Source organism: Schistocerca nitens, chromosome 2 (genome assembly GCF_023898315.1).
Source record: "Schistocerca nitens isolate TAMUIC-IGC-003100 chromosome 2, iqSchNite1.1, whole genome shotgun sequence".
Lineage (NCBI taxonomy): Eukaryota > Metazoa > Arthropoda > Insecta > Orthoptera > Acrididae > Schistocerca > Schistocerca nitens.
Genome location: NC_064615.1, coordinates 1,165,721,450 through 1,165,793,538, shown reverse-complemented (window position 1 = coordinate 1,165,793,538; position 72,089 = coordinate 1,165,721,450). Strand labels below are relative to the sequence as shown.

At 42.1% G+C, this 72,089-nt stretch overlaps 1 protein-coding gene across 1 annotated transcript; it reads right to left on the bottom strand.

Moving 5' to 3' along the window:
- Positions 1–17,331: 17,331 nt before the first annotated feature.
- Positions 17,332–71,569, bottom strand: LOC126234813 (dehydrogenase/reductase SDR family member 11-like). Its single transcript, XM_049943560.1, has 6 exons — positions 71,328–71,569; positions 65,305–65,467; positions 49,380–49,509; positions 44,901–45,030; positions 34,903–35,052; positions 17,332–17,503 (listed from the first exon to the last, which is right to left on the bottom strand). Exons 1-6 carry the CDS (start codon positions 71,463–71,465, stop codon positions 17,465–17,467), a joined length of 750 nt encoding a protein of 249 aa, XP_049799517.1. The 5' UTR covers positions 71,466–71,569; the 3' UTR covers positions 17,332–17,464.
- Positions 71,570–72,089: the final 520 nt, after the last annotated feature.

The following is a 72,089-nucleotide window of genomic DNA, read 5'->3' as shown; positions in this document are numbered from 1 at the left end:
CCGTCACAGTCCTACAAACGAAGGTCTTTCATCTGTTCAGATCACACGGCTGTAGCGTCCGTCCCCAATATCTCATGAAAGATTTTATATTCTGTGGGGCGTCGGAAATAACACAGTAGCGGGTTCTCACTACTACCGCTAAAAGTTCCAATGGAGAAAGTGTATTCTTGCTATGGACTACATGAGTTACGACGTTATTCTCTAAGGCTGTACGAACATACAGGGCTACACCATATGCCTTTTCGGATGCGACGCAGAATACTTGCCCCTGAGAGTCTCGCCCGTGAGCTGTGGCCAGCCACCTTGGCTGGATTTCGAAACATTATTAAGAAGAAGATTTAGGAGTAACAAAAGAAAAGCAGACATACTTCCTGAAATCAGAATGGAATAGAACAACATTAAGACAAGGGCACCCTTCACTGACCAGAGAGACTGCGGAACCATGAGAAGCAGATGGAGGTGACAAAAATGGTGGAGATCTCGGTGAATCTCATCCCTTGGCTGGCGTATATGGTCTGCAGTCGTAGCGTGAGGTATTAGCGCTCACCAAGCGAATGAACCAAATGACATTGCTGTGCTCAGTTCATTGTAATGAATAGCTAAACGGCTGTTGCTGCGAGGCGTCGAGTGCCTGCAGGTAGATGAGGCAGCGATTAGTGACACTAGCTGGAAATTCAACCCCTAAGGGGGTGAAACAGGGTATGAATATTTTTATGAAATTTTTAAAGCTAAATCGATGAAAATTTGAATTTGGCTTCTCGGTTGGAAATAAAAAATGACGCCGGCCGGTGTGGCCGAGCGGTTCTAGGCGCTTCAGTCTGGAACCGCGCGACCGCTACGGTCGCAGGTTCGAATTCTGCCTCGGGCATGGATGTGTGTGCTGTCCTTAGGTTAGTTCGGTTTAAGTAGTTCTAAGTTCTAGGGGACTGATGACATCAGATGTTAAGTCCCATTGTGCTCAAAGCGATTTGAACCATTTTTTAAAAAAATGACGCCATTCAGTGTTTTCGGAAATTCGACCCCTAAGGTGCGAAATAGGACCTTACTGATTCACTGACTCATCATCGTTCAGGGCGAATCGCTTAAGATGTAAATTTGAAGTTTGAAGAGAGTGTGGATCGTATACTGTAGATATTGTTTAGTAAGCGATTGTTCGCAAAGACATCCATAAGGAATTTAGGCAGGGCATGAAACGTTTTTTGCAAATATCTTGCTATTAAGTCAGTTTTTAAGCCAGAACTACGAAAATTGGTATTTGGTATCTCAGTCAGAAATAAAAGGATTCATATTTCAGTGTTTTTGAAAATATTTCGTTATTTGAAAACTTCTCTCAAGCTAAGGCTATGGAAATTAGTATTTTACTTTGAAAGGAATACGTGTTAGGAAATGAATGTTTCAGTGGAAATATCACCACAATTCAAAAGGCAGGATGAACAATGAACTCCGAATTCGGCTACCAGAATGGTTTTTTGGTCAGACGTATGTTCGGAAAAGACCATGCTTCTAAGGCTTTAAGTACCATCAAAAGTTCAGAAGATGTTGCAATTTGCGAACAACAGAAAAATTCGTTTAAAGAAAAAAAATCTGTCCAGACCATACAGTGTACACGAGCAAAGCGCGGGCGCTAAGCTAGTTAGCAGGGAAATTTATGGGTCAATTATGGATCACCACTGGGTTATGGTTGCCGAAGGGCCCTGGCTGTCACCTAATTTCTTGGTTGTAAAGTTCTACTGGACACTTCCTTTGTCTTCTGTCTCGTGTAGCTGCCCACGCACGTCCCATGTCACGTGGTAGTCTTGCAGTTCCGTAACAGATAATATTAAGCTACCCCCCCCCCCTCCTCCCTCCCAGCTCTTGAGTCATCCCTTGACCATAAAAAATGTAGTATAGCCTTTTTAAAATCTAGGAAACAAAATCAACAGGAGGACTGAACATTACAACTAAACCTACACAATACAATAATTCAGACAAGCATACGGAAATGTAATTAGGATCCCCTTCATTTTCATTTGTTGGAAAGAGCACGAACAAAAAAAAAAATAAAAAAAATAAAAAAAATGATAATAATAATAATAATAATAATAATAATAATAATTGTTCAAGGGTGCCTTGGGCAATAACAATAATCGTTTCCTTCTACAATATACAATATTTACAATCGAAAATGATACAAGGCATATTCAAGCAAAGCAGTCACGCCTAGATTTAAACTGAGAAGTGAGGGTGCTGAATAGTGAAAAAAAATGGTTCAAATGGCTCTGAGCACTATGGGACTCAACTGCTGTGGTTATCAGTCCCCTAGAACTTAGAACTACTTAAACCTAACTAACCTAAGGACACCACACACATCCATGCCCGAGGCAGGATTCGAACCTGCGACCGTAGCAGTCGCACGGTTCCGGACTGCGCGCCTAGAACCGCGAGACCACCGCGGCCGGCGCTGAATAGTGAACATGAGCTTCCTGTCTAAGACGTAGAGCTCTTCAAAAAGAAACACCACACCTGTTAAGTAATGTAAAGAGAAATGGGACTTGACAAACACATCACTTGTGGTTTAGCGTATGTGAGAGGAGAAATGCATTGCATTCCGTGCTCACTAAGTGGGCCCATTGGGGCCTTCCGCTTCACTTAGCTGTGCATCATACAACAGAAATGGTGGAAGTTGCTCATTGTCAGGATTGACGCGCTAATCGAATCAGTGTATGATCAGCTGGACTTTCAGGCAGCGAGACTGCTCCCCATTTGTTCAGAAATGTAACTGAAGGTTAGCGCAACGGATTAAAAGAAAAAGGGCCCTCGTAAATGAACAATAGATGCCAAGATTGCATAATCACTTAATAATAATTATTATTATTATGGCAGGGATTCCTTACCTTTCGAATGAATGGAAAAGTCCAGTCACTGCCATATATCTACATAGTTTTTTATTGATTCTAATTAGCACATACGTATCAAACTTCTTATGAACAAAATTTACATTAGAATGCCAGCGATGTACATAAGTAAATCTTACATTATACAGTATGTGATCAAAACTATCCGAACACCTGGCTGAAAATAACTTACAAATTCGTGGCGCCCTCCATCGGTAATGCTGGAATTCAGTATGATGTTGGCCCACCCTTAGCCTTGATGACCGCTTCCACTCTCGCAGGCGTACGTTCAAACAGGTGCTGAAAGGTTTCTTGGGGAATGACAGCCCATTCTTCACGGAGTGCCGCACTGGGGAGAGGTATCGATGTCGGTCGGTGAGGTCTGGCACGAAGCTGGCGTTTCAAAACGTCCCAAAGGTGTTCTATAGGATTCAGGTCAGGACTCTGTGCAGGCCAGTCCATTACAGGGATATTATTGTCGTGTAACTACTCCACCACAGGCCGTGCATTATGAACAGGTGCTCGATTGTGTTGAAAGGTGCAATCGCCCTTCCCGAATTGCTCTTCGACAGTGCGAAGCAACAAGGTGCTTAAAACATCGATGTAGGCATGTGCTGTGATAGTGCCACGCAAATCAACAAGGGGTGAAAGCCCCCACCATGGAAAACACGATCACACCATGACACCACCACCTCCGAATTTCACCCACACCATACCATCGGATAGCTACATTGTGTGATTCGTCACTTCACACAAAGTTTTTCCACTGTTCAATCGTCCAATATTTACGCTTCTTACACCAAGCGAGACGTCGTTTGGCATTTACTGGCGTGATGTGTGGCTTATGAGCAGCCGCTCGAGCATGAAATGCAAGTTTTCTCACCATCAGCCTAACTGTCATAGTACTTGCAGTGGATCCTGATGTAGTTTGGAATTCCTGTGTGATGGTCTGGAGAGATGTCTGCCTATTACACATTATAACCCTCTTCAACTGACAGAGGTCAGTCAACAGACGATGTCGGCCTGTACGCTTTTGTGCTGTACGTGTCCCTTCACGTCCTATCACATCGGAAACAGTGGACCTAGAGATGTTTAGGAGTGTGGAAATCTCACGTACAGACGTATGACACAAGTGACACCCAATCACCTGACCACGTTCGAAGTCTTTGAGTTCTGCGGTGCGTCCCATTCTGCTCTCTCACTATGTCTAATGACTACTGAGGTCGCTGATATGGAGTAGCTGGCAGTAGGTGGCAGCATAATGCATCTAATAAGAAAAACGCATTTTTTGGGGGGTGTTAGGGTACTTTTGATCACATAGTGTATGAACTATACTTTAAAACACCTACGAGTGGATCCCAAGGTAATGGGGAAACGAAATGAAAAAACTTGTCTCTAGCGATCGCCCTCGCATCCGACGATATTACAAATATAACTGCACTGACCATGCTGTGAAAGGGAGTGCTAGACAGGCATGGAAACGAGTATCTGGCACTGTAATGGGCAATGGGTATGCGTATGCACTTCGGGAATCACTAAACCTAGGGAAGACAAATAATTTGGTAATGAATATGTCGAGTATCACTGAGAGGACCCTAAAATCAGTCAGCTCCTGATCAAAACTAAGCTCTACCCACTCTTGGTTCAGATCGCCCACTGGAGTGATGCGGTACTTGCAGAGCAAGTGCCTCACGTCCCACAGATGAACCTCGCAGAAGAGTCCCACCCCAGCGTTCGCAGAAGAGTGGCTAGAAAATTTCCTTCTTTCGACCCCTCGCAGCATTGCCGTGACAAAAGGGAGTGAACGAAAACCACCATTGCTCAATCAAAGTCCATAGCTAATAATAATCCAGTCAAACGAGAGGAAATTGCCGTTTCAAATCGCCCCATCTTCTGGTATGTATGGGAAAATAGCGCACCAAAAGTACCATCGGACAACTAAGGCTGGCGATCAATTGTTGTGCTACGAAAAGAGAGGAAACTGCCTTTTAGAATTCCACCTCTGTATTAAAATTTTGAAATAGCCGGCAAGGCGAACGGAATCAAAAACAAATGCACTTGAAATGCTTTCAATGTGCTACAGGCTTGTGTAGTACCAAGGTATCACTGTCCCATCGTGTGGGCAGTGCTCTCCCTTATCAAGCCTTTCTCTCCAGAGCATACCAAAGCAAATATCCATGCAGCCCTCAGTCGGAGCATAAATGCTCATCCGAAATGCGCCGAGGTGTCGGCTGCATTGTCATGTAGGAGGAGCTTGCCATTGTTTGTCACGAAAAACAACCCCACCCCGAAGAGACTCAGGCCAGAGGGTTCAAAAATGGTTCCAAGCACTATGGGACTTAAGATCAGAGGTCATCTGTCCCCTAGTATTAGAACTACTTAAACCTAACTAACCTAAGGACATCACACACATCCATGGCCGAGGCAGGATTCGAAGCTGTGATCGTAGCAGCAGCGTGGTTCCGGACTGAAGCGCCTAGAACCGCTCGGCTGCAGCGGCCGGCTCAGGTCAGAGGGATTCAACTCCTAACTGGCAAGGTGGGAAACAGCATAAGGCGGATATATTATCTCTTAAATTAAATAGAAATTGCTCATACATTGCCATAGGAAGAGATGCATCTAACCCTGCATAATGGAACAGGACAAATGTGCTAGGTACTTGTCATGTCACAGTTATTTCTGACATATCTGATCAGTTCCTGCTCCCATACCGACTCATCTACCAGAATTAGTCTTGAATGGTGGCAGAAATAAACCTGTATGAAGCGAGTCAGCCGGACAGTTGGCGAACACGTTTCAGTGGGCCTGATGGTGGTGAATCCTGGAGCAGACTGCCAGCTGTTAGCTGGAGCTGTTCACGTCACAGCGTCCCCTTCTGTCTTTCGGTGGCTCGTCTGTGACGTAGGAGAGTGACTGAGGGGTCAAGTAGGCTCCCATGCGGAGATCCAGACAGGCCGACCATAAACGCCCGGGCTCGCCCTCTTCTGTCCAGCGAAATTGCCTGGTTGCATAACTGAAAACACTGCATATCCTTGGCTAAAATTGTGCTCGAATCCTGGTACAGGAGAGTGTCATCATTCCTGAAGTCATAAATGAACAATTTCTTTATGTAATATCTCGCATTGTAGGTCACATCACCGCAGCTAATATATGGTTGGCCAACTGATTCGTTAACTCCATTCTAAGGACAGGACATATTAGAAGTTCATAATTTATGTACAGATAACTTCTTTCCGTTTCACATATTAAGAGGCACTGATATTACTAAACACTACTACCTAGTTTCCAAGGAACTATAACCTCTTACAGTTTCAGCGACTCAGAAATGCTTTATTCTGGAAAGTTCGGAAAACACAATCAAAGAAAGTGAATTTAAAAGTAGAATTTAGCTCCAATCATCTAGGAATGGATATCTACTGATTCTCACCTTTTTCCGTAATGTTTGAAGTATACCTAATGTCATAGGTCTCTACATTTTTAATGTAACCCCCGCTTTATGGATGGGACACTTCAGAGGATTTCACCATTCTACTTAAAACTATCTGCTAACCACAGCTATGCACACATATCAGCCAGCTACTTTCCTGGCATACAGTCGGGTAACGAGCAGCAAGTTAAAACACATACTTCAGACATAGAGTGAGACCAGTGTTCCAGGCTGCCCCTTAAGATACAAAACATTCTGCTCCCCATTACAGACTCTTCATGTACCCAGCGTGTACTATCCCTTCCAAATGTGGCAGCATCTACACTCCTGGAAATGGAAAAAAGAACACATTGACACCGGTGTGTCAGATCCACCATACTTGCTCCGGACACTGCGAGAGGGCTGTACAAGCAATGATCACACGCACGGCACAGCGGACACACCAGGAACCGCGGTGTTGGCCGTCGAATGGCGCTAGCTGCGCAGCATTTGTGCACCGCCGCCGTCAGTGTCAGCCAGTTTGCCGTGGCATACGGCGCTCCTTCGCAGTCTTTAACACTGGTAGCATGCCGCGACAGCGTGGACGTGAACCGTATGTGCAGTTGACGGACTTTGAGCGAGGGCGTATAGTAGGCATGCGGGAGGCCGGGTGGACGTACCGCCGAATTGCTCAACACGTGGGGCGTGAGCAGTACATCGATGTTGTCGCCAGTGGTCGGCGGAAGGTGCACGTGCCCGTCGACCTGGGACCGGACCGCAGCGACGCACGGATGCACGCCAAGACCGTAGGATCCTACGCAGTGCCGTAGGGGACCGCACCGCCACTTCCCAGCAAATTAGGGACACTGTTGCTCCTGGGGTATCGGCGAGGACCATTCGCAACCGTCTCCATGAAGCTGGGCTACGGTCCCGCACACCGTTAGGCCGTCTTCCGCTCACGCCCCAACATCGTGCAGCCCGCCTCCAGTGGTGTCGCGACAGGCGTGAATGGAGGGACGAATGGAGACGTGTCGTCTTCAGCGATGAGAGTCGCTTCTGCCTTGGTGCCAATGATGGTCGTATGCGTGTTTGGCGCCGTGCAGGTGAGCGCCACAATCAGGACTGCATACGACCGAGGCACACAGGGCCAACACCCGGCATCATGGTGTGGGGAGCGATCTCCTACACTGGCCGTACACCACTGGTGATCGTCGAGGGGACACTGAATAGTGCACGGTACATCCAAACCGTCATCGAACCCATCGTTCAACCATTCCTAGACCGGCAAGGGCACTTGCTGTTCCAACAGGACAATGCACGTCCGCATGTATCCCGTGCCACCCAACGTGCTCTAGAAGGTGTAAGTCAACTACCCTGGCCAGCAAGATCTCCGGATCTGTCCCCCATTGAGCATGTTTGGGACTGGATGAAGCGTCGTCTCACGCGGTCTGCACGTCCAGCAAAAACGCTGGTCCAACTGAGGCGCCAGGTGGAAATGGCATGGCAAGCCGTTCCACAGGACTACATCCAGCATCTCTACGATCGTCTCCATGGGAGAATAGCAGCCTGCATTGCTGCGAAAGGTGGATATACACTGTACTAGTGCCGACATTGTGCATGCTCTGTTGCCTGTGTCTATGTGCCTGTGGTTCTGTCAGTGTGATTATGTGATGTATCTGACCCCAGGAATGTGTCAATAAAGTTTCCCCTTCCTGGGACAATGAATTCACGGTGTTCTTATTTCAATTTCCAGGAGTGTATATAGGTCAGAGCATTGTACTGATCACAAGCGGCATATTACACAACGGGAGGTTGACAAGTTGGCCATAGCTGGTTATTGCCTGGAAAACAGAAATAAAATTCAGTTTGAAAACACAAGAGAGTTTTGGCTCAATCATCAGCTTAAATAAAATATGGCGTTTCAGTCTTCGATCGCTATTCTATACTTTGAATTACCGGTTTCGGGCTAGCTGCCCAGCTTCAGATCATATATTGTAGTTACAGAGTAACTTGTCTGTACAGAACACTCGGTTCGCTGTGATAAGCGAACCGAGTGTTCTGTACGGACAAGCTACTCTGTAACTACAATATATGATCTGAAGCTGGGCAGCTAGCCCGAAACCGGTAATTCAAAATATAGAATAGCGATCGAAGACTGAAACGCCATATTTTATTTAATGAACGATCGCGGAATTCCCATTGAGACAATCATGTCTAGTTTTGATAAAATCATCAGCTTATTGGGATTCCGAAATGAAGGAGGCTGCTGAGATTAGCACGAACAGCAACAATTTTAACCGAGTCCAGGGGTACACACTTAGCAGGATGCGCGGGCGGGCTCTGGATGTCGGAAGGAAGTAACTACAGACGCCTGACGCTGGTAGGGAGGTGGGAGCAGTAGTTTCTAACGTGGCGCCAGCCCCTCACACCACCTGATGGCACTCGGTCCTATGGTGAGCTGGAGCTGCTGTGAGCTGCCCAACTCACCTTCAACACATGCATCATTTTGGCCCTCTCTGACTGGCACCAGAGACTGCAGTCACGCCTGTATAAGTGGAGAACTGTGCTAGCCCCGGCGATTCACCATCCATGGGTTGTAAATGCTCTTCCTCTCAGGGTATAACAACTGCCTGAGCTACTCTCAGGCATCTTCACTACTGCCAGCAGGTCTTGCTGTCCGTCATCGTCATCAGCTCCACCGCCAGGTGTTGGCATTACTGCCAGTCCTCGCTGCGAGTCATCACATTCACCATTGTTACCAGTCCTCACTGTCAGTCATCACATTCACCACCAGTTCTCATCTTCACAGCTGAACACCGCCAGTGCTCACCAGCCCAAGTCTTCGCTGCCAGTCTTCGGCTCCACCCTCTAGTCAGCACCATTTCTACCCTCTTCCAACGATGTATCAACCTACAACTAGTACCTCCACAGTCATTTACTCGCACCTGTGCTCCATTCCCACCTCCACCTCTCTTTAATTTTCCTGTAGGCAGTATCCATCTTACCCCTAGTGAGATAAGCCTCAACATCCTGACATTTGTCCTCTAGCCATCCCTGCTTAGCCATTTTGCATTCCTGTCGATCTCATTTTTGAGACGTTTGTATTCCTTTTGCCTGCTTCATTTACTGCACCTCCACCTCCACCCTCTACTCGCTGCCCTTTCCTGCTCTTTCCTGTTTTCCCTCTTTCCCCACTACTTGAATGACCCTGTGCACCTTCCCACTCTCAAACACTGCATTTCCAGACCTAATTCACTGCTCACTTGCAGATGTCATCACTCCACCATATACTGCAGCTCCTTTGTCACCGCTGCTGCTGCTGCCACTACCGTCGCCCTCATCGCTAATGTCGGCGCTGTACCTGCCTCACCAGCCCCACGCATTGGAACCTATCAAGTCCACTCTCATCTCACCCCACACATCTCCTCAACTTATTCCTTCATCCTACTACTTCCTGCCCTCAGATTCCTCAGTCTTACAACACGTTCCCTCAATTTAATATAATCCATTATGGAGTCGAGGTAGCAGTTGTCGTTATACTGGTTATCACTGTTAGCATTCAACCGCGATTCTTATACATATATTTTAACAACGCGTTTCAAGAGACAATGCTCTCATCATCAGGTTGTAAAGTCTATGTCATGACATTAAACGGACTAAAAAGACATGGTTTATATTAAATCGTTAGTGTCAGGTGAGACATTGAGGTTAGTGTATAAATACAAAAATTTAAGACGTAAGTTATTAAAAACTGCTGCAAACATAAACTTTAACAAAGAATGTGTGAAGAATCATGTTATCCCGAATTACGTGAAGTTGAAACTTTGTGATTGCAAGTCATGGGCGGGACGACTAGCTGTTGAAAAAGCAAAAAAGTTTTGGATACGCGCAGAAATTAAATATCTGTATAAAAAGAAAGACTTAATCAAAAAACAAATAGTTCAAGCAGAGACTAAGGTCAAGGAAATATTACCGGTGAACGTATGGGAAGAGGTTACATGTAGACTTCACAAAATACTACAGAAGGAGTTTATAAAGAAAAAAGAAAAATAAGATAAAAAAACTTCGTAAATTAAGTAATAACACGCGCGAAGATGGAAAAGATCAAAAACAAAGCCTTTCGTCTTTAGACTTTTATCCACGGGTGGTTAACAAAACGGATATTGTATTTGATAATACAGAAGTAGAAATGTTAAATAAGGCATTAAAGTTTAATATTGTGCCGTCATTTAACAAGAAGATCGCGAAAGAAGTAATTGCCCTCACTAAAATGACAACAGAAATTGCCAAATTAAATAGTAATGAAACCGGGCATGTCAGTCATAAGCTACATAAAATAGTAAAAAATGAACTAAATAAGCGAAATAGTGTTATCATAAGACTAGAGCAGACCGACTAACTGTCGATTCTATAAATAAAAAACTTAATGAAGTGAAAGCTACTGCCACGAAAGCGGATAAGGGGAATACGGTCGTAATATTAAAAGAGGAGGAGTACGTTTCGAAGACCTTAGCGTTTTTTGTCGAAAATAGCATTACGGAAATTCCGAAAGACATAACAGCCAATTTCCAAATTAAACTAAAAAATGTTCTTAAACGCACACACTTCCTGCTGACAGAAGTCGAAAAAAGAAGATGTGTTACCATGAATCCAACGGCCCCCAAATTAAGATCACAGATGAAGATACATAAAGATCTGCATCCGGTTCGTCCGATTGTTAACGGTCGAAATAGTCCAGCATATAAAATAACGAAATTGTTGAACCAAATTCTGAAAATGACTTACGTGTATAAAAATAACTATTCGGTGCGTGGTAGTATGACCATGATAGGTGAAATTAAAGATACGCCAGTCACTGACACTTCCCGTTTGGTTTCGTTGGATGTTAAGAACTTATACTCCAGTGTTCCGGTTAACGAAACTATAGAAATCATTAAGAGAAATTTCCTTAAATACGGTAAAATTTCAACGCAAGAGACAATTGAATTTATTGAACTCCTACAGCTCATTACAAGTTTTAATTATTTTACGTTTAATGACAAATTTTATATTCAGGACGATGGGTTAGCCATGGGGTCCAGTATTTCAGGAACTATGGCGGACATTTTTATCGACCTTCAAGATAAAGTTCTAAGTTCTGACAATAACATTACGGATAAAATTGTTTATTACAACGTTTTGTTGACGACACTCTGTTACTTGTCGATGGTTCCCGTGAGGACATTGAGGAAATAGTAAAAAAGTTCAACGACGCACATAATAAAATAGAATTTACCGTGGAGTATGAAACTGACAACTGTTTACAGTTCCTGGACCTGAATATAAAAAAGCAGGGCAACAAACATGCGTTCTCCGTTTATAGAAAACAAACTACGACTGATGCCGTGATCCCGAATGATTCATGCCATCCGCAGGCTTATAAAGAAGCTGCTTTCCGTAGTCTCGTGCATAGGGCAGTCAATATACCTATGAACAAAAAAGATAGGAAGACTGAAATTAATACCGTTAAGAGAATAGCGATGAATAACGGTTACAGAATAGATATGGTTAAAAAACTGTTACGGAAAAGTAATAAGCGCAAAAAGAAAAAACCTGATGGAGAGAAAGTGAAAATTATCACGATGCCACACTACGGAATAGTCTCACAAAAGATAGCAAATATTTTTAAGCCATACCATGTTAAAATAGCTTTTCAGACTAATAACCTAGTGAGGTATAGCCTTCAGCACGATATTGGAGAGAAGAGAAATAAGTTTGAAACATCGGGAGTTTATAAGATTCAGTGCAGAACTTGTGATGCAAAATATATAGGTCAGACAGGAAGATCATTCGCGATCCGGTATAAAGAACATAAAGATGCGTTCAGGTTAGGAAATTATGACAAATCAGCTGTTGCGAACCATATATATGAAACAGGCCATTCCCTTAATAGCATAGAATATAACGTAGAAATATTGCATGTAGAAAAGAAAGGGAGGAAACTTGATTTACTAGAGGAATTCGAGATAGCTATCCATGAAAAGAAACAAAGCAATATTCTAAATGCACAAGATAATTTTAAAGAAATGAGATTTTTTTAGCGGGTTTTTAGAATTATTTTAGGGTAGGTATGCGACTTTAAACTTGTAGCATGTTACTGACGGAGTTGCGAGAGGCTAACGATGGCAGACCAACGCAATAAGGAAATAAGGCGCCCAATAGCATAGCGTTACCGTCAAGCACACGGCTGTAACCACGCCACAACACCTAGGCACGTCAGTCCACAACAGCTCCCGAGCCGGCACAGTGCGACAGCATACTTAGTAGCTATGGGACGGCCATCGACTTGTGTCAACAATTTCAATGTAAGACGAGGACCCACAGTCCAATATACTTTTAATTCTGTTTTACTCTATGGACTTCCCGACTATTTGTGATGGTATTTTGTCTTTTTAGTCCGTTTAATTTCATGACATAGACTTTACAACCTGATGATGAGAGCATTGTCTCTTGAAACGCGTTGTTAAAATATATGCATAAGAATCGCGGTTGAATGCTAACAGTGACAACCACTTTCCCTCGAAATAAAAAAGTATCTTCCAAATCTCAAGATATCACAACTCATGTCTCTTAAAGACTCCATAATCATCAAATTCTTCGATCCTGATTTTCTAAACCATCTACTGCAATGAATCCCTTCCATTGCCTTTGGTCCTCAAGCCTCCGTGCTCCCACTGAGCCCACCATGACCCAGATAACCTAAACCCCACACTGTCCAGTGACTCTTACTGCTGTGATCAAGGAGGTGGACACTGAGATCATAGTGGGGGAGGTTGAATGGGAGCTAAATTACAACCCTGATTGCCAAATCCGGGAATCCCTTCGAATTCATCATCATTCTGATCCTACAACCCTCATTTGCATAGTTTCTGAATGCCCCTCGACCATAGATCACCTTCTTCAGAATGCTCCCATCATCTGTCACCATAAACGCAAAGCTAAGCCCACCATTGTCATAAATGCCTCATCTACAATGATCATTTAACTTCTGCAAAAGTCCTTCTACTTGCCCTATGCAAAGCCAACCACCTGTACCAACATTGTCCATAAACTGACTGTCCCAATCCACTTTATTGACACATCACTTCAAACAACTCCCTGCATCCTACTCCTACTGCAAAAGACATCATCTGCTTCATCACATCAACCCATTCAAGTGTTCACATACCCTGAGTCAGGTCACCCTGGCAGCCCGTTCCATATTTCATCTAAACGCCACTGCCAAATATTCCCAAAATCACGCCCACTTCCTCTTTTCCCGAGTGGACACCATTGTCTAACTCATTGCATCCCATCCTTGAGCATCTCCTCCGGTCCCACAGCATCCTTGATTCATGCCATCATCAACCTTTTGACAAACAAAACAGTAACAACCTTCTCCACAACTTCATGCCAGCTATCTACTCTCATCTTTTTTTTCACTCTCACTGTGGTCACACAATCTCTTCCGTCAACCTGGAGCTGGTTATCAAGCAGATGCCACATCAGCAACATATCCTGTAACTCATCGCCTCTGAGCAGCTCTTTGTGAACCACCACCTCCGCCTCACCAGTCATCCAGAAATGTTCAGTACTCATATTTCGTTCACCTTTCTATGTTTTAAAACATTACATTCAAAACTGTAAGATGAAGAGCGGCTACATCGCTGCTGCAAGCCCATTCCCCTCTTGGAGGAATAAAATGGCAGTACAGAAAAAAGACTAGCCACAGCCACTTCATCATTTCATTCCGTTCAGTAAGACATACACATACATACAACACTCACAGTCCTCACACCAGCACAACGTTATCATTTTTGGCTGGGACAACATCCACAATATGGTTCCACCACCTCAGTTTTGACCAAGGTTTCTCGGAGGTTTACCTTGGTTGTGAGGTGTATGCCAGAACTGGTAAGCCCCTCGCATTTGTTCTCAATTGGGCTCTCCCATTTGCCCCACTGTCTGCTTGTCTGATAATTGGCTGCATAGAAATGCAACTCTTAATGGACTGGATCTCGAACAGACCAGTCCACTCCTAGGAATGGAGAAAAAAAATCAACAAATAAAATAAAGTTAGCCCTGGCAGTCAGTGGTGATTAAGTTGGTGGACAGCCATCAAAAGCTTCAGATTTTATTCGAACTGATGTGGCTTAAAAACCAAGAATATTTTATTCATCAGTCGTTTTGTGGTGAGTAAGTGCGATAGTAATTTATAAATGTCTTGGTATGCAGTGGTGTACATATGTTGTGTGTGTATAATTGTATGGAATGTTGGTATACACATACATAATGAAAGTGTCTCTATCATTTTACCATATGTCGAATCAGCTAAAAAAATGTAAAAAACAACAAAAATATCTCTTTCTTATCACTTATTTACTGCAAAATCTTAATACAGCTCTATAAACGCTTTTGGTCAGCTTTCTCCCTTTTGTGAGTTGAATGAAAGTGAGAAAACCATGGTTTTTCAAAATACACTTTGGCAACTTTTAGTGTTTGCCCTTGGACCTTATCATTTTGATAGCAGGTTTTACTGGGGATTGCAATCCTTTCAATCGAAAAGGCAAAACCATCAGTTTAATTTGTAAGTATATTGTCAAAACGGAATTAAATACTAAATTGTAAATTACAAAAATCTTTTATCCACTACACAATGGATTCCTGTTTCAAGGAATGAATTTGGGCACTAAAATAAATTTTGGACTTTCTAAAATTATTAAATAATGTTAAAATGGCGGAGAAAGGAAGTAAATAATTTGTAATTTGGTGCAGCGCAAATTTTATAACGTTTGTAAGTGGTATAAAGAGGGCTGCTCTCACGTGTCTATCCGTTTGGGTGATGGCCGCCTCCATCCGCACCCAACTGACCTAAAAGACACGACAACACCGCGTGTGCAATGTTGCTGTCGAGCAGTGCATGTGGATGGGCGTGACCGTGAGCGCCGATCTATGCCTCGTGCTACTGAAGTATCTGTGTACTATACAACATGTACATCGTACAACAAATTTAATAGTTTTTTCACATGGTTTATGACCACTGACGTAAAGGAAGATGTTCCATTCCAACTTTTTTTCTTTTTCTTTTAAGTAGCCTTTGTTCTTTAGAACTGAGGAAATTTCCATAGCACATTTCAGTTAAAATCGTTTCAGAGGTTTAGTCATGAAAACTTTGCATACAGAATTATCTTCACATTTACATTATTAGTGTGGCCCTTTCGAGACTGTGCCCGAGTGTACGAGAGTGTTAACCAAAATCAGTCATAGGCACTTTCACTCTCATAAATCAGATACTGAAGCGGTTTTTACCAAATTGCGTTGCACATTCACAGGCAAGATAATGTGTGAACTATTGTTTAACTAACAAGTATCGCATGGAATACAGATTATAAATATAAGCATACTCTCTCGGCACGCCGACTTGCGGGTGTCCGAGACCAGGGAAAGTGGGATGGGAGTTCGTTCAGCTTGTAGAAGTTACCGGGAGACGGGAGCAAGTTGGTTCTTGTGAAAGTGCAGGTTTTCTCTATTCCCTACTGCTCATTACAAGCTGTCAGCTCGGCAAGGACCCCATTCCGACACGAATAAAAGGTTTGTATATTCGTATTAGAAGTTCTTCCGTAAGCAAATCACTTTCATGACGTGTCAGTTATTTTGCAGGCAAAAGCATACATTTTTTCCAGATTCCTGGGGTGGATTGATTTACTACAGCGGGGTCGCGGACGCCAGGTAGATCAGATGCAAGCGATGGGGAAATGTAATTGTGAAACCAGGTTTACTAACATGAAACGTGGGTGCATCACTAGGAACTGTTAGACAATGTATGGCTGGTTACTCGAATGAAATGGTTGATTTGGGAGGTTTACATGTAGTGATTAAGTCATTGCAGGAAGAGGATGACACCAAAACTGTTAACAAAACCAATAAAATCAGGTTACCTAGGAATGGTATTACACAACAGGAATAAAAGGACATGCCTAAGCTAGTCATGGTGAGAAAGGTTTTAAAGAGGAAGGAAAGGCAGAAGAACATAATAGAAGGGACTCTGGGTTAGAATTAAATTAAAGGTATCTGATTTAGATAAAGATTCTTCTTTTGAACTCAGTCATGGGCCTCATGAGACAACAGACACTCCATATCACTGCCAATAATCTGATTTATTGTCAGTCCTATACGTTTCAGGTAAAAAAAAAAATTCATTGCCTGAAGATACGAGTATAACGAATAAGGATGGAATGTGTATGAGTAATGATTAACAGCAGTTTAACATTTATATGTCTTATCTTATTTGACTCCTTTCACTATTGGTTGGCAAATAGTACAAAATGAAAATGTATTGTTTAACTTGCATTTCACCTTTCTTCTCGTAGGTGGCAGATGATTATTACAATTTTACATATCTTTCCTCTGAACACTTTTCTTTATGTGTAAAATCAGTATTAATTATCGTGACAACAGCTGTCACATTTTTATTTTTCCCTTCATTATGAGTTAAACTTCAGTTAACTTTTCACGACTATTATCCATCAACTTGAAACTATTTAGTAGATATTATTTTATAAAACTGTGGTAGAACATCATAAATTATCTTCTTGAAATAAGATATTAACATATTTATATATCTCTTTGTTGATACTATAATATCTGCCACAAAACTGTCCCCATTGTTGACAAACTAAAGGCAATATTTTATGATATTATCAGTTATGATACAGAGCTATAGAAATTACCCTTTTGTCAAGGTTTAACTGCGTCTTAAAAAATATTGCTTAAAACTGCCTGTTGATTCTTGCTGATACTTCAAAAAATAGATCGGTGTCCCTTTGATCATTTTTCACCATAATATTTTGGCTGTTTCAAGAATGGTTGAAAAAGTCCAGTGTTTGTATCATACAGCACATTTAGGTAAACTTATATCATCTACCCTCCTCCAGATTTATGAGAGTCTAAATTAATGGTAGTTCCTTCATTTGAGAATCTACATGAATGGATTCGACTAAGTATTGTATTACATGTCCATGTCAAAACGAAAAATCGGTGGGTGAATAGTATTTTAATTGAAAGAGAAATTACAATTCAAACTGAAATGTTCTACTAAAAATCAATTATTTTTTAATACAAGTCAACAACTCAATTCTGGAAACAGTTTATAAAAACAGTGTAGACATTATTCACTGCATGTAGGATATATGATGATGTCTTGAACCTGAAACAGACAATAATTTTACTCAGTTATTTACCATAATCCAAGGTTGATTTAGAAAAATATAGTAACCTATTCTAATAAATAAGTGATAGACAGCTGTACATGCTTAGAGAATCTGAAAAACATAGTCCGGTGAATGATTTAGATGTTTCTCTTATGAGTGTCTTCCAGTGCAATCCTGATAAATTTTAATAATAATTCCCTTTTAATGTCGTTTTTTCAGTGATATCGATGAAACTATGATCCACTGAATATTGTAAAAAATTGACAGAAATTGTTACAATATGTAAATATCTCTATGCATGACAATGAAGTCTGTCGTCAGCTTGCAAAAAAATTGTCGGAAGCAATAAATTTGCTTATTATTAATTAAAGAATGTAGCTTGTTTATATGTTTCTTACATGTGTATGTACAAATGAATGGAAAGTCAAAAGTTTGAAAGTCACAAAAGTTGCAGAAAATAGGAAGAAACTTTGTCAACGATTGAAGAACGGGAAAAATGTTTATAATATAACAATAATTATAATTGTTAGTTACCAAGTATAGACAAGATACCTCAGCTATGAGCAGTGAACACTATAATTAGATGATAGGTTTTTCGGAGATGTTTTACCAGGGAAGGTAACTTCGTAGATCGAATAAAGATCCTATTTTAGTACAATTTTAGAAGTTATTAATAAAAATTTACAGTAAAGCTACATGCCCTCGGGAAAAATTACGGCTGTAGTTTCCCCTTGCTTTCAACCGTTCGCAGTACCAGCACAGCAAGGCCGATTTGGTTAGTGTTAAAAGGCCAGATCAGTCAATCATCCAGACTGTTGCCCCTGCAACTACTGAAAAGGCTGCTGCCCCTCTTCAGGAACCACGAGTTTGTCAAGATCCCGAAACATGGGCGCTGTTTCAGAGCTAATAATAGCATGACATATTGAATTAGTTTACTTAAGTAACGTAATTATATTCCGCCAAAAGCTGTCTGTCAACTTGCCTACTTTGTTTGTCGAAGTCGATTTGATTTGAGCGTTAATGATAATGACAACTTATGTAGAAAATATTTCCGGTTATGTTAACTTACATATTTTCCGTGTATAAATATATATACTGTGCAAACGTAGGCCAACTGGAGATGATCATGCGATAGAAACTGGTTTAGATAAATAAAGTAGGCAATATGTCAGTTTTCGGAAGAACACTATTCTGTTTTTTAAATACATTGCACCTGTGGAATACTTCTCACGTTTGATGAAATCATACTGGAATTCCCGTATCTGTAAACCCCGACTACCAGCATTGGTAGTTTGACAGCAGGCTGCCAAAGTTCAGGCCCTGCTGGTCACTCTACTTCATAGCAGGTAAACAATACGGCCGACCACAACGAGTTCGTTTTCGAGTAGATCTCCAGCAGACGTCACTGGAACGGGAGGCGCCCGCTTCGCCACAGGCGGCACTGGTGTCGCCGCTGGAGGCGCTGCAAGCACGGTACTAAAATGGTTCAAATGGCTCTGAGCACTATGGGACTTAACATCTATGGTCATCAGTCCCCTAGAACTTAGAACTACTTAAACCTAACTAACCTAAGGACAGCACACAACACCCAGCCATCACGAGGCAGAGAAAATCCCTGACCCCGCCGGGAATCGAACCCGGGAACCCGGGCGTGGGAAGCGAGAACGCTACCGCACGACCACGAGATGCGGGCAAGCACGGTACTACTTCCAGAATGAGATTTTCACTCCGCAGCGGAATGTGCGCTGATGTGAAACTTCCTGGAAGATTAAAACTGTGTGCCGGACCGAGACTGCAAGGTTCGCAAGAGAACTTCTGTAAAGTTTGGAAGGTAGAAGACGAGGTACTGGCAGAAGTAAGGCTGTGAGGACGGGGCGTGAGTCGTGCTTGGGTAGCTCAGTTGGCAGAGCACTTGCCCGCGAAAGGCAAAGGTCCCGAGTTAGAGTCTCGGTCCGGCACACAGTTTTAATCTGCCAGGAAGTTTCACGGTACTACTTGCTTCTGCCAGCCGTGAGCCAGCAAGCAGACCGAATACGTCCCTGTCCGCTGTAAGTGTACTTCAGCGGCCGCTCGGCTACGGAACGGATGTTCACCGCACTGACCTATAACGACAGCCAGCCATTGCAGCAGCCGACCTCGCTTCCTATGACCTCGACCCCACTTGGACTCTGTGCTCTCGCGTTGGTGTACGCCGGTTCACTTGAATATTGTTATCTTACCAAATAACTTCTGTCAGCGATAGGTGTCCAACTGGACTCTGAATCACACCAATTAACCATCTGTAGTGACTGAACATAGGTACAAGGAAGTTAACTGCGAAGACACCATGGTTCACGGAAGAAATACTTCAGTTGGTTGGTTGGTTTTTGGGGGAAGAGACCAAACAGCGAGGTCATCGGTCTCATCGGATTAGGGAAGGAAGTCGGCCGTGCCCTTTCAGAGGAACCATCCCGGCATTTGCCTGGAGCGATTTAGGGAAATCACGGAAAACCTAAATCAGGATGGCCGGACGCGGGATTGAACCGTCGTCCTCCCGAATGCGAGTCCAGTGTGCTAACCACTGCGCCACCTCGCTCATACTTCAGTTGATCGACGGAAGACGGAAGTACAAAAACGTTCCAGGAAATTCAGGAATACAGAAATAAAAGTCACTTAGGGGGAAGTAGGAAGTGCGAGGAAGCTAAGGCGAACAGGCTCCATGAAAAATGTGAGGAAATCGAAAAAAAATGGTTCAGATGGCTCTAAGGGCTATGGGACTTAACATCTGAGGTCATCAGTCCCCTAGAACTTAGAACCACTTAAACCTAACTAACCTAAGGACATCATACACATCCATGCCCGAGGCAGGATTCGAACCTGCGACCGTAGCAGCAGTGCGGTTCCGGACTAAAGAGTCTAGAACCGCTCGGCCACCACGGCCGGCTAAATCGAAAAAGAAATGATTGTCGAAAGGATAGACTCACCATATAGAAAAGTCAAAAAACCTTTGTTGAAATTAAAAACAATGGCGGCAACATTAAGAGTGCAATGATAATTCCACTCTCAAATGCAGACGAGAGTGCGGACAGGCGGAAAGAGTACACTAAGGGCCTCTATGAGTGGGTGGACTTGCGTGAAGACGTGATAGAAGAAGAAACAGACTCGATAGGGAAGAGAGAGAGGAGCCAGTATTAGAGCCAGAATTTAAACGAGCTCTAGGATCAAATAAGGCAGAAGAGATAGATAACATTCCACCGGAATTTCTAAAATCATTGGGGGAAGTGACAACAAAACGACTGTTCACGTTGGTGTGTAGAGTGTACGAAACTGGCCGATATACCATCGGAAAAGCATCATCCATACTATTCCGAAGACAGCAAGAGCCGACAAGCGCGAGAATTATCGCGCAATCAACTTAACAGCTGCTGACAAGAATAATATACAGGAGAATGGAAAAGAAAGTTGAGGAATTGTTAGATGACGATCAGTTTCACTTTAGGAGAGATAAAGGCAACAGAGAAGCAGTTCTTACTTTGCGGATGGTAATGGAAACAAGATTTTAGAAAAATCAAGACATGTTTATAGGATTTGTCGACCTGGAAAAAGCGTTCGGCATTGGTAAATGGAGCAAGATGGTCGAAATCCTGGGAAAAACAGCGGTAAGCTATAGTGAAAGACGGGTAATATACAACATATGTACGAATGAAGAAGCAACAGTAATAGTGTAAGACCAGTAACGAAGTGCTTTGATTAAAAAGGGTGTAAGATAGGGAAGTAGTCTCTCGCCAATGTCGGAAATAAAAGGAAGGTTCAAGAGTGGGATAAAAATTCATAGTGAAAGGATATCAATGATAAGATTCGCTGATGACATTCCTATCACCAGTTAAAGTGAAAAACAATTACGGGACCTATTCAGTGGAATGAATAGTCTAATGAGAACAGAATATGGACTGAGAATAAATCGAAGCAGAAATGAAAACAGCGAGAAACTTAAGATCACAATTGGTGCTCACGAAGTAGATCAAGTTAAGGAATCCCGCTACATAGGCAGCAAAATAACCCATGACGGACGGAGCAAGGAGGGCGTAAAAAGCAGACTAGCACTGGTATAAAGGGCATTCATGGCCAACAAAAGTCTATATAGCCCTCAATGTCAGGAAAAGTTTTCTGAGAATGTACTTTTGGAGCACGGCATTTTATGTTAGTAAAACATGTACTGTGCGAAAGGCGGAACGGGAGAGAATAGAAGTGTAGGAGATGTGGAGCTACAGAAGAATATTGAAAATTAGGTGAACTGATAAGCTAAGGAATGAGGAGATAGTCCGCAGAGTCGGAGAGGAAAGAATACGTGGAAAACATTGACAAGAAGAAGAGAGAGAATGAGAGGCCATCCGTTCATACATCAGGGGAAAATTTCCATGGTGCTAGAGGGAGCTGTATAGGGTAAAAACTGTAGAGGAAGACAGAGATTAGAATACATCCAACATATAACAGAGGATGTTGGCTCCAAGTGCTAATCTGAAATTAAAAAAAAAAAAAGGCAGTATTAGTCATCAAACGTCAGATCAAGAAGATTCTTATTTTCTGTGTTATCAGATTCAATCTCTTTGCTTCCTAGGGGCCTTGGTTGTGAATCTTTTCATTTTTGTGTTGTTGAAGTAAAGGTTTTATTTTATCACTACCTGGGAATAGTGTTTTCATGGATGTGTACTCACTCTGATCACTACAGGAATAGTGAAAGTGCTCGAAAAGTAATGCTTATCTTATTTCGAACGTAATTTTCATCATGTCTTACATGCGATGCCTAGTGTCAAGGGAAAACGTCAGTTTGGTCTCGTTACAAATCGAAATGTGTTTTCAAAATGAATTATATTCATCTGTTCGACAAAGCACCTTCACATGAGCCTTGTGCGACTTTCGGTTTAAAGATATTTATTGACAGAGGCAGCAAACGACGGACAATTCTCATAAATTTAGCACATATGGAGTATCGTTGCTGCATCGTGGTAGCAGACAGATAGTGGGGCCCACGCCAGCGCACAAGACACAGTCGAGCAAGGGAGGTGGGGCGAACACGTGTTTGCTGACGTGATAAACGCTAGAGCAAATGTCATTAAATGGAATAGAGCACTAGGCTAATGTGGCACTGCTCCATTGAATAAGGACATAAAATCAACCGAAAGAAACAATTTTGTTTGCAACTAGAGAGAAAATGAGCATCAATATCAGTATTTATCGCGTTGACTCCATACAAACACCGCGAAACTAAACTACAAATAAACATATCAAAAAAAAGTTTTGCATCACCTCGGTTCCGAGAGTTCCGGAACCTGTACAGAAAATTGGAATAGAGAACAACATAAACATCATTTCCTCCCTTTTCATAGCTCATGAAAACCGTACATTGCACCATACAGCGAGACCTGCACAGGTGGTGGTCCAGATTGCTGTACACACCAGTACCTCTAATAGATAGTAGCATGTCCTCTTGCATTGATGCATGTCTGTATTCGTCGTGGCATACTGTCCACAAGTTCATCAAGGCACTGTTGGTCCAGATTGTCCTCAACGGCGATTCGGCGTAGATCCCTCAGAGTGGTTGGTGGGTCACGTCGTCCATAAACGGCCCTTTTCAATCTACCCCAGGCATCCACGATAGGGTTCATGTCTGGGGAACATGCTGGCCACTCTAGTCGACCGATGTCGTTATCCTGAAGGAAGTCATTCACAAGAAGTGCACGATGGAAGCGCGAACTGTCGTCCATGAAGACTAAAGCCTCGCTAATATGCTGCCGATATGGTTGCACTATCTGCCGTAGGATGGTATTCACGTATCTTACAGCCCACCAGCGGTGCACGTCGACCCTACATAATGCCACCCCAAAACAGCAGGGAACCTCCACCTTGCTGCACTACTCGCTGGACAGTGTCTAAGGCGTTCAGCATGATCGGGTTGCCTCCAAACACGTCTCCGACGATTGTGTGGTTGAAGGCACATGCGACACTCATCGGTGAAGAGAACGTGATGCCAATCCTGAGCAGTCCTTTCGGTATGTTGTTGGGCCCATGTGTACAGCGCCGAATGGCGTCGTGGCTGGAAAGATGGACCTCGCCATGGAAGTTGGAAGTGAAGTTGCGCATCATGCACCCTATTGCTCACAGTTTGAGTCGTAACACGACGTCCTGTGGCTGCACGAAAAGCGTTGCTGTCAGGGTTCCTCCGAGCCATAATCCGCAGGCAGCCGCCATCCACTGCAGTAGTAGCCCTTGGGCGGCCTGAGCGAGGCATGTCATCGACAGTTCCTGTCTCTCTGTATCTCGTTCATGTCCGAACAACATCGCTTTGGTTCACTCAGAGACGCCTGGACACATATCTTGTTGAGAGCCCTTCCTGGCACAAAGTAATAATGCGGACGCGATCAAACCGTGGTATTGGCCGTCTAGGCATGGTTAAACTACAGACAACACGAGCGATGTACCTCCTTCCTGGTGGAATCACTGGAACTTATCGGCTGTCGGACCCTCTCGTCTAATAGGCGCTGCTCATGCATGGTTGTTTACATCTCTGAACAGTTCAAAAACGGTTCAAATGGCTCTGAGCACTATGCGTCTTAACTTCTGAGGTCATCAGTCACCTAGAACTTAGAACTAATTAAACCTACCTAACCTAAGGACATCACACACATCCATGCCCGAGGCAGGATTCAAACCTGCGACCGTAGCGGTCGCTCGGTTCCAGACTGTAGCGCCTAGAACCGCACGGCCAGTCCGGCCGGCTCTCTGAACAGTCAAAGGGACTGTGTCTGTGATACAATACCCACAGTCAACGTCTATCTTCAGGAGTTCTGGGAACCGGGGTGACGCAAAACTTTTTTTGATGTGTGTATCTGCCGCAACACTAGAGTAAATGTGCAGGACGATTGACAGGAGGAACGCACGGCGTAAATACAATTTGGAGAGAAAGGTGACCTCATCTACGAAAATAGAAGAAAAATGTACCTCTTCTTTCGTGAATGTGTCGGTGACAGAAAGCTTTACAACTGTAGACCGCAAAAATTTTTACTACTGACTCTCATCAAATATTTGGCAGGAACCAAACCAAATTTTACCATAAAGTTAAATCTCATCTTGATACATTTTAGAATTTTTCTGTTCACTAGAATAACTTGTTCGTCTTTGTTATTACATTGAAGTATGGTTCACCAACAGCATAGGTAGTGTCAAAGGCTAACGCTTTCCTAATTTTTGCCCCTCCGGTGATTAGTAATTTAAGACAAGCGCATGAAAGCTATTACAGAAGGCCAGAGCATTGAAGCTCCAGTCCTCTTGCGTCGCCTGTTCACAGCAGACAAAGAGTGTGGTTGTGGCGAATGCCGCTGTCAGAATGCCTATGGTGGTCAAGGGGCTCCAGCTACATTTTAGGGGGTGGACTACTACGGTTGGTAGTTTATAGGTTACAGTCTGGTGTCACCCTGATAGATGTATGAAGTGGACTAAATATCTGTCATCTTATTGAGCTAGTTTTCCTACAGTGAGCATCTTGTCCAGAAGTTTCACTTAAATGCTGCATATGACGAGAGAAATTTGTTGGTTAGTGCTCAAAGGAATAGGGCAGCTTTTTCACATCAACTCTGGTCATTCCCCGCTGCCACCACAGGCGATATATTTGAGGTATGGTTCTTCAAGAATGTGATACGTGTCAGATATGGCCGAGAAAGTATGTGGCGGTGGAAAGAGAGGACATCTACATTTTCATGCCGGTGTGCACATTACACTGAGGAACAGCCAAATATTGTTCGGGGCTTGGATGAGGTCCAAAGTAGCTGACAAGGCGACGAGAGACGTCCACAATCTGATCAAAATTGTCCGGACACCTGCTAGTGGACATTAATATGAGGCGTGTACACACTTCGCCTTTACGACGTTCTGAACTCAGCTGGGGACATTTTCAATGAGGGTCCCAAATGTCTGTGTGGAAATGACAGTCATTCTTCGTCAAGAGCCGAAACCAGAGTAGAACCGTAGACACAGAGGTGTGGAGCGAAGTCGGAGTTTAACGCGTCACACAGGTGTTCCGTCGGGTTCACGTTGGGACTATGACAGGATACTCCCTGTCAGGGATGTTAGTATCCACAAACCGTTGTCTGGTACCGCGCGCCGCGGTATTTGAATCCGCGCCAGACGTCATGGACGTCGAAGACCTCTAGAGGTCTCTGCACCATCGCGCCGTAAGCTGTGGCGGCGCGCGCCTCCTGGCCCGCATTTAGTGTGAGGGCGCCACAGTGGAACACGTGGTTCCAGCGGCCAATAGCGGCGCCCCCGATAGACTACTTAAGCGCCTGCCTCTCGCTCAGCCAGTGCTTTCAACGGTCCCAAAGCCTTCTCCAGAATCACCTTGACCTTTTTGCTGCATGGTGTAACCAGTGGCTCCTGAAAATCAATTCTTCCAAGACCCAGGCAATCATCGTAAGTCATACCACCCGCTCCTTCCGGCTCCTGGATTTCTCCCTTACTGTCTGCGCCCGTCCTGTCCGCCACACCCCCACCCTCACCTACCTTAGCCTCAGCATTGACCGTCACCTCACCTGGATCCCTCATCTCCGCTCCATCCAATCCCAAGCCCACAACCGCCTCCGACTCCTCAAACTCCTCTCTGGCTGGACATGGGTGTTGCACCCCTCTACCATCCTCCACACCTACAAGTCCTTAATCTGTCCCATCCTCTGTTATGCCAGTCCCGCCTGGATATCTGCTCCTTCCAAATTCTATAAGTCCCTCCAGATCCTTGAGCGTCATGCACTCTGCCTCGCCTTCCGTATACGCCTCCCGTCTCTCACGCGGATCCTCTATGATCTCATTCCTTTCCCCCATCTGTTCCTCGAACATATCCGCATCCTCTACACCTCCCGCCGCCTTGATCCCCCTCACCCTCTGGTTGCTCCTCTCCTCTCCCATCCCCACCCCCTGCCACGTCTTCACTGTTGTGTCTCCCCTACCCTCCATCTCTACACCCTTCATCTCCTTTCCCAAGGTGGCTTCCATCAACACCCCCTCCCAGATGATGCCCTCTCTCCCTCCATTTATCCTTCCTATCAACTCTGATCCTCACTCCCCCTCCTTTCCCCTGTCCTTTTCCCGGGCTCCCTCTCCCCCCTTCCATCCTCTTTTTTACCTACCTCCCCTCTCTCTGCCCCCTTCTCTCCCCCAAGTCCTTTTGCATTTCCCTCCTCTGCCTCCTCTCATTCCCCCTCACATCTGCCCTGCCCCTCTCCCCCTTTATTAGTCCTCTCCCTCCTTGGTTCCCCCCTCCCCTTTTTCGTTTTTTTTCCTTCCTCCCTCCTTGTTCTTCCCCCTCCTCCAGGTCCCCCCCCCCTCATCTGCCTTTGGCTCGGGAGTGTCATCTTTGTGCCGCCATTTTCGTGCAGTGTTTTACAGTGAGTGTTTTACAGCGCGTGTTCCGTGTTGTGTTTTTTGGGAAGTGTTGCGAACGGCCATCATACTGTCGCTGGGTGTGCTTTTTATCTCTTGCGAACAGAAACCAGATTGTCGCCATGTTTTTTAATTGTGTGTGTACTATGTTACTTGTCTGATTCCTGTGTCTTTTATTAACATTGCCAACCCCTTTTGCTTTCTGTTGTAACTTTGCGCATTTTTCCGCCATTTTACACTTTACGTCACCGTTTTATCGCCTGTTTTTCTTGTTTCTTTTCTTCTTCCATTTTTTTTTAAAAAAAAGTCTGTAGGCTGTAGAGCAGCGTACTAAGCTGCTGCCAGCCCGCCCCCTTCGGGGGAAATTGAAAATCAATAAAGGAAAAAAAAAAGCTCAGCCAGCATTTTCCTCTCCTCCCCCCCCCTTTTATTTTCCCATCATCTTTCCAGGTTCCCCCCACCTGCCCTCGGCTGTGGTGTGTCATACTTGTGCCAACTTCTTAGTGCACTGTTCAAGTGAGTGTTCAGTGTTGTGCATCTTTTCCAAAGTGTTGCAAACAGAAATCATGCTGTCGCTGGGTGTGAATTTTATGTCTCTTGCGAACAGAAACCAGACTGTCGCCGTGTTTTTTAATTGTCAATTATTTTACCTGTCTGCTTCATATGTATTTTATCAGAATCATCATCCATTTGTTTTTATGTTTCAAGTTCCACGATTTTTTCCGCCATGTTACCATTTAAGTCTCCGATTTTATCGCCTGTTTTTATTATTTATTATCTTCCTCTTTTTAAAACAAATTCTGTAGGCTGAAGAGCGGCATACTAAGCTGCTGCCAGCCGGACCCCTTCGGGGGGAATCGAAACTCAATAAAGGAAAAAAAAAGGAAAAAAAGCTCAGCCAGCCAGTCTAATCTCGCGTACGCCTGTGGACACATCGACTCGCGTTAGAGAGGTAACTTACTTTCTTGTTCTGTGTACGAGTGGACGTGTTTGTTAGGTTTCCTTGTGACTCCATTGTTCGATCTTGTTGTTGTTCGTTCTGTCCTTCGTTGGTCGTGTGCGTCCTCTCCGATTGTGTTGTTGTTCGCGGGCCTCTCCGCGGGTCCCGCCGCGCTTTCCGTCACTTCAACCCCGCAACCGTCCCGGTCGCCGTTACAACACATTGTGTCACAGATGTTGCTTTACGACAGGATGCAGTGTCATGCTGTTACATTCACCGTCTCCGGACTGTTTCTGTACTGCACGCAGTACACCATGCTGTAAAATATACTGATGTCCTTCTGTGTTTAGGGTTTTTTTAAGCGCACTCACCACGAAAAACACTCCGCCTACAGTAATACCACTTCCTCCGTACTTCATTGTTGGCACTACACATGATGGTGGGTAACGCTCTCCAGGCTTTCGCCAAAGCCACTACACTTCCCTCGAACTGCCACAGAGTATACCGTGAGTCACCACTCCAGATCACTGGTTTACGGTCATCCACTGTCCAGTAGTGTCTCTCTTCACACTACATCAATCGTCGCTCAGCAAACTCTACAGAAACGTGTGGCTCCTGAGGAACTGCTTGACGATTGTATCCCATTATTTGTAACTCCCTACGTGCAGCAGTCGTGTTGGCTGAACCACTGGCACCACTTCGGAGCTCTCGAATGATGTCTTCCGCTATTTTCATGCGATTTTCACAGCCGCTCTCTGCAGTACTGGACGGTCCCTGTCAGTCAGTATATAAAGCCTCCCTGGACTGGTTTAGCTGTTCCTTCGAGTTTCCACTTCACACGTACGTCACTAACAGTCGACTTGGGGAACTTTAGAAGGCTTTAAATGCTCCTGACGGATCTGTTACTCAGATGACATCCAATGTCTAGTCCAAGTTCGATGTCACTTATCTCTCCTCATTGACACATTCTGGTGTTACTGTTTCTCTACTGACAGCTTCACACATCCTTTTGTACTAGCGGATCCGCTTCTCTTGACATCTAGTCCAAAATTCAGCATTACACTGGCGTGTCCTGATATTTTTGATCAGATAGTGTATATGCGTTTTCATGTCGACCTAATAATGACGGTTTCATTCTACAAAATACTAATGTTAGACCACAGAAGAGCAGTCTTTTTCAAGAACAGATCATTCATCGTATGCAGAAACCAGCTTGAGCTCACATGTACGGCTCGACCACACCGAGAAAAATCGAGAAATTAGATCTAATACAGACGTTTACCAACTATCATTCTTTCCGCATGACGTTCGTTAATGCAACTGGAAGGGGATCCGATAGTGATACCAGAAGTAATCTCCAGCACACCCCCTCGGGTAGCTTGCGGAGGATTGACGTAGATGTTGATAACGCAAGTCCACAGGGTTCGTCTAGAGTCAGGTGCCGTATTACTTCTCACCAGCCACCTTGGTGCTTCTTGGAGCCCTTCTCTACAGGAAGTTCGCCAAAAAATTGCTGTGTCATGAAGACACTATGTTTAACGGCATTATACTCTGCACGCAGTTAGCTTTCGCCCTCTCTCTGTGTTATCTTTCGTTACTGATTGGTCGCATTCTACGTCAGATTTAGAGCACAAACTTCAGTTTTAAACATGATTACGAGTTGAACGCAAATTTCTTGTCTGCGACAACTTTCAGCTAATTTGTACGTGGTATGATGTGTTTCTACTCTTCCGTCACATGCCATCACATTCGAAGCAATCCAACTTATTCCATTTTTTGTGAGGCCTACTTTGAGTTTGATGAACCAGTGTTGTATCTATAGTTTTAGACAGTAGCGAATGATATCTCTAAACATGTCAGCTACGGTCGATGAGATATTTTCGGAGGTACTCAAGTCTGTCGAATATGCTAGAATGACATTATTTCTAAAACTAAGGAACAGGAGTACGCTATAGCATTACCACAGTAGTATTATCACGTTACCGAAGAAGGATCAAGCTGATAATTTTCGAGCGGTCTAAGGCGCTGCAGTCATGGACTGTGCGGGTGGTCCCGGCGGAGGTTCGAGTCCTCCCTCGGGCATGGGTGTGTGTGTTTGTCCTTAGAATAATTTAGGTTAAATAATGTGTAAGCTTAGGGACTGATGACCTTAGCAGTTAAGTCCCATAAGATTTGACACACATTTCAACATTTTATTCTGATAATTTTGAGAACTCGCGGTGCGTTAACTAATATTGCATTGCTCTCAAACGCTGAAAAATCAGTATGTAGAAGCATAATACTAAACGTAGGTGAAGCAAGTTTGACAACGCATCTCGTCAAATCTCTGTATATCAAATCATACTCAGCACTTACGTTTGTGACGATTGCCAGTATGTAGCCGAAATCATTTACAATTTAAAAAAGTGCGATTATGTCTAAAATAAATTTAAAGTAATATTCATTAAATAAATGTTAGTAATGTTTCTACACGGAAAGAGCGCCGTTTTTCTTTTCTTTTCTTTGGCTCTGGCTCTGAGCACTATGGGACTTAACATCTGTGGTCATCAGTCCCCTAGAACTTAGAACTACTTAAACCTAACTACTAACCTAAGGACATCACACATATCCATGCCCGAGGCAGGATTCGAACCTGCGACCGTAGCGGCCCTGCGGTTCCAGACTGAAGTGCCTAGAACGGCACGGCCACTTTTCTTTTCTTTCAGCGTTAAACGGATACTAAGAGTATTAAGGGCGTGGCTGTAACTTATTCCAGCTGGTGTCGTTACATATTGTAGGTGCAATAAAGGAAGTTGAATGTTAGAATGTAAATTAAGGCGCAAATGAGTTTGGGATAAGTCTGTGGCTACCCTACCAATTCCGACTGAAAATAAGTGTTGAAAATGATGGAGAGCTTATTTTGCTCAGTGATTGAGGATAAATGAATACTAATCTGAGAGTATTCAAGAGTATTATGAAGGAGAAAAGCAGAATTGCGAAACATATTGTAGCGAACGTTGAAATATTCCGACTAGTACTCTAACACGGTTTAGAGAGTAATTCTGGGCCGGAGGCAGCGCGCTGGTCGCTTCTGCGACGAAAGCGGCGAACCAATATTTGAACACGATAACGGATACTAGCGCCGCCTCGTAACTACCAACAGCGGACTAAGTGACCAGCGCCCCGTACCTTAAAGGGCAGCAACGGGAGAATATTCCACAAGAACCACACACAGTGGGCATCACGCTCTAGCCGAGTGACCAGCCACTCCCAGCGCATCAGCACCGAACCTTCCAAAGGTCCAGTATAAATACGGCCCTCTTACCCTGCTGAAGAAGAGTACAGTGGCAGCAGCGCGCGGACGACGCCGTACCCCTCCGCTACACCCGCCCGTACGATCCGGACTTGACAATTTTCACTTGCCTTGGCCAACGTAGGGCACTTAGAAGACGTAGAGAATGAAGAATCAATCAGTTATAGATGGGAACTGGTGAATATTAAAGAGTGCGAGGGGTACTTGCATGAAACGCATTCGCTTCTGTACTTAGATAATTCCACCCAGTTTCAATTGAAAGAAAATTGTGATGGTGAGACACTAAGGGCTGCTCGTTACTTACGCGGTTACAGGTTGCAAACGGCTCGTCATCACAATTTCTTTGTGACTAATGCCCTTTTGGCATATTTATTATTTTATAAATGACATATAAGCACTGCCAGTCTTTCACGATGATTCTATACTTATACTCTGTATCATACGCTTTTAGTCATAATTCTGTGACCATGTTATAGACCATTCTTTGATTTAAATTCTGAGGAAGACACTCCTAGCAGTGTTGAAACCCGGTCAATTCGTTAAAAATAGTGACAGAGAGCTGTTTTCTTTCAATTGTAACTATTCACTGTCTCTGAACGTGCAGCCATGTACAAAATTTTCCACCCAGTTTCCTGAGTAAGCCTGCCGAGTTCCGTGCTCTACACCATTCAAAGCTTGCTTCTCAGCCGCGTTCGAGGAATCAGCAGGCGGTCTACCGCCAGAGGCTCATCCTGTCTAGACAATATATTTACAAATATTAAGAGAACTTGTATGTCCACTGATGTAATTAGTTTCCCTTTCTCAGACCATGATGCAGTATATCTTAGTCTTAATAATGTAACTTCAGACTGCACCAAACCAGAATCTAAAACTGTGATTACTAGACCAGTGAGCAGAGAGAGGATGGATAGGTTTAGACATGCCCTCACTTATTTCAGTTGGGACATATGTTTTATTAGGCTTCAACACTGTTCAACTGATATTGTATTCACAAAGTTTTTCTCCATCTTTTTAAATGTATTTGAAAATAGCATCCCTCTGAAAAAATGTACAGTGAATATTAGTAGTAATTACAAGAGAAGGAAAACGAAGGAATGGTATACTCCACAGTTAGGGCAACTGAAAAATACTGTTATGCTGTATTCTAGTCTGTACAAAACCAGTAAATCAGAACTGTATAAAGACCTGTATGCTAAAGCTAAATGCAAGTACAGGAAGGCAATAAATGAAGCAAAGAAACTGCATAACATAGTAAACATTGAAAAATCTAACAATAAATGCAAGAAGGCCTGGAGTGTAATAAACTCCATTGCACACACTAAACACAAAGATGAAATTGCCATTACCCCAGAAGAATTTAATAAATATTGCATTCAGTCCATTGAAGAAATTAGTAGTTCAATAATCAAACCACCTGAAAATGCACTTAGTATTATGGACAGCTGCTTTGAAAAGCTTCCCCCAAGCACCTTCACTTTCACAGAAGTGAGCCCAAATAATATCCTAAAAATAGTGAAAAATTTTAAACCTTCAGTTAGTGTTGATTACTATGATATGTCATGTAATTTGTTGAAAGATGTTATTGATTGTGTGATTTATCCTTTAACCTTTTGTGTTAACAAATGCCTAGTTGAAAGTAAGTTCCCCGACATACTAAAAATTTCTAGAGTTGTGCCCATATACAAAAAAGGGGAAAAGAACTGTCCCGCTAGCTACAGACCTATATCCATGACCCCAGTTTTTTCAAAAATTTTAGAAACGATTATGTATGAGCAAGTTAGAGCCTACTTGGGTAAACTAAATATAATTAGTGATAAACAGTTTGGATTTAGGAAAGGTAAATCCACAACAGATGCAATGGACTCCCTCGTAAAATTAGTCCTAGATGTGTTCGAGGCTAGGGACTATGCCCAGGCTACATTTTGTGACCTGTGCAGAGCCTTTGACTGTGTAGAGCATGACACTGTGCTGAATAAGCTAGTTTACTATGGTTTTGATGACAACAGTATAAATATGTTCAGGTCTTTTCTAGAGAACCGTCAACAAGTTGTGTGCATTGGTAGGGAGAAATCAAATTTGGTTAATGTTAGGTACGGAGTGCCTCAAGGGTCAGTGCTTGGACCTTTACTGTTTATACTAATGATTAATGACCTGCCCTTATTCATAAAATCTCATATAATATTGTATGCTGATGACACAACTTTTCTACATAAAAGCTCTGATCTAGGTACACTGAAAACACTGACCAAAAATACCCTTGCTCAGTCCTCATTATGGTTCAAAGCTAATGGCTTCTTGCTAAATGAAAACAAAACCCAGACACTTTACTTTAGCCTCAGAGAGATTCCTAACTACCAGGAATTAGAAACAGTAAAATTTTTAGGTGTTACTATTGACAATAAATTGACATGGGAACCACACATTAAAAATATATTGGCTAGGCTTTCAAGAGTGATTTATCTAATTAGAAATTTAAAAAGACATGTTCCCAATGACTATGTGAGATCAGCATATTTTGCCTTCTTCCAAAGCATCATCTCTTATGGAATTTTACTGTGGGGTAGTAGCTGTCATGTAAATGACATTTTACTTTTACAGAAGAAAGTAATAAGAACAATAACGGATTCTGATAAAACAGAACATTGTAAACCTCTGTTTATTAAATTGCAGTGTCTTACAGTAGTAAACATATTCATCTACAATGTTTTAATGTACATTAGAAACAATGTGTCTAATTTTGTGTTGAGAAGTGATATTCATAGCCATAATACTAGAAACAGAACATCTGTAGACATACCATATCATAGATTATCAAAATCGCATAACTCTTACCTAGTTCTTGGACTAAGGATGTTTAATAGACTAAGTGCTGACTTTAAAGAACTGCCTGTAAATATCTTTAAAGCTAAATTATACAAGCTACTAGTGAACAATCCGTTTTACTCCATTGATGAATTCTTTGAAGATGAAAATACTGTAGTCTAACGTGTACCCATTTTATGTAAACCAATTCACTTCGATATAGGCTAGTAGTTTATGTAGAAATATATGCTCTTGACTTTGTCTATTGCTGTAATCAGCTGAACGACAGTAAAATTATTATTATTATTATTATTATTATTATAGTTAACCTCATGGAATTCATCGAATGAGGAAAGGTCACTTGTCACGAATCGAGCTGTCCTCTTTACTCTTTCTCAGCACACGATAGTACGAGGAAATGAAGCGTGTTATCTAGGAAACACTCTGCGTAAGGTTAGCGTAGCCAAAAAATATGAAACAATGCTTTAGTCAATAGAAGAGTACCATTGGGATCAAACACTGGCCCAAAGTTGCGAAAGGTATTCCTGAAACTGTGCAACTAGAGAGCATCATTCAGACGAGGGAAACGTGGAACATGAGGAACATAAAAAAAGAAAAAAAGAAAAAAGAACTGGTAGCATGTAAACTATGATGCAACATCGGGATATTAAAAGTGAAGTGTGCCGAAAACCTAATGGTAAAGATAGCAGAAACAGTTAATGTCACAATGGAATGGGAGTTGTAAGGTATATGATCGTGTGTGTTGACAAAAAGGAATGTAAAGAGATTAACAAGGTTGCTGGGTACAGTAAGTCTACACAAATAAAAAGATTAAATATGTGAAGAAATGGAGCTCAGAAGCCTGATAGACTCTTCTCCCCAATGCCGAGAGTGAGCCCTGGGGAAGTCAGTAGGATTCTGAATTCTGAAAGTCAGTGCCGTATGGAACTTACCTGGACCCGTGGATGTTGAGACAACATGTAAACTGCTGCCTCTGCTACATCTTCTGGTTCCATGGACGGTATCGTATCGAAAAAGTTTGGAGGCAGTATTTTGAAGTTCGTCTTGATGATTTCTGTTTTCACAGCTCCCGGAGAAATCTCCTGTGTTGAGAGAACGTAAGTAACTTGAAAAAGAATTAAAAAGTGCAGTAAACGTCAGTTAATGTAGCTTTTATCATCAAATATGCATGTATATGGAGCTTGACAAATAGGTTGTTGTTGTTGTGGTCTTCAGTCCTGAGACTGGTTTGATGCAGCTCTCCATGCTACTCTATCCTGTGCAAGCTTCTTCATCTCCCAGTACCTACTGCAACCTACATCCTTCTCAATCTGCTTAGTGTATTGATCTCTTGGTCTCCCTCTACGATTTTTACCCTCCACGCTGCCCTCCAATGCTAAATTTGTGATCCCTTGATGCCTCAAAACATGTCCTACCAACCGATCCCTTCTTCTAGTCAAGTTGTGCCACAAACTTCTCTTCTCTCCAATCCTATTCAATACCTCCTCATTAGCTACGTGATCTACCCACCTTATCTTCAGCATTCTTCTGTAGCACCACATTTCGAAAGCTTCTATTCTCTTCTTGTCCAAACTAGTTATCGTCCATGTCTCACTTCCATACATGGCTACACTCCATACAAATACTTTCAGAAACGACTTCCTGACACCTAAATCTATACTCGATGTTAACAAATTTCTCTTCTTGAGAAACGCTTTCCTTGCCATTGCCAGTCTACATTTTATATCCTCTCTACTTCGACCATCATCGGTTATTTTACTCCCTAAATAGCAAAACTCCTTTACTACTTTAAGTGTCTCATTTCCTAATCTAATTCCCTCAGCATCACCCGACTTAATTTGACTACATTCCATTATCCTCGTTTTGCTTTTGTTGATGTTCATCTTATATCCTCCTTTCAAGACACTGTCCATTCCGTTCAACTGCTCTTCCAAGTCCTTTGCTGTCTCTGACAGAATTACAATGTCATCGGCGAACCTCAAAGTTTTTACTTCTTCTCCATGAATTTTAATACCTACTCCGAATTTTTCTTTTGTTTCCTTTACTGCTTGCTCAATATACAGATTGAATAACATCGGGGAGAGGCTACAACCCTGTCTCACTCCTTTCCCAACCACTGCTTCCCTTTCATGCCCCTCGACTCTTACAACTGCCATCTGGTTTCTGTACAAATTGTAAATAGCCTTTCGCTCCCTGTATTTTACCCCTGCCACCTTCAGAATTTGAAAGAGAGTATTCCAGTCAACATTGTCAAAAGCTTTCTCTAAGTCTACAAATGCTAGAAACGTAGGTTTGCCTTTTCTTAATCTTTCTTCCAAGATAAGTCGTAAGGTCAGTATTGCCTCACGTGTTCCAACATTCCTACGGAATCCAAACTGATCTTCCCCGAGGTCAGCTTCTACCAGTTTTTCCATTCGTCTGTAAAGAATTCGCGTTAGTATTTTGCAGCTGTGACTTATTAAACTGATAGTTCGGTAATTTTCACATCTGTCAACACCTGCTTTCTTTGGGATTGGAATTATTATATTCTTCTTGAAGTCTGAGGGTATTTCGCCTGTCTCATACATCGTGCTCACCAGATGGTAGAGTTTTGTCATGACTGGCTCTCCCGAGGCCATCAGTAGTTCTAGTGGAATGTTGTCTACTCCCGGGGCCTTGTTTCGACTCAGGTCTTTCAGTGCTCTGTCAAACTCTTCACGCAGTATCATATCTCCCATTTCGTCTTCATCTACATCCTCTTCCATTTCCATAATATTGTCCTCAAGAACATCTCCCTTGTATAAACCCTCTATATACTCCTTCCACCTTTCTACCTTCCCTTTTTTGCTTAGAACTGGGTTTCCATCTGAGCTCTTGATATTCATACAAGTGGTTCTCTTCTCTCCAAAGATCTCTTTAATTTTCCTGTAGGCAGTATCTATCTTACCCCTAGTGAGACAAGCCTCTACATCCTTACATTTGTCCTCTAGCCATCCCTGCTTAGCCATTTTGCACTTCCTGTCGATCTCATTTTTGAGACGTTTGTATTCCTTTTTGCCTGCTTCATTTACTGCATTTTTATATTTTCTCCTTTCATCAATTAAATTCAATATTTCTTCTGTTACCCAAGGATTTCTATTAGCCTTCGTCTTTTTACCTACTTGATCGTCTGCTGCCTTCACCACTTCATCCCTCAGAGCTACCCATTCTTCTTCTACTGTATTTCTTTCCCCCATTCCTGTCAATTGTTCCCTTATGCTCTCCCTGAAACTCTCTACAACCTCTGGTTCTTTCAGTTTATCCAGGTCCCATCTCCTTAAATTCCCACCTTTTTGCAGTTTCTTCAGTTTCAATCTGCAGTTCATAACCAATAGATTGTGGTCAGAATCCACATCTGCCCCAGGAAATGTCTTACAATTTAAAACCTGGTTCCTAAATCTCTGTCTTACCATTATATAATCTATCTGAAACCTGTCAGTATCTCCTGGCTTCTTCCATGTATACAGCCTCCTTTCATGATTCTTGAACCAAGTGTTAGCTCTGATTAAGTTATGCTCTGTGCAAAATTCTACAAGGCGGCTTCCTCTTTCATTCCTTCCCCCCAATCCATATTCACCTACTATGTTTCCTTCTCTCCCTTTTCCTACTGACGAATTCCAGTCACCCATGACTATTAAATTTTCGTCTCCCTTCACTACCTGAATAATTTCTTTTATCTCGTCATACATTTCATCTATTTCTTCATCATCTGCAGAGCTAGTTGGCATATAAACTTGTACTACTGTAGTAGGCATGGGCTTTGTGTCTATCTTGGCCACAATAATGCGTTCACTATGCTGTTTGTAGTAGCTAACCCGCACTCCTATTTTTTTATTCATTATTAAACCTACTCCTGCATTACCCCTATTTGATTTTGTATTTATAACCCTGTAATCACCTGACCAAAAGTCTTGTTCCTCCTGCCACCGAACTTCACTAATTCCCACTATATCTAACTTTAACCTATCCATTTCCCTTTTTAAATTTTCTAACCTACCTGCCCGATTAAGTGATCTGACATTCCACGCTCCGATCCGTAGAACGCCAGTTTTCTTTCTCCTGATAACGACATCCTCCTGAGTAGTCCCCGCCCGGAGATCCGAATGGGGGACTATTTTACCTCCGGAATATTTTACCCAAGAGGACGCCATCATCATTTAATCATACAGTAGAGCTGCATGTCCTCGGGAAAAATTACGGCTGTAGTTTCCCCTTGCTTTCAGCCGTTCGCAGTACCAGCACAGCAAGGCCGTTTTGGTTAATGTTACAAGGCCAGATCAGTCAATCATCCAGACTGTTGCCCCTGCAACTACTGAAAAGGCTGCTGCCCCTCTTCAGGAACCACATGTTTGTCTGGCCTCTCAACAGATACCCCTCCGTTGTGGTTGTACCTACGGTACGGCTATCTGTATCGCTGAGGCACGCAAGCCTCCCCACCAACGGCAAGGTCCATGGTTCATGGGGGGGGACAAATAGGTACTATTATTAATTTAGAACGCAATATTCGATAAATAACAGGTAAGGGCTAAGTACATTTTTCTTACCGATGAATAGAGGGACTTGCGTTATGAGTAAAGCATCATGGCTTATTTACTGTGGTACTACGGGACAGCTGAAGGGAAGTCTAGTGGAAACAACAAGAGCTAGAATACGCCAGACGTTATTGTGGAGATAGTGTCTAGTAGATATGAAGAGGCTACGAAATTAATATGGGCTGTAAGTACAAGGTTTGGACAGAAATATGAAAACACCGCGAGTAATGCATGTTTGAACACAAATTCCGATGCCAGCAGACCCTGCAGGCCGCACTGTTGTACCTGACTACGAACGACACCTGTGCAACGTACTCAATACATTGCAAGTGTCAGTCGCGTTCAGAACGAAGTTCCGTGTAGTTGCGAGCGCAATATGTCGGAGCTAAGAAAAATGGCTCTGAGCACTATGGGACTCAACATCTCAGGTCATCAGTCCCCTAGAACTTAGAACTACTTAAACCTAACTAACCTAAGGACATCACACACATCCATGCCCGAGGCAGGATTCGAACCTGCGACCGTAGCGGTCGCGCGGTTCCAGACTGTAGCGCCTAGAACCGCTTGGCCAGACCGGGCGGCGCACATTTAAAAATGGTTCAAATGGCTCTAAGCTCTATGGGACTTAACGTCTGATGTCATCAGTCCCCTAGACTTAGAACTAACCCAAGGACATCTCACACATCCATGGCCGAGGCAGGATTCGAACCTGCGACCGCAGCAGCAGCGCGGTTCCGGACGGAAGCGCCTAGAACCGCTCTTTCACAGCGGTCGGCTGCACACTTTAGCTGCCTCGTAGTGAGACGTGGACTGTGTGTTACCGCTATAAAATGTCAGCTGCATTTCTCTCGTCAGTTGCTGCTCTTTTTCGATGGCATATTCTTCACACTTCCAGTCTATTGAATTTCTTTTTAAAATGTTTACAAAGGCAGTTCGTGAGACATTGCAGCATACAAGCGCACTGCTGTTACCACAGTTTGGTGACATTCATCAGAAACAAAAATAGTTTTGTTGTTTTTTTCTTCGACTGTCGTGTGATTTGTGAAAGTCTGAACAGCTTCATGACCACTGGCAGCTACACCAGCAGGTGACACTGGTGGACTTTAAGCGCACAGATATACACACGAATCGTACTTGTGTTATGGGCTTGCTTATGTCTGGCAGAGTGCGGAGGATTTTCGTGGGGCCTCGTCTGTTGACGCTGCAACGGGGTGGTTTGAGGTGCTGTTATCTTGGTACTATATGGCCGAGTCCCCGTTTATCAGAACCATATCCAGAGATGTCATTTGACAAACTTACAGTATGGGGCTTCCCTTCTAATCCGTATGTATAAAAGGATTAACTAATTTAGCCTTCTGCAAAAAGTAAATAAAAATTCTGTACCAGCTGGCTTCAGACACGGCGGAGGGGGGGGGGGGGCCGGAGGGGGAAGTATTCATACACTACTAAAAATGTAAACATAGAAACTACTAACCAAACGCTTGGAGCATGGGACGCTGCCAGTGGCAAGCTACACCTCGTATGTGTCAGTATGGAGATGCGGTGAATGTCGTGCAACAGCAGAATGGGCTGCAAAGGGAAGGAAAATACACTCCTGGAAATGTAAAAAAGAACACATTGACACCAGTGTGTCAGACCCACCATACTTGCTCCGGACACTGCGAGAGGGCTGTACAAGCAATGATCACACGCACGGCACAGCGGACACACCAGGAACCGCGGTGTTGGCCGTCGAATGGCGCTAGCTGCGCAGCATTTGTGCACCGCCGCCGTCAGTGTCAGCCAGTTTGCCGTGGCATACGGAGCTCCATCGCAGTCTTTAACACTGGTAGCATGCCGCGACAGCGTGGACGTGAACCGTATGTGCAGTTGACGGACTTTGAGCGAGGGCGTATAGTGGGCATGCGGGAGGCCGGGTGGACGTACCGCCGAATTGCTCAACACGTGGGGCGTGAGGTCTCCACAGTACATCGATGTTGTCGCCAGTGGTCGGCGGAAGGTGCACGTGCCCGTCGACCTGGGACCGGACCGCAGCGACGCACGGATGCACGCCAAGACCGTAGGATCCTACGCAGTGCCGTAGGGGACCGCACCGCCACTTCCCAGCAAATTAGGGACACTGTTGCTCCTGGGGTATCGGCGAGGACCATTCGCAACCGTCTCCATGAAGCTGGGCTACGGTCCCGCACACCGTTAGGCCGTCTTCCGCTCACGCCCCAACATCGTGCAGCCCGCCTCCAGTGGTGTCGCGACAGGCGTGAATGGAGACGTGTCGTCTTCAGCGATGAGAGTCGCTTCTGCCTTGGTGCCAATGATGGTCGTATGCGTGTTTGCCGCCGTGCAGGTGAGCGCCACAATCAGGACTGCATACGACCGAGGCACACAGGGCCAACACCCGGCATCATGGTGTGGGGAGCGATCTCCTTCACTGGCCGTACACCACTGGTGATCGTCGAGGGGACACTGAATAGTGCACGTTACATCCAAACCGTCATCGAACCCATCGTTCTACCATTCCTAGACCGGCAAGGGAACTTGCTGTTCCAACAGGACAATGCACGTCCGCATGTATCCCGTGCCACCCAACGTGCTCTAGAAGGTGTAAGTCAAGTACCCTGGCCAGCAAGATCTCCGGATCTGTCCCTCATTGAGCATGTTTGGGACTGGATGAAGCGTCGTCTCACGCGGTCTGCACGTCCAGCACGAACGCTGGTCCAACTGAGGCGCCAGGTGGAAATGGCATGGCAAGCCGTTCCACAGGACTACATCCAGCATCTCTACGATCGTCTCCATGGGAGAATAGCAGCCTGCATTGCTGCGAAAGGTGGATATACACTGTACTAGTGCCGACATCGTGCATGCTCTGTTGCCTGTGTCTATGTGCCTGTGGTTCTGTCAGTGTGATCATGTGATGTATCTGACCCCAGGAATGTAACATTGACCCTTCCTGGGACAATGAATTCACGGTGTTCTTATTTCAATTTCCAGGAGTGTATGTAGAGGAAAGGCAAATACTTATCTCCCAACATGGAAAGGGAAAATCATTCTCAGAAATAGCGTTACTGTAAGAAGACGAGCAACTGTGCACTCCATATAATATCGCGATTTAGAGAAAAAAATGCGTGACAGAATAGGTCGACCACAGATACTAACGCAAAGAAAACGAAATATGTTAAAAAAATTGGTCAAAAAAAGATCCTAAATCGACATCTTCTGTGTTATCTGCGCATTTTAATGATAAGTTCGGGGAGGTAATCACACCAAGAGCTGTTCGCCATATTTTAGGTAATGCAGGTTATGGAGCTAGGGTACCTAGATGAAAACCATACATCAGCTTGAAGAGCAAGAAATTGAGACTTGAATTTGCTCGAGAGCATATAAGCGAGTAAACAAAAGTACTGTTCACAGATGAAAGTAAATTTAACACATTTATAAATGATGGCAGGCGTTTGTTGTGGTGACGGCCAAATACTGAGCCGGATCTCACCCACGTTTAGACCACAGTGAAGCACGGTGGCGGAGGAATTGGGTTATGGGGATGTATGGCTACATCCGCTGTTGAACTACTTGTTTTTGTAGAAAGTAACATGAATAGGTTTCAGTATATAAATATCGTAGAGGAAAATCTGCATAAATATGTTAATAGCTTCGGTTTAAGCACAGATTACCACTTTCAACAACACAATCACGCTACTCATACAACGAAATTGTTCGTTTCTGTTTATTGTACCAAACTCCCTATATTCTCAAGTTTTCAGCTCAGAGCGTAGACCTTAATGTAACTGAACATCTTTGGAGTACGCTCGAAAGAAAACATGAAATTGGAAGTAAGACAGCTATGAAACAATATCTAAAACAAGAATGGCAACATAATACTTCAGAGACTACCAAAAAACTGGTTCGTTTCGTGCCAAAGAGGTAGACGAAGTGATACGTGGAAGAGGAGTGTCTACAAAGCTCTAACATTGCCACTATATTTTTTTCACTGTAATGGTCTTTGAATGTATGAATAGTTCTTTCCCACTGTGTGAAGCCCGCTGGTACAGAATTATCTACAACATCTACATGGATACTCTGCAAATCATGTTTAAGTGCCTAGCAAACGGTTTATTGAGCCATCTTCACAATTCTCTATTATTTCAATCTCGTATAGCGCACAGAAAAAACGAACACCTATATCTTTCCGTACGAGTTCTGATTTCCCTTATTTTATCGTGGTAATGGTTTCTCCCTATGTAGGTCGGTGTCAACAAAATATTTTCGCATTCTGAGAACAAAGTTGGTGATAGGAATTTCTTGAGAAGATTCCGTCGCAGCGAAAAATGCCTTTCTTTTAATGATCTCCAGCCCAAATCCTGTATCATTTCAGTGACACTCTCTCTCTTATTTCGCGATAATACAAAACATGCTGCCCTACTTTCAACTTTTTCGATGTTCTCCGTCAGTCCTACCTGGTAAGGATCCCACACCGCGCAGAAGTATTCTAAAAGAGGACGGACAAGCGTAGTGTAGGCAGCCTCCTTAGTAGGTCTGTTACATTTTCTAAGTGTCCTGCCAATAAAACGCAGTCTTTGGTTAGCCTTTCCCACAACATTTTCTATGTGTTCTTTCCAATTTAAGTTGTTCGTAATTGTAATTCCCAGGTATTCAGTTGAATTTACAGCCTTTATATTTGACTGATTTCTCGTGTAACCGAAGTTTAACGAATTATTTTTAGCACTCATAAGGATGACTTCATACTTTTCGTTGTTTAGGGTCAACTACCAATTTTCGCACCATTCAGATATCTTTTTTAAATCATTTTGCAATTTGTTTTGATCTCCCGATTACTTTATTAGTCGATAAACGACCGCGTCATCTGCAAACAACCTAAGACGGCTGCTCAGATCGTCTCCCAAATCGTTTATATAGATAGGGAACAGCAAAGGGCCTATAACACTACCTTGGGGAACGCCAGAAATCACTACTGTTTTACTCGATGCCTTTTCGTCATTTACTACGAACTGTAACCTCTTTGGCAGGAAATCACAAATCCAGTCACATAACTGAGACGATATTCCATAAGCAAGCAATTTCACTATAAGCCGCTTGTGTGGTACAATGTCAAAATCCTTCTGGAGATCCAGAAATACAGAATCGATCTGAAGTCCTTGTCAATAGCACTCTTCATGCGAATAAAGAGAATTGTGTTTCACAAGAACGGTGCTTTCTAAACCCATGTTGGCTGTGTGTCAATAGACCGTTTTCTTCGAGGTAATTCATAATGTTTGAACACAATATGTGAATCCTGCTGCATATCGACGTTAATGATATGGGCCTCTAATTTAGTGGATTACTCCTACTACCTTTCTTGAATATTGGTGTGACCTGTGCAGCTTTCCAGTCTTTGGGTACGGATCTTTCGTCGAGCGAACGGTTGTATATGATTGTCAAATATGGAGCTAATGCATCAGCATACTCTGAAAGGAACATAATTTGTATACAGACTGGACCAGAAGACTTGCTTTTATGAAGTGATTTAAGTTGCTTCACTACTCCGAGGATATTTACTTCTACGTTCCTCATGTTGGCAGCTGTTCTAGATTCGAATTCTGGAATATTTACTTCGTCTTCTTTTGTGAAGGCATTTCGGAAGCTGTGTTTAGTAACTCTGCTTTGGCAGCCCTGTCTTCGATAGTATCTCCATTGCTATCGCGCAGATTGTTTCTTGCCGCTAAAATACTTCACATACGACCAGAATCTCTTTGGATTTTCTGCCAGGCATCGAGACAAAGTTTCGTTTTGGAAACTGTTATAAGCATCTCGCATTGAAGTCCGCGCTAAATTTCGAGCTTCTGTAAAAGATCGCCAATCTTTATTTACTTTTTGCAGAATAATTTATTTAATACTTTTATACAAACAGATTAGGAAGGAAACGCCATACTGTTAGTTTACCAAATAATATCTCTGGCTGTGGTCTTTAGTTTAAAGGGTATTCTACATGAACAACAGTGTCTGAACACATTTCTCCATGAGTGTGTGTTTCGTCATTGGAGTTGTCTTCGAAGGTTCTTTCTGATTCCAAGGAAAAGTGTGTGTGCCTTCATTCAAAACAGTGATAAAAAATCAGTGTAATTATTCAGCAGCTAGAAATGTTAAAAATTACTTAGGAGCGTCACAACATTCGTCATATTGCCTGTTATAGCTTAGCGAAAACCGCACGTCAATGTATTTAGTAGTTTTGGATACATCTGTTGTGGGATGTCTCATCTCCTTCACCCTGTATACTTCTTGATTATACTACAGACAGAAATTTCAGTGCCATTTACTAAGAGTGTACAAGAAGAACATGATGAAACACGAGAACCATTCTTCGTAGACAAAACGGAGTCGAGACTTACCCCAACGCGGATGTTGCTCTTCCTGGCGACCAGATCCTTCCTTAGTCCTTCCAGCAGCGTCTTGACTGCGTGTTTGCTCGCACTGTACATTGCCGATATGCTGCTACCAGGAGGCACATGGCCCAGCACACTGCCGACAGAGACGATGCAGAACAGAGTCAGTGTCTCTTTTTCAAATGTGACACGTTCACCAGCTAGGAAAATAGTAGCTACTGATATTTCATCATGTTAATCGTTATAGATTCAGCTACACCTATACTAAAAAATACGGTAAAACGGCACCTACGATATCCGCAGTTTTTCCGTTGTGTGTTGCGGTTGGTGCTGAGTCGCAAGACGTGAGCATGACAAACCGTGAATCGGATCTGGGCAGCCAGTCACATGGCTCGTTCGTGATTTCTTATGCTTCGTAAATGGTACTTTTTCCACACGCAGCAAATAGGCTCATCTGTTAGGTCCTATGCTAATCAACATTCCGCAAATTGTGACATATTCGGAAGAAATATTTGTGACAACCAAGATTGTAAATTTCTCGTTTTATTTGCAGCATTTAAAGCCATGCGCTCAGATCCTAATGCAACCACAACCTCCCAAATCATGACACATTCGGAAAAAATAACCCAGAACTGAAACTGAAGAAACTGGAAAAAGGTAGGAATTTAAGGAGATGGGACCTGGATAAACTGAAAGAACCAGAGGTTGTAGAGAGTTTCAGAGAGAGTATTAGGGAACGACTGACAAGAACGGGGGAAAGAAGAAGAATGGGTAGCTTTGAGAGATGAAGTAATGAAGGCAGCAGAGGATCAAGTAGGTAAAAAGACGAAGGCTAGTAGAAATCCTTGGCCAACAGAAGAGATGTTGATTTTAATTGATGAAAGGAGAAAATATAAAAATGCAATAAATAAAACAGGCAAAAAGGAATACAAACGTCTCAAAAATGATATCGACAGGAACTGCAAAACGGCTAAGCAGCGATGGCTAGAAGACAAATGTAAGGATCTAGAGGCATTTATCTCTAGGGGTACGATAGATACTGTCTACAGGAATATTAAAGAGACCTTTGGAGAGAAGAGAACCACTTGTATGAATATCAAGAGCTCAGATGGCAACCCAGTTCTAAGCAAAGAAGGGAAGGCAGAAAGGTGGAAGGAGTATATAGAGGATTTATACGAGGGCGATGTACTTGAGGACAATATTATGGAAATGGAAGAGGATGTAGATGAAGATGAAATGGGAGATAAGATACTGCTTGAAGAGTTTGACAGAGCACTGAAAGACCTGAGTCGAAACAAGGCCCCGGGAGTAGACAACATTCCATTAGAACTACTGATGGCCTTGGGAGAGCCAGTCATGACAAAACTCTACCATCTGGTGAGCAAGATGTATGAGACAGGCGAAATACCCACAGACTTCAAGAAGAATATAATAATTCCAGTCGAAAAGGAAGCAGGTGTTGACAGGTGTGAAAATTACCGGACTATCAGTTTAATAAGTCACGGATACAAAATATTAACACGAATTCTTTTCAGACGAATGGATAAATTGGTAAAAGCCGACCTTGGGGAAGATTAGTTTGGATTCCGTAGAAATGTTGGATCACATGAGGCAATACTGACCCTACGACTTATCTTAGGAGATAGATTAGGGAAAGGCATTTGTAGACTTGGAGAAAGCTTTTGACAATGTTGACTGGAATATTCTCTTTCAATTTCTGATGGTGGACGGGTCAAATACAGGGAACGAAAGGCTATTTATAATTTGTACAGAAACGAGATGGAAGTTATAAGAATCGAGGGGCATGAAAGGGAAGCAGTGGTTGGGAAAGGAGTGATACACGATTGTATCCTATCCCCGATGTTATTCAGTCCGTGTACTGAACAAGGAGAAAAGGAAACAAAAGAAAAATTTGGAGTAAGAATTAAAATCCATGGAGAAGAAATTAAAACTTTGAGGTTCGCCGATGACATTGTAACTCTGTCAGAGATAGCAACAAAGGACCTGGAAGAGCAGCTGAAGGAAATGGACAGTGTGTTGAAAGGAGGCTATAAGACGAACATCATCAAAAGCAAAACGAGGATAATGGAATGTAGTCTAATTAAATCGGGCGATGCTGCGGGAATTAGATTTGGAAATGAGACACTTAAACTAGTAGATGAGTTTTGTTATTTATGGAGCAAAATAACTGATGATGGTCGAAGTAGAGAGGATGCAAAATGCAGACTGGCAATGGCAAGGAAAGCGTTTCTGTTTCCTTAACATCGAATATAGATTTAAGTGTCAGGAACTTTCTGAAAATATTTGTATAGAGTGTAGCCATGTATGGAAGTGAAACATGGACGATAAATAGATAAGAAGAAGAGATGGATAGATCACATAACTAATGAGGTGGCACTGGATAGAATTGGGGAAAAGAGAAATTTGTGGCACAGCTTCACTAGAAGAAGGGATCGGTTGGAAGGTCATGTTCTGAGGCATCAAGGGATCACCAATATAGTATTGGAGGACAGCGTGAAGGATAAAAATCGTAGAGGGAGACCAAGAGATGAATACACTAAGCTGATTCAGAAGCATGTAGGTTGCAGTAGGTACTTCGAGATGAAGAAGCTTGTACAGGATAGGGTAGCATGGAGAGCTGCATCAAACCAGCCTCTGGACTGAAGACAACAACAACAACCAAATGTTTGCGACAATCAAAATTAAAACACTGAGCGTTTCTCATTGGCTACCGTATACGAGCTCACGATTGGCTACGACCAATGACAACGAATTGACAGCAGCAACACACAAACGAAGGGCCGCGGACACCGTAAGTGTAGCCAAAATATTCTATAGACATAGTGTGAAAAAAAAAGACTTGTTGACTACCGAATTCAGTTTCTGGCAAAAAGGTGAAGGTAGCACGACTGACCACATATATTAACGTATTCGATTTCTGAAAAATCCGTTATAGCACATCAACTGCAGCAGCGAAGTAGGTAACGTTAAAAACTCTGTAAAGGGGTGTTTAGATGGGCCAGACTTTACGGGAATGTTTGGTGGCAATAGCGTTGCCATCAACATTGCTGCATTCTGACTGCAGTAGACTGCACTTTCGTGGTGTGGCTGGTCAATATTGCAGAATACAACATCGTTTCGCTTTTGTTCGGAAGTTTATGCGCCTACATATAAGCGCACACGCTGTCATTGTTTGTTGTCGTGATTTTGTTGTGGACAGCAATGGAGAGAACAATGAGTTTTATAAATGCGATTCATCTGCAACCAGAACTTTGGGACGTGGAAATTAATGTTTACAAAGATCGCAGAATGAAAAAAGTCCAGTTGACGAACCGATGAGCTGCGATTAAGACACGCAAAAATTCCGGAGTCTTTGAACCTATGCCAAATGAGAAGCAAAAAAAGTTTGATAGGAAGAGGGGAGCAGGAATTTGTAAACATTGGTTTGTGCTGGCGACCAAAACAATAGAAAAATTGTACTCGTATTTCAAACCTTCCTTAATGAAATCTTTCGGTCCCTCTACCGAAGCATTGCATACTTCTGGCAACACGAGGCTTATTGACAAATAGCGAACTTGAAACAGATATGTTAAACTTCTACACACAAGCAGCTAAACACCGAAGGATGATTGCCAGTCGGGTAGTACCTGGTAGGCCTACACTCTCTCATTTGTATCGGTTTTATGAATTCTCGGACAAATTGCTTGTACGAAATATTCGAAACCGTCTGTCGACATTCTAGTATAATTCTGGGACCGTACCAGTTCACTAGTTAACTTTTATGAAGCATTCCCCTTACTTAAAAAAAGAGTGCATCAACAAAGCTCGATTTCTCTTGTTTTTGCTATCTTGATTCTTTGTGTGACGTAAAAGCAATAGCCGCACTAAGTGCTACTAGCTCGCTTTCGTCCATTTTGTGGTAATAGTGTGTCTCTTTGTGAAAACTTTGCCCTGTTAATGTACTGCCGCAAACATTGCCAGACAGTAGTATCCGGTAATGCTGTGCTACACGTGGTTGCATTTCGTTTGGCCACTATGTTCCCAGGTAATATTGTCGGGATATAATGTCGGCAACATACAGCTTTATGGCCCACGTGACCGCACTTTAAGTTGGTAACACTGCAGTATTTTAGTATGAATTCTTGTTATTCTTCTGAAGTATTTCGATATTTTAGTTGAAGAGCATGCGACAGACCATCGCGATGCCTGCCTGTAGCCTATATCATATCGCAGGAGCATCTTCACTAAAGACGAAATTTTGTGCGAAGTCGCATACGAAGTTGCGGTCCGAGTAGGATTGTAGGCGACGTCAAGTTTTCACTATCTACGTCTCTTTACAGAAAACTCAGTATGGAGGTAGACGTATGAATGTTTCCATCTGGTTCAAAGGCATTCACTAATGTAACAAAGGTGAGAGATGTCAGCCCCTACACGGTACCACGTAACTCCGGCGCGTTAAGCTGCTCACTGCCCAGCTCGCTTCACCTGCCGATGTGGATGATGAAGCCGTCGTCGACGCCCCTCCTCAGCATGTCCTGCACGGCCTCCCTGGTGCAGATGCTCAGACCCAGCACGTTCACGTCCAGGATGCGCTTCCAGTCTTCCGTCTTGCCTGCTGCTCAAACACACACCCGAAAAACAAAATTGTTATCTAGACATCTTACTCAATGAAACTATGAAGTAGTACCACAAAACAACAAATGGAACAGAGCACCTTGCTATCACTACTTCTATAGGCTGATCAAAAGATGTCTTGCGCCAACTACATGTGCGCTAAGATGGGTGGCCTTAGGTTCAAGGGGAGCGGTAAATGAAAGCCCAACGGTACTGTGAAATACAGGGTGATTCAAAAAGAATACCACAACTTTAGGAATTTAAAACTCTGCAACGACAAAAGGCAGAGCTAAGCACTATCTGTCGGCGAATTAAGGGAGCTATAAAGTTTCATTTAGTTGTACAATTGTTCGCTTGAAGCGCTGTTGACTAGGCGTCAGCGTCAGTTGATGCTAAGATGGCGACCGCTCAACAGAAAGCTTTTTGTGTTATTGAGTACGGCAGAAGTGAATCGACGACAGTTGTTCAGCGTGCATTTCGAACGAAGTATGGTGTTAAACCTCCTGATAGGTGGTGTATTAAACGTTGGTATAAACAGTTTACAGAGAATGGGTGTTTGTGCAAAGGGAAAAGTTCTGGATGGCCGAGAACGAGTGATGAAAATGTAGCACGCATCCAGCAAGCATTTGTTCGCAGCCCAGGAAAATCGACTCGCAGAGCTAGCAGAGAGCTGCAAATTCCACAATCAACTGTATGGAGAGTCCTACGAAATAGGTTAGTTATGAAACCTTATCGTCTGAAATTGGTTCAAGCACTGTCTGCAGCTGATAAGATTAAAAGAATCGATTTCTGTGATTTTATCCTTGCTCAAATGGAAACAGATGAATCTTTCGTTTCAAAGATTGTGTTTAGTGATGAAGCAACTTTCCACACTAACGGGAAAGTCAACCGTCACAATGTCTGTATATGGGGCACTGAGAATCCGCGGGAAACAGTATGAACGTGACTCGCCTAAGGTGAACGTTTTCTGTGCCATTTCAGCCAATAAAGTTTTTGGTCCCTTTTTCTTCGAAGGTGCTACTGTAACTGGACTACAGTATCTGGAGATGTTAGAGAATTGGCTGTTCCCTCAGCTCGAACAAGAAGCACAACAATTCATATTTCAGCAGGATGGAGCGCCACCACATTGGCACTTATCTGTCCGTAACTACCTGAACGTCAACTACCCGAGGCGATGGATCGGCCGCCAGGCAGCCCGTGACAGAGCACTTCATCACTGGCCTCCAAGAAGCCCTGATCTTACCCCCTGCGATTTTTTCTTATGGGGGTATGTTAAGGATATGGTGTTTCGGCCACCTCTCCCAGCCACCATTGATGATTTGAAACGAGAAATAGCAGCAGCTATCCAAACTGTTACGCCTGATATGCTACAGAGAGTGTGGAACGAGTTGGAGTATCGGGTTGATATTGCTCGAGTGTCTGGAGGGGGCCATATTGAACATCTCTGAACTTGTTTTTGAGTGAAAAAAAACCTTTTTAAATACTCTTTGTAATGATGTATAACAGAACGTTATATTATGTTTCTTTCATTAAATACACATTTTTAAAGTTGTGGTATTCTTTTTGAATCACCCTGTATAAACAAAACAACAACCAAAATAAAAGCAACCTGTTCGGAAGCGCACATCTTTGCAAGTCTATGAAATCAAAATCTCGTGGATGAAATTATGTAGCGTGTCGCTCCAAACCGTACACAGCTTGTATCCTGGTTGACATGTTGTCCAAAAGCTCGGAAATAGCTGTCGAGGATTTCAATACTGACCTGTGTTCTCTATCGAAATGGCTACAGAATATATTTTTTTATTTAACCTGATCCGATTAGGGACATCAGGCACAGGGTTTCACACACTCACACAGTATCTGTTATGCATAGCCATCTAAGAAATAATTTTAATATGACAACTGGTATTAAAATAACCTGATCGTCAGAAGTTGGAGTCTGAGTAAATTATACTGACTATGAACTAACAAAGTTAGTACTGGCATTACGTGTACAACTTCAGCTGCAACCACTAATAATAGTAATAATAATAATAATAACAGTGAAATTAACGGTGACACTAGCAACGATAATGATAGAGTTATAAGAAGAATTCATAGGTCTAAAAAAAAATGTTTTCTGACTTAGGGAGTTGTGAGAAAAGAAAATTTAAGGAGACTACGTCAGCTGAGAATACTGGGAAATGAGGAAGTTCAGGTTGGAATGAGCGATGCACAAGGCTATCGAATGCGTACAGGGACAACATTAACGTTGATGTTTCTTTAGTAGATTACTTGTCTTCTGAAGCTGGAGATGTTATGTAGTTCTGTAATATAATGCGGGAAGTTGTTCCAGTGTCTGGTTCAACGTGTATCCCTCGGCAAAGAGTCTGAGAGTAATAATAGATGAAAAGCTGAACTGGGCTGAACATATAGCTGCAATGTGCAAGAAGACATCATAATCTCTCCATGTCCCACAAAAATATAGAAAGCTCTTCCCTTTCGACCTGAAGACGTAACTTGTACAAACGCTTGCACTTCCAGCAGTGTTACACTGCAAGGTTCAAAATATCTGTGATGTTCGAATCTCTGATAATATTTGGCCGTCTTATGCACAGTTATGTTGGCTACAAGCATACAAACGTAGAGATTTACTTACCGCTCATGTCTTACCAACATACCTTAATGCTCTTGCCTGAAATTTACAGGGTGAATCAGCTGCCTCTACGTCTGGGTTTTATGCAACCTGCAACTCCTTAAAGTACCATGTGCAAGATTTTTATATCCGCTCGCTCGCTACGTGCAAACTGTTAGTCCTACAGAAAAAATGAACAGGGCCTTTTTGTAGAAAATTTAATGCAGTTAAATTTTGTACTAGGATACATTCCACGAACCTACTAGGCTGTCATAGTAGGAGGAGAGGTGATACTCCTACGTGGCGCGTCCCAGGTGGCGGATAGGGAAGTCCTCACCGGTTTACTGGCGGACTTGAGTGAAATAAAATAGCTCTCGCAGACCAAACACACCCTCTGAGGTTAACAACCGTTGTTGTATATCGGAGCTTACTCCAACTTAGGTTGACAACCTTCGAAAGTCAAAAATGGAAAGGTCTTTTAGGAAAAAAATTCCACCGTCCTGCTCAAAAAGGCAGGAAAAGGCTACGTCGGATTCGGTGGGTAGTCAACTACAAGACAGCAACGAATCGGAGCGTTTGCAACCATCAAAATGCACACTAAAACACAAACATGAGCAGATAAATTATATAGCAACACACAACATAAACTCACTACTTCAGACAGGAAAACTCAAGGAGCTCATAGATGAACTAAATAAACAAAAAAATTTAATTACAGGGATCCAAGAAATGAGAAACACCACAGAGGACACATTCGAATCACAGGGATACAGAATTTATAATGGGCAACCAGGACCGAGGGCAATGAAACAATGTCCCCAGTTTGGAACAGGGTTTTTAGTAAACATAAAAATAATAGATTCAGTAACGGATTTCCAAGCAGTATCACCAAGAATTGCGACTCTAAGCTTTAAAACAATGAATAAAACCTATACAATAATAAATGTTCATGCCCCAACAAATGAAAAAAATTGTCTAACAAAAACAAAGGAAGAGGTAGATAAATTTTGGGATCTTCTAGAACAAACTGTGAACAGAGCAAATAAAAAGAAAGTAAAAATCTTATTGGGAGATTTCAATGCACAGTCGGGAAAAGAAAGGAAATATAAAGATATAATTGGAAATGGAGTCCACACAAATTTACGAACAAAAAGGGTCAAAGACATGTAGAACTCTGCAGAGAACACAACCTTATATCTAAATCAACATACTTTAAGAGGAAGCCAAGGAAACTTAAAACATGGAAACATCCAGACTGCAGGAAGGGGGAGTGGCAGCTAGACCATGTCTACATGGACAAAAATTTTCATAAGGAGATCCACAATGTTAAAGTACTGATAGGAGTAGACACAGGCTCAGACCATTATATAGTTAAAATTAAAATCAAATTCACTCTGTTAAAGAAGAGGACTGGAAAACCTAATAAAATAAAAAGGAGGTTTGACTCACATCAGCTAATTAAAAATAATAAATACCAACAAATAACACAAACCATCAAATTAACAGATGTTCTAGAACAACTAGTGACTAATCTTAAAAAAGAAGCAGAGAATCTAGCTCCCTTGAACCCATGAAGGAAACATGCATGGTGGACATCAGAATGTGACAAATTCCATGAAGATAGACACCAAGCATGGTTAAAGTTTCAAACACATAAAACTGAAGAAAATGCCATCAACCTAAAAAACGAAAGAAAAAATTCACACAAAATATTAGAAGAATCAAGAGAGGATTCCATAAAGATATTATAAACTCTATAGAAGGTAATTATCATAAAACCAACTCCAGGAACTACTATAAAATGTTTGTGAAACAACTACAACAATATGAGGCCCCCACACTAATACTGAAAGATGAAGATGGAAGAAACACAGTAACAAGGAAAATGCAGAAATCATGGAAAAAGCATTTAACAAACTTCTGAATTGCGAGGAACCCAAAGAACCCTTACAAATCAACATAAATACCCCAATAAAACCCAACTTAACAAACTAGACCCTCCAATTTTCCAAGAAGTAGAAAAAATTATTAAGAACAAAAAAATTATAAGGCATGTGGAGAAGATCGGGTTTTTGTTGAAATGTGGAAATATCCAGTTGACATAGTCAAGACCTCCTTACACATGGCTCTAACAAAAATTTGGGTAACAGAACGATTCCCCGAACATTAGACCACTGCTATCATCCACCCACTACACAAAAAGGGAGATAAGAGCATCCCAGACAACTACGGAGGGATCTCTCTCCTAGATTGCACATACAAAATTCTATCCAAGATCCTATATGAAAGAATCAAGGAGCAATTAGAACAGGAGTTAACTGAATATCAGGGAGGTTTCAGACCATGGAGAAGCTGTGCAGGGCAGATAATTAGTTTAAAATTGATTATGGCATACTACAAGAAACGGAACAAACCTCTGGCAATAACATTTGTAGATTTTAAGAAGGCATATGACTGTCTCCACAGACTTTCAGTATTAAAAATTTTAAGAAATCTAGGACTCCATCCAAAACTAATTAAAATAATACAACTCACTCTAACCAACACCAAATCAAAAGTGAAGTTTAGAGGAGAAATTTTGGAACCATTCCTCATAAAAACAGGCTTAAGACAAGGTGACTGCCTACCACCATTACTGTTCAACTGTGCGCTGGCATACATAATGAGAGAATGGTACAAAGACAATCCAAAGATGGTAAGAATTGGAAGTGCAAAAGATGATATTAGCTTAAACTGCTTGGGATTCGCTGATGATCGTGCTCTCGCGGACCAAACACACCCTCTGAGGTTAACAACCGCTGATGATCGTGCTCTCCTAGCCAACACCATTCAAGAAGCCAGGCAACAAGTGAAATTACTACAAGAAATAGCAGAGAAAGTAGGCCTTAGAATATCATTTGAAAAAACGGAGATTATGCTAACTGATCCACCACTTGCAAACAAAATTACAATAGGAGAACAGGAAATCAAAATTGTTGATAAATTTAAATATTTAGGCGAAATAATAACATACAATCTAAATGAGAAGCCATGATGGCAGAATAGAATAAAAAAACTGAACTACGCAAATTACATTACCAAAACTACGTACAACAAAGAAGCCTATCTATAGATGCAAAATTAAAACACTATAAAACAGTTACACAACCAGAAATAACATATGCAGCTGAAACTGTCTTCAAAACAACTAATACAGCAGAAATTGACAGAATACTAAAAATAGAAAGAAGAATAATTAGGACATGTATAAATAAACAGTATAAAATAAATGGACATTGGAGAATAGCATCAAATGAAACAGTATATAAGAAAATAAAACCAGTCATGAGCACAATCAGGAAGAAACGCATCTCATTCTTTGGACATCTGATCAGAATTCCAGAAAACACAATTAGTAAAAAAATAATACAAAAATTGTGAAATAGCAAGAGCGACATTAAATGGATCACAGAAATTAAGGAAGATATAAAAGAAATCCAAATTACAGTAGATGACCTAGAAAACAAGACAGAGAAAACCAGAATTTGCAAGACCCGCAAACCAGACTACAAATGAAAATCAATCAAAGGAGTACAGGAAGAGTGGTCTCAGATGAAGGAAGAAAGAATATATCTGAAAGAATGAAGAAATATTGGGCAGACAGAAGAGCAAAACACCTTTCATATAAGAATAGACTCTAATAATTATATTACCTAAATATCATATTAAGTTATTGTTGAGCCAAATTGTATCCCTGTGTTACAACTAGTTTACAACTTTGTATTTTTGACTAGAGTGGTCCAATGAAGGTCATAAAATAAATAATAATAATAAAAACTGGGATACATTATCGGTGGAGGCTACGGTTTTCGATTCATTCAAGAATAACACATTTCAAGTTAAGTTTTAACGTTTATTTTGAATAATTCGAAAGCTACAGACTCTAACCAAAACGTATCCCATTAAAAATCTGACTACTTTAAATTTCCTACAAAGTGGTCCTGTTCATTTTTCTGTAGGATTAATAGCTAGCATGTAGCGATCGAGAGAATATGAATCTTGCACTTGGTATTTGAAGGTGTTGCAGGTTGCATAAATCCCAGTGGTAGGAGCAACTGAATAACCTCGTATAGCAGTACCACTGTCCCATCGCATTATTCAGTTGCTTTCTCGAACATTTCAATAGTAAGAATCAGACTCTGCAATGACCTTTCTCGTTATATTCGAGAATTGAATTACATATCTAGCTTCAGAAGGGAGTTAATGATACTTGCACTGAAGCAACACTAAGGTCTACCAGTGTCTCTGTATGCACTCGTTAGTACATTACATCTTTCTTTGCAAGCAGTTCTCCCTCATTTATTATTATTATTAGCATTATTAGCAGGAGCAGCAGAAGTAGCTGTTTAACTGGTTGTGTTAACATTATAAGTTCTTTGTCAGGACTGTTTATTCACATTGTCTCTACATACAGTCAAATCATTCTTAATTGTATTAGTACTGTTTTATTAGTATTTGTCATATTAAACTTATTATTATTTCTTACATAAAGGATGAAAAATGTATTGTATGTGGAAAACCCTGGTGCCATGTAGGAGAGTGTCTGAAGGCCCCAATCTGACCATATTTAATAAATAAATCCATATACATTAGGTATAAAAATTAATGTGCATGTGTTTTCCACATCTACTCCGAAACCGCTTGACCAATTTGAACCAATGTGAGTACACATACACCTCACTGTCAGTCGACAGTCACTGTGGGGGTAATAACCACCTACCCATCAAAGGGGTGGCGGTGTGAATGAAAAAGAAACATAGCTTGCGTCGCTTGAATTCTCAGACTTTGTTCATCCAGTATTTGAGATTGAGACCACAAAATGATGAAAGGAAGAAAAGTTCATCACTTACTACTTTAACGCTATTTTTGCAGTAAAAGTGCCACATGAGGCATGAGGTTATAATTTATTACTTCTGTAATACTAACTTTATTCTTGAGAAATTTTGCAGACAGTCTGCACATATACCACTGAATGTAAGTGTAAAATTTTATCATTGCACGACACACCGTTCAGGAGATGTCAAGCCATAAACATAAAGCACAAGGGCAGACGCTGCACACTACGGGCGGGGCGCACAGCTTTATAATACCTGGCCAACGCCGGGTTTCTCCGCCAGTAAATAAAAAAATGAAGATGTTCGGCCGCCGCTGCTGAAGTCTGTGCCACGCTGCGGAGGGTGCCCTCCAGCAGTCTTCCTGTGTGTGAGGAGGGCTCCTCCGACAAAGAACTGCTGATTTTAACTGATCGAAAGTACGTTTAATTGGCTCATATCAGCAGATACCAGAGACTATTTCAACGGCTGACTCCTGTCTTCTTCAGAAAATATTGACGAGGTGGGTCCTGCGTTTTCCCGCATTTTCGTCCGAAATGTTGGCTGCAGTGTTGCACAGTTGTTTGGAAGGTCCTCCTACACTAGACCGAATGGTCGATGACAGGTGACCGACTCTCGTCCATGATGCGGGGCCCATAAGGTGACCAAGCCACCTCCCTGCTCAACTTGTGGCACTGCACTCCTGACAATGAGACGTGCTTGATACCTGGCCGGCTCCACTCTTCCACGGCCACCATCAAGTTTATCGTAGTATAGTACTCTTGGCATTTGATACGCTTGGCAGAATACAATGCTGTATACGAACGCCTGAATCAAACTGTCGTCATTCAGGACGCAGTATATTTTATTCATTTTGCATCGACTAGGAAACATGGAAACGGAAATAAAGCGTCCTGTTCGCGAGTATGCAGAATGCATTCCACATATCGCACGGAAGTGAACAGTGCACTTACATTACTCAATGCAACAGATGCTGTTTACCCTTGACGTCACTGACTCATGATGAGTTTTATTACTTTCAGTCTTATTACTGTCGCTACAGTAAGAGTGACACCTTGGAGGCAGCTACAACAATTTCATGTTGCCTGATGATCATCATTTCTTTCAACACTGGTAGCGAGTAAATGCTCAGTATGTCAGCATCTGTTGGCTGCTCATAGATTTCTTCTATTTAGTACACCTGTTTAGAAATTTACTCCTTTAGACGCCAGATTTTGCAGCTACTTCTGACACACCGCGCAATAACACCTATTATCGTGATTACAAAAAGAACGTAATGCAGCAGTCAAAATTGGATTACAGAATCTGCAGTAATGCAAATGTTACCTGCGTGGCTGAATCCACACACGATGATCCTACAACATTTCATCCACTTGCACTTCTCACATGTGACAGCCGTCGCTGCTTTTAATGTTCAGGATACTTGCGAACACAATTTCTGCTAACTTCTACTAAAATTCAAACAAATGGTGTAAAGAAGTTCAGATTGTCAGTCATTGGCTTATGATTAGAGTTCTGCTTGGGCAGAACAGAAACAGAAAATAATGTGATGAGATTGGGAAAACGACCTGCATATGTGTATTATCATTGTTATTATTATAGAACAAGACCATTATGACTGCGTAAAGCACTTATAGGTGGGCGGTTGTCTTTTTTTGCGCCCTTATTTCCTTCAGTCTCCTCCTTTCTCTCTTCAGACCGTATTATTCCACTTTTTCATTGGTTTTTCCTATTGGTCTCCCTGTCATTTGTGCATTTTTGTTCTGAAAATTTTTCGGTTTTCGACGTCTTCGGATGTAATCCCTGCGAGTTTAACATTAGTTTTTACATGGACAGTCCATTGTATCGCGTCCGTTTTCGCGTTACTCCTGTTGTCAAAGAATTCGACTATTTATTTTCTATGTATGTTAGACTTCATTCTTTTAATATGTCCATAGACTATTAAGCAGCGTTTTCTAATCCCACTGCAGATATTTGTGTATAGCCATCACACCCCTTAAAAGCGGCTAAAGCAAGAGAGCGCTGATGAGCCACCTCATCTGCAACACCACAAAGTGATTTCTATATTATAGTAAAGGCCGCAGAAGTAATTCATGTTTAAACCATTGCGGAAACTGGCACACCGATAAACTGCGAGGACCACTGTGCTGTAATCAGATTACCCATCGCGTAGTAGAAGTGACCCATGTTATCAATATTAATAGCAGGGACTTTCGTGCTATAACAAAAACAGACTGGGATGATCTGGTAGTACCAGGAAACAATTTTAGCACGCTGTTCCATTCCGCTATGTTTTAACCACGTCACTAAGTCTTCACATTTGCTCTTCGGTAACGAATAAGAACTGAACGCACGACAACGCTGCAACGTCATTTTCTGAAATAAGACCGGAGACACTGAATGTGTTATCACGCACGGTCGATAAGGATGGCGCGAGGACATATCAGATCACATTCGGTGTATTCGCACAGCAATTATCAAAAATATCAATAGCCGCAGCATCACGTTATACAGATTTTTGCCATGAGCTCAGCCATTCCGCTGCTTTTTAACGTTACAGTGCACATACAATGCCACAGAGCCCCATGAAGGTCTTACTTTTCAAATTTTCCTGTAATTCTTGATTTGATTTCAAACTCCTTTCCAGTATTTTTCCGCTTACCCTGTGGCATCTCTCTTATTCAGTATGAGCTAAACTGATTTTCTTTCTGCATTATTCAAAATATTTGCCGAAACACCGTTAATGTATATGCAAGGCTTCAGAAGCCTCCTTGCTGTACTCTGTTCAACACTGACTTATACATTTTTTAGGAGCAGTTATTAATACAACAGTAACTGAAGTACAGGTAGTGTTGGTCTTGCAGCAGTATTAGTAGTAGCACAAGAGCAAAAGCAATAGAAATTACCTCTATTTATTAGAGATATCGAAATACCTCTCAGCTTTATGCAATCACATGTTATATTGCAGCTCTGTATTGTTGTTCTCTGCTGTTACTGCCACAGTCATGGTGAGTTTACTTGTTTGTTGCCCCAATGCCGGTATTGTTACCATCGTGACTTGTTTAGTGTTGCACCAACTGTTGTTCAAGGGACAAGTATTTTGTTATGACTTCGTCAAGAAAAATAAGGGAGTCGGTACGTGCAAATGCAGCTAATATTGGAAGTGTTGTCGCTCAGTGATTCGAAGAAGCTGATTGATGAGAAGAAGGAAGTAGTTTTCAAGACAGAAGTAATGAGGAATCAAACTTTGAAACCGCTGATACGAATGTTCTGGAAGATTACAGTATTTCAGATAGTATGACGTCATCAAAATCTGAAAATGAAGCTCCTCGTCAACAGCTCAGAGATGATTTCACACGCATTGATAGTAACGGAACCATTCGGAATTTTGGCCCTCCTGCAACTTTTCGTATGCTTGTTCGCAGTATCATAAAGAAGCCGACCACTCCAGCCCGTGGACTTAAGGATGCCTGGGACTATTTCATTTCCAATGAAATACTCTTGCATTTAAGTTATCAGCTGCACAGATATATAAGGCAGAAGAGTGGTTGCTTCACATAGTAAAACATGAAGAAACGTTTCTTTTGTTGAAATGGAGGGTTTTCTTTGTCTTTTACTGCTTGATGGTGTTGAGAGGAGTTGGAATGTCCCTTTAAGAGAATTATTCTTGGATGTAAAGGCTAATCCTTCGTATAACGTCAGAAAACTGATTCGAGGATATGTAGAGAGCAATAAAATTCCATGATAGGTGCACACGTGAAGCTCAGTCTGTAGAAGAAAAACTTGCAGCTGTTCACTATGTACGGGGAACTATTTCTTGACAAGTGTGTTAAAAGAATGATTCCTAAAGATTCGCTCACAGTTGGCGATTAGTTATTCCCATTCTATGGCAGATGCGGTTTTATCCAGTATATGCTCACAAAATCCGCCAAGTATGGTATAAAGATGTTTTGGTTATGTGATAATACATCTGAATTTGCTATAGGAGGATTTGTGTACACGGGAATGACGCTGCATGAATCCTGGACTGAACGTGGTGAAAGATGTTGCTAAAAGCATAGAACGATTCTCCAGAAACATTACTGTTGACAACTCCTTCACTAGTATTTAACTGGCGGGAGGAATGCTTAAGCAGCAAATTATAGTGGTGCGGACAATCAAACAAAATAAACCAGAAATCACCAATAAGGTGAAATCGTCCGTGCCAAGAGCAATGTATTTCTCACTACGCGAGTACTAAAAGAAATCTCTTAAATTTCGGCTACACGATAAATTACAGAAATCTAACGGTCGTAAATTCAACTAAATATTTACGGATTACAGTTACGAATAGCTTAAACTGGAACGACATCATATATAATGTTGTGGGGAAACCAAACCAAAGACTATGATTTATTGGCAGAACATTTAGAAAATGCAACAGGTCTATTGAAGATATTGGTTACACCAGGTTTGTCCGCCTCTTCTGAAGTATTGCTGTACGGTGTGGGATTCACATCAGATGTAACTGCAGGAAGACACCGAAAAAGTTCAAAGAAGATCAGATCGTTTTGTATTATCGCGAAATAGGGCTGGGAGTGCTATGGATACGATACGTTAGGGGTGGGGGGAGGGGGTGGCAATCATCTTCGTTGCGGCAGGATCTTATCGTGAAATTTCATCACAAACTGTCTCCTTCTATTGCAAAAATATTCTGTTAGCGCCCTCATACATAAGCAAATACGATCATTGTCACAAAAAAAAGAGAAATCAGAGGTCGCACAGAAAGATTTGTGTGTTCGTTTTCACCGCGCTCCGTTCGAGAGTGGAACGGTAAAGAAATACCTTGAAAGTGGTTAACTAAACCCTCTGCCACGCACATAATTTTGAATTGCAGAGTATTTATCTAGATCTAAATTACTTGACTTTAGTGGTGAAATCACAATGGTGAGTTATGTTCCGAAAAAGAAAAATCAATAATTCTCATTAGCACAATGCATCACGACGTAGACATTGATCAAACGCAAGCAAAAAAAGAACCAGATACAATGAGGTTCTGTAACTTCACAAAGGTTGGAGTACATCAAATGGACCAGAAAGTGCGATATTACACGTGCAAGAGACAAACAAGGAGATGGCCATTTACATTACGGATGAATACGATAGAAGTCGGAGCAATGATCGATGAAATTTTATTGTATTTCCAGTGCCCGGCATACCACAGTGAAAGAACCGATAGAAGGCGTTTGTTCCTAATAGATCTAATAGAAGAAATGGTAAGACCACTAATTGAGCTTCTAATTCATTTACCTAATCTCCCAAAGAAAACAACTACGGCCTTGTACAGATGTGGTGTGGAAAAACATGTCTCATCACTGAACCAGTTAGCTGTATCAGGAAAGAGGAATGGTGAAAATATTGTCCACACAACAAACATACGAAAAACTCCAAGGTATGTGTAAAGTGTAGAAACAATGTCCGTAAAGAACTCAGTGGCATTATTCATGTTTCTTGTTTGTCAGGTGTTGTAAACTAACAAAAATGCAAGAGTTTATGAAATGTAGAATAGTTGTTTGTCAAAATAGAGCTTGTAATTCATATTATTGTGAACGATAAAGATGTTGTAACACAAGCAGGTTAAATTAAGAACTCTTATAACATGTAGAAGTGCAACTTATAGGTGCATTGATATAAATATTATTTGCATATGTTGTATGTAAGTGATTGTAAATGATAAAAATAAACTCTCAAAGATCTTTAAAAATTAATAAGGTATTATTCGGGCCCACCAGACTCTTTTAGTAGATCTTAGGAATACTTCAGTCCGTCACTAACTTAGAAATAACTAAATTCAACTCTAAAAAATGAATACATAAAAAGAGAACAACTTAAAATGAGGATAGGCCTCGCAGGGCATGCTTGTGCATTCACGTGTGGTTTCAACAGCATGCATACTAGGGATAATCACTTCACAAAACTCCGCATTCGCACTTCGATCACGAAAAAAGGAAGAACGTTTCAAAGGAATGTGTAACTTTTTGCCAAATAACACTGATTTATGACTCCTTTGAAGATGCTGGTAATAGTCGTATGTTACAACAGAAGGCATTGTTCCCTCAGCGACTTGGGATTATCTAGCCTTCAGATTCGTTTTCATTCAAACATCGATTTTTGCGTGCAAAAACACTTCACACACGTATATTATATTGTCTAATCTTCTTTAACCATGTTTTATGTAAAATGTTTTATGTAGTTGTATGCAGCAAATTACGTGTGTTACTACTTTCTTTATATTGAATGAAACGTATTTTAAAAGAAACGTTGCGAAATATTTTATGGCACTGTATCTCCACTATATAGTTACTGTAATCTGTCAAAGATGAACTTCGGCGGAGGAAAAATAACATTAAATACTGAATGTGGTCTTCAACCAAGGAAGTAAATCTTTTGGCACACGCAACGCATGAGGAACAAAGACATTTGCTTTTTAGACATTGTTGAAGTCAGTCAGGTTCAGATGGCTGAAGCAGTGAAAATCACTCTCCAGTTATTTCCGAAATCGAATACTGAGTTCCTATGGGCGGAAGAAAATGGAGGCAAGAAAGACGTGAAGCTCGGACCATGACCTGGGGATGAAACGCCGATTTTAATACGATGGGATGTTACGAATTTCAAATCACCGAATAGTCGTGTTGAGCTGGGGATGTGGTTTGCTTTGAAACATTTGAATAGGATACGACCTGCTAACTGCAAGCTGTATAACATTTTTCTACTGAAAAAAAGCAAGATCATACATCGTTCCACATTGTTTGTTAAGGAAGATCAGATTTCTCTCTTTTTGCCTCTGATATTTGAAAAAAATGCATGTTTGTTGTCACTGGGAAAAAACAGATTTGATAGTTTTTGTGTAATTGCGATTGAACCACGAGTGGCAGAAACTGCACAAATATTCTCATGCATATTTTAGTAAAGGGAATATTAAATACGTTAACACTTCACGAACAATTTGCGTAGAAACTTTGAAATGATACAGTCATACTAGTAATATACAAAATTTTCTAGTGAAGAGAGATGTATGCTGCTGATATGAAGATAGGCAGCTACTGTTTGTTGTCACCAATGCAGAAAATTAGCAACACAAAAGATACTGGTAACTAACTGGTTAGGGAACAACACAAATAATTATTCTACTGGGACTGGCGACCGACTGTTCACCGGTGGAGCTTCTAGAGACGAGTTGTACTGACCACAGCCTACGTTACAAGTACTGGCACTGCAGTTCTCAGGACTGCTCAAATAAACAATTAACTTCGCGTCGTAAGTGCGACTTCAGTTGAATGGTACGTTGATGTGAACAACATAATTAATTTCTGAAAAAAAATTTTCGTAATTGTTGTGTTAGCAATAGGTCAACTTAAACATTCCGACAAACTTTTTACATTAAATATAAGAAAGACACATTACAAATAAAAATAACCTCAAAGACTTACGAAATTAGATATATGGGCAGCAGCTCAGCCACATTTCCTTATTTTAAAATCATCTACGTTTCAACGATTCGAGATGTCTTTGTTTAGAGGCGAACAACGAGGCCTGGCGACCGATTAGATGTTCACGTAACGCGCGCATCTTTTGCCTCGGAGCCGCCTTGTGATGTTATATCGTCGTCTGCAGTGACGATTCAGCCTCATTAACGGAGGTGATAGGTCACAGAAAATTTCGCCGTAATTACACGGTGACAATTATTTAATTGTATGAAATAAAATCGTCATAACTTCTGAACGGTTTGCGTTAGGACAGTTAAACTACACGGTTGGCCGCGGAGCATGATGGCAATTAGTATGTGAAAATAGTTTGATTTAGCGACGAAGCCCACTTTCACGTGGTTGGATTCGTCGATAAGAAAAATTGGCGCATCTGGGGTACTGAGAATCCGCATTTCGCGATCGAGACGTGTCTTCATCCTCAACGGGTGAATACGTGGTGCTCAATGTCTTGTCACGGAATAATCGGTGCGATATTCATCGATGGCACGGTGACTACCGAACGGTACGTGAAGGTTTTGGAAGATGACTTCATCCCCATTATCCGAAGTGGCCCTGATTTCGACAATATTTTGTTCATGCAAGATCCGTCGACCCTTCGAAGCAGGAGAGTGTTTGATGTCCTAAATTCGAATATCTGTAGTGACGTTTACATGTTGAATGAAGCGTGTGCACTCCGTAGTTTGTGACTAATTTACATTTTTTCACATGGTAGTTCAATAATTGTCACCCTGCGCATTACTACTTACGTGATTCTGGACGTGTTTAGAAAGACACCAAGTACTCACACGTCAGGTCGCTGTCGTTGCCCAAGCCGGCGTTGTTGACCAGGATGTCGACGCCAGACAGGTTCTCCCTGATCCACTTGAACGCTGCGAGGATGCTCTCCTCGCTGCTAACGTCTCCCTCGACAGCGTGAAGTGTGCCAGGCGCGTCCTTCAGCGCGAGCGCCTGTCGACGGAAGTCCTTCAGCTCGGATATCCTCAGTTTCCGAAACTTGAGTCTAGAATAACGTTGAACTCGGGGCATAAATAGAAGTTTGAAAAAAGTTATGATCACGACCACGACTTGAGTTGATAACATTAACCCAACTTCTTATGAATGGGAGGTAGTAACGTCTTACTTTCTCACGGCGCTAACGATTCCAGGAAGAGTGAGTACAAGTAGCTGATTTTTAACTGCAGAACACTATTCTACGACCAATATGTCCTCGTAATATCTGCATAACAATTAAATCCCATTAACCCACTCTATAGCCGGCCGCGGTGGCCGAGCAGTTCTACAGTCCGGAACCACCGACTGCTATGGTCGCAGGTTCGAATCCTGCCCCGGGCATGAATGTGTGTGATGTCCTTAGGTTAGTTAAGTTTAAGTAGTTCTAAGTTCTAGGGGACTGATGACCTTTGCTCAGAGCCATTTTGAACCCACTCTATACCAAGGTGTCGGGGGACAAGGGGGGGCTATTTGGTTACTTGGGTGCTTGGTGCTTACCTTCTGAAAACATCGTAATTTAGTCTGCTACTCTATATTTTAAAATTTTGAAAAGAAATATTTATTATTGTTATGATTTCTTATATCAGATTCCGTAACTGTTGCAAAATTTTCAGTAAAACTTAACCCAAAAATTTAAGTCTTAGTAGGGAATGTGACGTTTCGCAACAAATGTCATATTAATATTTTCAGGTTCAGAACCATTCTTACACATCTAGGTAACCAACGACAATTAACGAAATTTATATTTTTCAAAATTTTCGTTCTGCTCATAAAGTACAGTTGTACTCGGTGCAAACATCATGGAAAATGCGTTGATATTCATCAGACTGAGCAAAAAGATATTTTGAGGTACTGAACTCATATATCGGGACCCATTTAACAAGTGTGTTGTTAATAAAAGTTACACATTTAATGAATTTGTTTACGTTTTTTTGTGGGCAAAATGTAACCCCCATGCCCTTGGTATTACGCGTTATGGAAATTGCGTTGGTATTGTTAGGGTTAATGAACATTGTCTTCCAAGCAGTGTATGTAATATTGTCTACACCCCACAACAAATTCAACAAGGCAATGAACAAGAAGCGAATAACTAAATCTCGTTGATTTGTTCACGTAATTTTGGTCTAAATGCTGTTTTACACGAGCGACTTTCTGATATAAATCGACTTCTCAAAGTGCGTACATATTTTGTACCTCCGTATAAATCAACAACCAACCACTACTAGAGTGTGTGTACGACGTCAATGATCTACAGATTGTGCTAAGTGTGTTCTGCATGCGCTGAGATAAGGGACTACGGCGCGTCTGCTAACATCTCAAGTTAACCTATTGTGGCCGAGGTCCCTCTTGTTATAGAAATGGATTTTCTGCTTTCGTGTCTCCTTAATCTCTATTGTGTTGTTTCGTTTGTTTTCGTGACACATCGATAAGTGTCACAAGGTCTTGATATTTTTTTTCTACAAATGTTCTCTTATAAGATAGACGAAATACCTGAAAGCATAAAGGCATTTAAGTTTTGCAGAGAAAAAACATACACTGATCATAAATACAAACGTAAATAGATTAACGTATTTTAATGAAAATTACATCAACAGTGAAGAAGTCAAAAATATGTGTCGAGAAAAATAATTTTCGATGTTTTTGGCACTTAGTACGAAAATAAGATACAAAGGATAAAGCAAAAATGTGCTATTTGCTTCTATCAGCAAATGAATATATACTGTATGTTCTGAAACGTTTGGATGACACGTTTCGTATTCTTTCAGTTCCCAGGAGTGAAAGGAATTCATCACGCGACATTTGAGAGAATGTCCATTATGAACTCTTCTTTGGTCACTAATATACACTTTATTACCCTCGCTTGTTCCTACATCCTGTACTGTAATCTGATATTTTCGTGAAAAGGATAGTCCCTCATAACCTCACTTTCACAGTTCAAATGTCAAACTGCACAGCAGACATCTCTCACATCACACGCAATTTTTGGCCCCGACGTGTAAATGAAAATGAACTCTCGAAACATATGAGAGTCAGTACAGGAATAAAACGCCAGCGCCGCTGCAATAGACTCAACTGTCTTGGATAGGAACAGAGTCAAGAAAGTCGATCGTGTAAAAGGAGCTTAACACACGTCTCTCTTCCCACTAAAACACACACAAACAAGCTTGGACAGACATACATAAAATAGACAAAATTAAAATACACTCACAATTTGCTGGTACTGTATATTGGTGCAGAGACATTAGAAAAATGTTGAATCTAGTTTATAGTATAAAACGCGTACTGGGAACCGAGAGGTCGCGGGATGGAATTCCGGTCGAACCACGGAAATTTTTCACTCTTCCTTTTTCTCTTCTTCTGTGATACGAACATTCGCCAGATTCTACATTAAATTGTAGGTCGCGTCTTCCCGGTACTACTAATGAGGTAATTTAGGGACACGCAAGTGGCAGAAGTGGCTTCCAATTGGAAGACAAGCATCGGGCTGTCGAACCATAAGAAGTTACTGATGGGGAAAACGATATATGCTACGGGAAATATTTAAGAGAAAGGAATTCTTTATACATTTCACCGGAAACTTTCCGTGTGCAAAGTCAGATGAGGATGAAAGCTGTAAGCAGTAGAAATACGTGGAGATTTAATATCAAAGGAAAGGCAGCTGTGTTATAGATGTGCTTCCAGTTAACTAAATTTCAAGCTGATGTGACGCACCGGTTACGAAAATAGTTTGGTAAGAGGTGAAACTCATCTGGTGCAAAGATGCGGCAGCAGCCAGAAGTTAGTTGTTGACGAATTTTAGTAAAGGAGCACCCTAACGAGCAGTACTTGTAGTGGGTAGGAAAGCTCTTTGTTAGATTTCTCTGGCACCTACAGCCTGCACAGGGATTGAATTCCTTGCATTCGTGGGCAGGAGACATTCCCTAGAATTTTGTCGAGGCTCTTGCGGACGTACTGACAACAATCATACGTTACTTTTAGCCGCTGAAGCAATCTGACAAATACAATGCTCCGGATTTCAAAGCAACGTTACCTTTAATGTGGAAGTATTCTAAGAAAATGTGATCTTTTTTCTTAATATGTTCTCTGGGATGTCTACTCTGTTTCATAGTTCATCCCAAGTTCGCCAGAAACTCCATTATCGACATTCAAGGCGATTTATGAAAAAGCGTCTCCGAAAACCATTCTCAGCGGGAACAAAATAGTTGATACGTAATTTCATCGACGGACTAACAGACATTACAGAAATAATGAACTTGAGATCGGACTTTTACAGCTTCTGCACAAAAGCGGACGAAAAGGGCCTCAGTTTGGATATGGGAGGACTGCAGTGTGGTCCAGACATCGCTGACTACAGGTATGTTCAACGTAACCACAAAAAATGTAACGCAAACCTTTAAACGCGATTTTTTCGAAACCACATTTTTCATATTGGCAGGATACATAACACGAAAACCGTACACAAGATTTTGATCGGAATTTTATTCTGGCATTATAAACTTAGTTCTCAACCAGTGTGCGTAGCCGTTTTGTGATTTCTTCAGAAGTCTATTTTCGGCGCAAGCCTTTGCCTCAATTTTGTAGGCGAAGAAAATGACGATAGCTTTAGCACGTCACCGTTCTGTTAATTCTTGATATTTTTCTATTATGTTCCGCATGCTGATAGAAAATAAATTGAAAATGACTTCTATAACAAATTATTTTGTTATTGGTCCAATGGGAGGTCTTTGGGAATTGCAGGCGATGAACGACGATCCGGCTGCGACGCGTCCTTCCATCTGACACAACTATAGTGGGGAGCGTCCGGTGTGAACAAAAAAAAAAAAAAAAAGATTGCTTAGAGTCAAAAGTGTAAAGAATAAAACTAAACCATCAGATTTGGCATTACTCTTTATTTTACTTGCAAAAAAGAATCGCGAAAATCACCTATTATTCTTGCTTTCAAAGAGGGATACCTCGTTAATATACATAACACTTGATAACAAAGTAGTCTTCCTTAGTATTAACTTGGCCCAAAGAAATTACGTAAAAATTTAAAGTACTTATAAGTATCGCAGACACACGTATTTATGTATTTATTTGTTCATCGTCCTACCTCCTTCCTTCTCTCTCTCTCCCTCTGTGTATGTGTGGTTTTTTTTCCACTTTCTCAGTCCATATCCAGCAGTCACAGTAGCCTCTACTTCATCTATTACAGCAACTACCAGTTAAACAACGGCGCTCCCATCACGACCGTATATTAACATCCATATCTTCCGTCAGTTCAATAGCCGAGTCATCGTCGTATCCATCTGGATCATCACCCACACTAGACATTTATAGGAATGGAAAGTAATTCTGGAATGAAGTTCTCAAGAGTGCCACAAGTGTCAGCACTCTCGTTGTCCTTGTCGGGCAATGACATCGCATCGATTATAGCCTCTTACAAATAACATTTCTACTTTACGTAAGTGCCGCACTTCAAGATATCAAATCTAACATCGACCGGATGAATCACGGTTTATGGTTTCAGAGGCGAAATCTGGGACTTAGACTAAACGCAAGAAATCCTTAAGCAATTTTAACACTCTGTCAGAAATTAATTAGTTCTGAAATCCACGAACAGATGACACCTGTTTATCCGGATACCACATCACAAAACGGGTGAGCAGCTCATACAGGCAGAAAATACTAGCGCCACACGCCGGAAGACTTCTGCTTGCGTCCACGTTTCGCAACGTATTTCTACAGGGTGTGAAATATAAACTCGCGCAGTTACTCGTTCTGCCGAATCTTCAGCGTTTCGATGTAACGTGGTACGAGTAGGGAAAACGCTAGACGCTTAGGATTGCGCATCACTGCATTTATACGCTACATCTGCGACTTTCGTCGGTTTGACTTATTAGTGACTCATCACACACTTCGCATGTACACAACCCTGCTCTTGCGAAGCGTATTCGGGAAGTAAGGTCCGATTACGAGCGAAATGGAAACCACGGTGAAAATCCGATGGTGCTTTGCACAGCTTTGTTGGGCAGTGTATTTTGTGTGCGTGTCGATCGCTTCACGTCGCTCTCTTAAGTTCAGAGCGCAAAGCGATCACGTAGAAATACTTAAAACAACAGCGCCTCTCGCTAAGTATGTGGACCTGGTGAGAGATTTCGCCTGAAGCTATGCAGCTCACATAACGTAAAAGTCATGCGTTTTTATTTCTTCACGATAATTTTCAGCCGCATTCTGCAGGGGGAAATGATGACGCTCCTGCAGCGTTTTCGATGGAAAGTGTTTGACTGTCCACAATACAGCCCTTAACTGGGTCTCTCCGTTGTTCATCTCTGCTCGCATGAACCGCTGGCTACGAAGACAACATTTTGGCACAAACAACGAAGACCAGCGTAGAGAATTGGCGGAAAGGACAGGCGGATGCTTTGTGTGACGAGGTTATGGGGAAGTTTGTACAACGCCACGATAAATGTCTAAGTCGAAGCGGCGACTGTTTAGAAGGATAGCTGGAAGGTATGGCTAACTGTTGCGAATAAAAAATTTTTGATTTTCACTGTGGTTTTCATTTCGCGCCCGATCGGGCCTTACTTTCCGAACAGCCATCGTGTAAAACACATTGACATCTACATCCTCGCCATGGAATTAATAGACGCACCATTAGAACAATATTTATTGAATGTGATCTAAGGAAGATAAAATATGTAAGTAGTTTGCGAAATTTTTGTCAACATAGTTTTCGACGTTAAAAAGCAGTCACGTGACCGCAGTTGGATGACTTAGTTGGTAGCCCTGCTCCTTTGGTTGTGAGAGGAGAAGTACGTGAGCGGGCGAGGCCTACCTTGACCCTGTCGACCCTCCTGGCCAGCCCGACGACGGTGAGTCCCCTCCGGAGCAGCGCCTGCGCGATGGCGGCTCCTATGCCGGAGCTGGCGCCCGTCACCAGGGCGACGCGGCCTGCGTACCTCTCGATGCCCATCTCTTGGCTGTGTGTGCCTCTTCGAGAAGACAAACGGCTTGTACCACTGTTGTCTCGGGCTTATACTTCCAGTGGCCACTTCCTGCGCGCGTATGTCGCACTGAGCAAACTGATACGCCTAGGCTAATCACTAAGCAAGTGTCTCTCCCCGTATCGTCGTTGATAACTCTTATCGGTCCACGTCTGTCTGAGTCCAAGTGTTCCCGTCACTGTGAAATAGGAAAATTCGGTTCTTATTCTTCATTTCACGGGCTAGTCTGAAAAATTAATCCGTCTTCATACTAGCCTTCATTTTCTGGGCTTATCAAAGTTCCTTTTCGAGTATACTTTGTTTAATTTTTTCAGTCTGTTGTACTAACAGTGCTCGATTTGTGCTTCTACCAGTGGGGGGGGGGGGATGTCTTAGGGGGTTAGTATAATTATATATGTTACTAGCTTGGACCGTGGCGTTACCCATGGTTAAACAGTTATTTATAAATATATGTTAGTGCCGAAACTTACTATTCACGCGTGAGCGCTATCAGAAAAGCCATCCCTTGTTATATGTTTAAAAGTACATTATAGTTAAAGCTTATTTACAAAATCATCTACATACAGGTATACGAGGGGAATTCAAAAAGTAAA

Bases quoted from the DNA above. Each gene is read 5' to 3' on its own strand.
- LOC126234813 (XM_049943560.1), bottom strand. From the start codon at position 71,465: ATGGGCATCGAGAGGTACGCAGGCCGCGTCGCCCTGGTGACGGGCGCC. The intron at 45,031-49,379 runs GTGAAGCGAGCT...CTCTGTCGGCAG, and splicing joins TTCATCATCCACATCGGCAG to TGTGCTGGGCCATGTGCCTC. The intron at 35,053-44,900 runs GTAAGTCTCGAC...CTCTCAACACAG, and splicing joins AGAGCAACATCCGCGTTGGG to GAGATTTCTCCGGGAGCTGT.